The sequence below is a fragment of the Pinus tabuliformis genome, chromosome 9, assembly GCF_031772625.1.
Source record: "Pinus tabuliformis cultivar Carrire ecotype Pingquan chromosome 9, CPIR1, whole genome shotgun sequence".
Lineage (NCBI taxonomy): Eukaryota > Viridiplantae > Streptophyta > Pinopsida > Pinales > Pinaceae > Pinus > Pinus tabuliformis.
In genome coordinates this window covers 1971401642-1971473730 of record NC_142307.1, presented here as the reverse complement: position 1 = coordinate 1971473730, position 72089 = coordinate 1971401642, and the positions used below count along the sequence as shown (strand labels likewise).

Here is a 72089-nt window from a genome sequence, read left to right as displayed (position 1 = left end):
GGTTTGGAGCGCTCTTTCATAATAAAACAAAAAAATAATGAGTTTTTTAGTTTTATTTGCAAAGTCAACCGTTGACGGGCACATGGGGAAAGGTACGTTTGGCTTTTAGTGGGAGATGTGATTTTTTGTCGTCTAGCAGGAGGCGGTAAATGGGTTTTGATCGCACCGCTTTTGTGGTTGGAGTGGTTTTGGGGGGAGGCTTCCCGATGCTACTCATCGAGCACCACGTAGCATCAGGGACCAAAAGGAAATAGCCCATATCGGGCGGGTAATGTTTGGGTGCTGGAGGCCGCCCAATATGGGTAATAACCATCGGATTAACGGGGAGCCGATCGCATGGTGATCGGGGTCGGGAGTTTGTATGGAGGGTAACGAATGGGCCCGACCCATGATTAAGCATAGCAAGTTAGATTAAATGAGTATATTATGGTGGGGTTAGGGCGTTGGGGGCGCTTTTCATTGGCAGAGGGTTAGATTATTAATTAAGCGCAGATCAATTGATTAATTATTTTATCGGGGTAGGGGTTTTATAAAGTTTATGTTTCAAACCTTTTGGGGGCGGGGTATTAATACATAGGGATTTATTTTATAACTATACGGGGAAAGTGTTTATTGCTTTTTTCGAGATTTAATACATATAAAGGTTAGAAGTTAATATGATAATGAAAAATTGCTAAAGTGTAATGTATTACATTCATTTCTATTTGCATAAACACATTATACTTAGGCTTAAAGTATTTTTGGGTTTTTTGAGAGAAGGGGTCTCTTTCATGGGGGTTGATCACCTTTCCTAGGATAAGAAGGTTTTATCCTTAGAAAAGGGGTTTATTAGGGGAAAATGACTTTTCCTTAGTAAAACAATGTTTTTTCTTAGGAAAAGCGATTTGTTTGGGAATATGAGTGAATTGAAGGGGGTGAATGTTTATACGGGGGTTTTTAGTACTTAGGACCTGTAAATCATTGGGCCGAGGTTCTGGTCCCTCTAGAAGTCAGAGAAATGCTCTGAGCCCCTTTGACTTAAGATTTTGGGTAATTAAGACTTTTTATTGGAAATTAGTTAAGTGAAAGGTGTAATGAGTGAGGGAAGTTAATCAATTTGACTTTGTGGACTTGATGCATGCCCAATTTTCATCCATACTTAGAACTTTCATGATGAAGGTGATCAATATGCTTTTATCTAACAATCATCGCAATTCTGTAACCTTTCTTCTACTTACCCACCTACTCATCCTACCATTTTTATTTCTCTTTATTTAGGGTGCACTTAAGTTGGAAAACCCTTATCAAAACATTTTCTTTTATTTTACAATAGTAATCTACCTAAGTCTAACCTTATTACATCCAAGAGCTCAGAGTAAACAATTGAGCTCCTTTTTATTTATTCTACCTATCTACTTATTTGCCAAGATTAAACAGTTTGGTCAGATTTTATTCTCTATATATAAACATGAAATTGAAAACATGAAGTAGTCAAGTTTAAACATTTTGACTATCATGGATTGTGGCAAAGGTAACAAGATGCACACAATCATTTATTATGTATCAAAGTAACTAGGAGTGGCATTTAGACTTGCCCACTTTCATGGTCTTTTCTTTTCTTGGGGTTCATATTTTTTTCTTATCTTTTTTGACCTTTTTATTCTTTTTGTCCTTTGATTTTTCTTTTAGGACATACCCTCTTTACATTTTTAATTTTTTGAATATGGAAAACATTTGCAAAAAAGCAAAGGTATGTACATATTACAGGTTTAATCTCAACCATTCAAAAATTATGACTCCTATTAGTATAGGAACCTAACAGTGGCTCCACTTCGGGATGACATTTCTTGGTGAAATGTCAAGAACTTGTAGATCAATGGCCTTCTGAATTGCTGTGATGTTCCTCTGCAACTTTTTCCCTTTCACTTTTTTGACTTATTGCTATTTATGACAGTAAAACCTCTGAAGCTTAGGGCCTTCTCTTCAGGCTTCAACTCCCAAAATTCACTATCCAATCAACTCTAAACTTTTGAAAAATAGAATATGTACAAGTGATTAGTTAAATCAGTAACTAGGATCTATGTAGTGCTTAAGCATTCGACCATTAACTGGTCCTCCTTCTATTTCTGTGCCATCCAATTCTGTGAGGAAAAAAACATTACTTCCCCTAAAAGCATAAATGATATAAGGGCCTTTCCATACGAAGTCAAACTTCCCATGTTTACCTTTATCCTCCCTTCTCGAGTCCCATTTCAAAACTTTATCTCCCAGGTAAAAATGTTCTGCCTTAGTCCTTTTGGCAAAAGCTTTCTTGATCCTTTCTTGCACAACTTGGGATCTGATATACACTTCTTCCCTGGTCTGCCGTAAGTGAATTGTCTGGTTGATTCTCCTTTGAATATCATTTGGCTCAACTTGCACCTCTTGGAGTGATTTCATCATTGGTGTTCCCAACGAAGATGGGAAAACAACCTCTATTCCGTAAACTAATTGATAAGGACTGGCGCCAATGGATTTCTTTGTGGTCAACCTATCTGCCCACAAGGCATTTACTAGCTTCTTGTTCCAGGTTTTTTTGTTATCCTCCATCAATTTCTTGATGATATTCACTAAACTCTTTTTGGAGGACTCTGTTAGTCCATTCCCTTGAGGGTAATAAGTTATAGAGTGACCCAGGGTTATATGATACTTGTTACAGAAATCAATCATTCTCTTAGATTTGAAAGCTGCTGCATTGTCAGTGATGATTTTGGTGGGGCATCCGAATCTGGATAGAATGTTGGCCTCAAGGAGGTTTATTATGACAATATCAGTGGCTTGTCTTGAGGGTATGGCTTCTATCCATTTGGTAAAGTAATTTGTAGCAGTGAGAATCCATTTATGCTGGGCAGAGGAAGGTGGATGGATTTCACCAATGAAGTCAAGACCCCACTGTTGAAATGGTGCTTCAGCAAATATTGGCTTCAAGGGTAATGGTAAAAGTTTTTTCTTTCCTTCAAAAATCTGACATTTATGACATGAGGTTACAAATTTCTTTACATCAGAAAACAAAGAGGGCCAATAAAAACCGGCTCTTGGGATCTTTTTAGCTGTGGTTTTCCAGTAAATATGTCCCCCACAGTCACCTGCATGAAACTCCTGTAATATTTTGTCAGATTCTTATTTTAATAAACAATTAAGAAGGATGCCTTCATGATTTTTCCAAAATAAAGCATTGTCAAATATGCAAAACTTCAAAGATTTAATTTTTAAGAACCTACTTTTAATCCTGGATAATTCAGGAGGAGCTTGTAAATTTTGTAGAACGTATATAATGTCAGCATACCATGGTGAGTCAGTAAAGGCCTAGTTGATCAGTGGAGTCGCGACCTCCTCTTCATTATCCAATTCTGCAATAAAATTTATGTCTAGGGCCTGACAATTCAATTTAGCCATGAGCTTGGCTAAACCTTGGCCTTTGATCAATTTTATAGGTTTAGTTTCTAAGTCATATTCTAATATAGTAGCTATCCATTTTCCTCTCTTCCCATCTGGACCATCCTGTGTTAGGATGTCTTTGACTACAGCGTTGGCAACATAAGCTATTACATGAGAATATAGGATGTAAACTTTGAAATCTTTGATGGCTTTGACTAGAGAAAAGGCTTGCTTTTCCATTATATTGTACTTTAAAGGTGCATCCCTCGGGGATTTGCTAAAGAAGGTAATGGGTAATTGTGTGTTCTGAGGCGAAAGAAAATATAATGAAATCCCTATCAAACATTGGACTGATTAGAACTGGTGTTTGTGTCAAGGCTAGCTTAATATTTTCAAAAGACCTTTTAGCCTCAAGTGTCCATTTAATAGTCGAATATTTCTTCAACATGTTGTTTAATAATCTAACTAGTTCTGCTGAGTTAGAAATAAATCTTCTAAGAAATTTTATTTTACCTAAAAGGGCTTGTAGTTCTCTGATGCTCCTAGGATGTGGTATCTGTAAGATGGCTTCAATTCTTGCTGGATCTATCCAGATACCATCTTTAGAGATTATGTGGCCTAACAGTTTTCCCTCTTCCAACCCAAATAAAGATTTTTTAGGATTCAAAGAAATTCCATACTTCCTACACTTGGTGAAAACCTGCCTTAGATGATCTAGGTGTTGTTCATCAGATTTAGAGAATACTGTGATATCATCTAAGTATATTACAAGGAAGTTATGGATTTTCTTAGAAAAAGCTATATCCATAGCTCTTTGAAAGGTGGCCCCTACATTCTTTAACCCAAAAGGCATCTTCACATACATGAAAGTGCCCCAAGGAGTGGTGAATGTAGTTTTTTCCTGATCGTCTGGGTGGACTAAAATCTGGTTATAACCAGAAAACCCATCTAACAGTGAGATTCTGGTTGAACCTACTACCCTCTGTAATATGCAATCCATCTTGGGAAGGGGATAGTTATCCTTGAGTGAAACTTTATTGAGATTCCTAAGGTCAACACACAGTCTAATTTCACCAGTTTTCTTTTTTGTGGGTACCAAATTAGAAACCCAATCAGAGAATCTAATTGGTGCTATGATCTTGGCTTCGTACATTCTTTTGATTTCATTTTCAATCGAAAGAAATAGAATATGATTAATCCTTCTAATCTTCTGACTAAAAGGTTTTTGGTTTTCTTTTAGGTGGATAGTGTGTTGTATTATGCTGGTGTCATAGGACTTGAGATCCTCATAACTCCAAGCAAAAACATCTTAATTCTTTTAGCAGTTCTATGTCTTTCACCTTTTCATTAGGAGGTAAAGACTTTGAAAGTTTTATCAATTTAGGATTTTCCTCAGAGCCTATGTTACACTCCTTTATGTCAGATTTTAAGGGTTCCATTTTTGGTTTTATAGGGACATCGTTTGAATCAAACAAGTCTTCCAAAGGAGTTAATCCTTTGGGTAAAAAATTATCTTTGAGATTGATGATTTCAGAGTCTTCGTCAATTATCTCATCAATTTCAATTTGCTTTAGGTTTTGAATATTTGATTTTGTAAACTTTGTGGGATGGAAGCTATCTATCTCTTCATCTTCTAATTTGTTAATTTCTATTTTATCTGTAAAATCAAGATCTAATGTTATGTCAGTATATATGTTGCTATTTACAAATTCTTCATCTAAAATGAGAAAATTGTTTTTTTGTTGGTCATTAGTGAATAATTACCAATTTTTCAAGTTGTCAGGGATAGCAGGTCTGTGCCTAACCTCAACAATGTACTGATGGTTAGGTTGAAATGGTAACTTACAAGTGCTGGAAAACATAGCTAAACTATGAGCTTGCACATTGTGTTTTCTTGGGATAACTGCAAGCTTAGTTTCTAAAAAAGTATTTAATATTTCTACAACTGTTCCTCTATAAAAACCTAACCTAGGATCTCTAGTCATATATACAACATCAATTTGTTTAATAACCAACTCAGAATCTCCCATAATAGAAACTCTTATGGCTCCTAACCTTTTAACCAATTTGAGACCTAAAAGAAGTGCTTCATACTCAACCATGTTGTTCGTGCATTTGAAGTTTAGCCTGTAAGCATGACCTTCTGAGTGATAATTCTCTAAATTGTAAATCCAAACTCCTGCTCCTGCACCTAGTTTGTTCACTAACCCATCAAATTCAAGATGCCAAAGTATTTCATGTTCATAATTCTTACTATTTAGGGGAACAAAATCTTCTTTGACTAAGGTATCTTGATCATCTTTTTTATCTGAAAGCTCTTGAACTTGGACAGTTTGATTTTTTTCTGCAACTGCAATTTCTTTTGTTTCTGAAGTAATGCTGTTTGAAGTATTTTCTTGGTTTGTTTCAAAATTGTACAAAATGAAAGAATCGATGTCAGAATGCACGAAATATATAGGATAGTTTGAGGCTTCTCCTGGCTACTCATTACATACTTCATCAGGGTCTCTCTGTACAGTTTTTTAGGATGTCCAAAGACTGAAATTGTGGCATATGAAATTTTAAGTTGCAAAGATCCTTGGAGTTTGGCCCCCCATGATCTAGACAAAACATGCCATATTTAGGTGGTATATCAGCAACAACTATGTCCATAAGAATGGTCTTAGTAGGGTATTGCACTAGGGAAACACACAGGTCTTTTATAAGTCCTAGGCACTTAACTTGGTTTGAATAAAATGAAAACAAGTCCTTGTAAGGCCTAGTGATATCCAAGTTTAGTTTCTCCATAACAGATTTAGGCATTAGATTGTGTGAAGCCCCCAGAGTCTAGCATAACATTGTGTAGGATTTTATCGTGAATGTTAAGGCTAATGTAAAAGGGTGGTATCCCTCCTTCTATTGGTTTTCCATTAGCATCAGGACCAAAAATTAGCTCAGGCTAATCATCAAATAAGTTAACAAAGTCTTCATTCTCAATGAAGTTTAAATATTTGCTTATTTGAGATTTGTAAGTTTCATGTTCAATCAGTTTTGTTAAAGGAACCGAGATTTTCAATTTGGCTACCTCTGCCCCCAAATTGAAAGGCAAAGGGGATTTCTTTGTTTGAATGTTTGGAATTTTAACAGTAAGGTTTGGAGTAGTTTGTTCTTCTTTTTCGGTATTTGAAGTTTTTTTTGGTGGATTTTCTAATACAATTTCTGGAGTTTCTTCCACTGTCTCCTTGGAGGGGATTGAGGTGGATGGTTGATTATTATTGGGTTGGTCATTTGTCACATCTACAATAGTGGGACTAGGAGGGTTCTGATTTGGTCTAGAAAGGATTTGGAGAGTTTTTGTAGCTGGAACTGCTTTAACTTTCTTAGTTTGATTTGGTACTGCTTTCTTGTTTTGGTTAGGAATATCAGTGTTATTTTTACTCCTCAAATGGTACTATTTTTTCACTTCGAAGATAGCAGAATCATACCCTTGCTTGTAATCAAATGATTCTCTTGATTGGATCTGCAACTGCTGAAGCATGTGCAATTCCTGATCATCTTGAGTCAAAAAGACAGTTTCCTCTTCATCTAATCCCATTAAGTTAATTTGTGTGTCCTGCTCAAGGTCTTCTGAATGGGAAGTTTCAGCGTAGTTTTCTTGAAAAGGTGGCCTAATGTTCTTATCAGGTCCATTTTTTTCTAGTGTTTTGATTTTGATTTTTTCTGAAGTTTGGATTTCTCACTGGAGGTGCCTGTTGATTATCCTAGTGAGGCTTTCTTTCAATGTTCTCCATCCTATCCATCAATTTTTCCATTCCTTTGGCTAGGGCATCCATTTTAAGGTCTAAAGGTGAGGTTTATTCTTTCAAGGGTGTTCTTCTTTCATTCCTAACCCTAGCTCTTTTTGCTAGCAAATTAGCTTCTACACTAACTGCTACACTCTGCATGTCTTCTAGAGTTAGAGGGTTTCTCTCTCTAAGTTGGAATTCCATATCAGTGTCAAACCCGTCAGGAAACTCTATCAGAGCTAAGCTAGGTGGGGGTCTAGGGTCGACTGGTATTGCATTGTATATGTTGTTGAATCTAGTACAGTAATCCTAAAATATTTCGTTTGGTTCTCTCTTGAAGTTTTCATATTCTGAAAGGATCTGCAGAGGGTTCTTCTTCTTTTCCCATCTATTTAAAAATTGTTGGCAAAATACTTCTAAAGTGTTTATGCTATTAGCAGGTAAAGCTCTAAACCATGTTCTTACATCACCAGCTAAAGTCTGGGCAAACAGTCTCATTTGGACATATTCAATATCATTTTCATGTAATTCAAAATGATCTGTCATCTTTTTTGTGTGCTGCTATGCTGTGTAGGGTCCTATGCCATCAAATTGGATGATTTTTTTCTGGTAGTCTTGTGGCATGGCACCTAGTGGAGTAGGCAACACAAGAGGAGCATATCTGTTTGCCATGGCTCTAAGTTGGGCAGGACTAAAAAGTGGAGTTTGGGTGCTAGAAGATGATACAGTGGGTAATGGAGAACTGGGAGTGATAGGTGTTTGATGGGTAATGATAGGTTGGTGGGGAAGTGAAGGTATAAATGGAGGTGAGGAATGAACTTCAGAGATGGAAGGAAACAATGGTGAACTAGAGGAAGTTGAATCTGTTTCAGAAAGCTCAAGGATTCTAACAGTAGTAAGGGATGACTGAGGGGAATTTAGAATGTATTGATCAATTGACAAGTTTTCCCTTTGGACTTCAAGTTTTGCTGTAAATTTTGGATCTAGAACTATGTCATCAAGTGCACTCTCAGACCTGGTTCTAAATAGGGAAAGGTCAAAATACTCGTCAAAGGGGAGGTCTTCTAAAAACAACCACTCATACAGGCAGGAATCTGCTTTAATTGAAGGCGTGGGACTGACTGAACTTTCTTGTCTTCTGGATATTCTTGAAATTAGATTAGGATTATCAAATACTCAGGGAGGGTTTGGATCAATATTGGCCCTAGGATAGTGAGTTATCCTTGAAGCCAGATTTCAAGCTTTTTCTAATTATTTCTTTTTATGAGATTTTATAAATAACTTCTAATAAACCCTTCAAGAGGCTTGAAATAAAAATTTGAAATTTCTCAAAGGTTTATTAAGACTGATGGTTTGATTCCCTAGTATGTCGCCACTATGTTATCACTCAGAAGTCTTCCATAGAAGTTATAAAAAGAAGGAATAATTTGAGGTAACCACAAACCTAATCTTTTAGACTCGGGTTCTAGCCAACATAAGTTCAGAGAGGGATCTCTCTTTATAATTTCAACTTGTTTTGGTGGGATTTTAGGCTAGTTCTTAGTGCTCATAAGGTTTTGAATTTGTTGGGTGGTGGAATTCTGGGAACAGATGGACAAAGCAAGACTTTCAAGCCATTGGGCTATGGAGTCGATCAAAGGATGGCTTAACTGGATTAGATCAATCACTAAAGGAAGAGTTCACAGGGCAGGCTAGCAAATCAAAACGAAAATCTTCAGGTTCCAATGGATGAGGTAGTCCTCACCAGGGTGAAAGGGCAATGAAGAATCCTTAGACTGGGATCAAGATGAAGAGTAGGAAGTGATCGTGAGCAAAGGGCAACTAAGAATCCTTTACTATAGACCTAGGGGGGAAACTACGGAAGTAAGGGAGAAATTAATAATTCCCATTATAAGATAGTTTAGTAGAAAACATTAAGAATGTAAACAGCCAAGATAGAGAGCATTTAAGCCAGTTCTAAAATATCATTCCTAGTTTAACATTCAGAGTTCATAGAGACACATATGATTATTTATAAACATGAAGAGAAACAGTAATAAACATGAGATAGAGAATACTTATTTGATTTCCTCTTTACACAAGAATCCTGTGAAATGTCTTTACTTTATTCCTTGATCCAGCAAGCCAATATAGTCTTGATTACAATAGCTCCTTAACTTGAGAAGAAAATTTCTAGAGAAATGTCTTTGAATCCACCGTAAATCTTCGAATTGTGAAGTATTTATACAAAAAATATTTACAAAATATCTTAAAACAATATGAGAATTAATCTAGGAAATCATGATATCTTCGAGCATGAAGATAAAGACAGATGGAAAACTACATCAGGCTGTCCCTTTTATTGGGGTTGTGCTGGCTGTTGCAGTTCAAATTTTGAGCTCTTTAAGCTCGCTGATATTTGTATGCTGGAATCACCTTTGTCTTTAATCTTTTACTGATACTCTTTAACGTGTTACTCTTTGACCTTGTTTATTTGTTCTTTCACCTGCCTTCAGATTTTACTATGGTAACTTATAGTAAATATGCCATTGTTACCCACCATTCATTTTTAGGCAACTTTATCTTGAGAATCCTTCTATATATCTCGTCTGCCTCAGTCTATTTGGAAAAATTTGGCTTGGTGACAAAGAGGCTTCACCTCATGCTCTAGGAAGAATATATTTTCTAAAGTATCATACAATACTTTCCCTGTTGGCAATGCTTTGACTTCTGAAGTGCTTGCCTGTTCCTTGGACAATTTCTCTAATCTGTCAACATAGTCCGATTGGGTCATAAGTTTGTCATTGATTACTCCGGGATTAGGAAGGCCTTTACTTATCAAAATTTGAAGTTTTGCCATGAATCTATCAATACCAACCTGCAAGTCATGGCATTTTTTCTCTAAGTTAAGCATAAGGTTTCTTTTAGAGAGAACCTTTTTAATTTTAATGATGGTTTCTGTTCTATCATCCACACACAGCTCATCTAGTTCATGCCTGTTCTTGCTGTTCAAGAAATGGATGAGTCTATTAGCTTCCTCAAGCTGGTCTCCTAGGTCTTCCATTACCTTTTGTATTGCTTCGGTGGCCACTTTCATCAGTTCTATTTGCTCGAATATTACTTGAACTAAGGGCCAAACATCATTAACAGAGTCAATTATATTGGCCCAAAGCATCTCCTTAGTTTGTCCTAGTGGCTTTTGCAATGTTAAATATTTTTCAAGGAACTTTATCCTCTCACGCATCCTCAGGGCTTTCTATGTTTCTTCTTTTTTCTGTATTTGGGCAAGCTGTCAGTCAGTTTCTAAGCTTGCCACTTTCTCCTTAAGCTTTTTTAGTTATGTAGCCTGGATGGACATTTCCTCCATGGATTTTACTAACTTTGTTGTTTTCTCTGTTGAAGCACATGTAGTTGTAAAATCTGTGTGACTGGAAGTGCTATAGCAGGTGGAGCTGTTGGTGCTAAAGAGGCTGCCAATGTTGAGGGAACTGCAGTAGAGACTGTGGGAATAACAGTTTGTGGAGTGGTGGCCAACTCACTCTGTCTAGACTAAATCAATGTGTCCAACTCTTTCTCAGTTTCTTTCAGCTGATCATTTAGCTTAAGGACCAAGTCCATAAGCTCTTCTTGTTCCTTCTGAGTTTCTAAGACTTCTGTTGTTTGTGGATGATGAAGATGTGAAATTTTGAGCTGTTTTTTCAAAGCAGGTATGTCATCATTTTTCTTCTTAATTAACTTTTCTGTAGCTTTCACATATTTGGGATCATGTCCCAACTCTATGATTAAGTCCTCCAAAGACTTGAATCTGGTATCCTTGGCCTATGATGAAGCATTTTCCAATTGTAACTATGCTGATATATTATTCAGCGAATTCTGTAACTGATGGGCTGCAATGGCTTTTCTTGTCAAATGGAATATACCATTTCTCTTTTCTGTTTATGTAATTCAATCTGGTCAATAGGATGTATGTTCTTTGCCAGCATTTCAAAATCTGTCTTCTGGTAGTCAGCTGCTGATCTGGGCTACTGAGTGGTGGGCTTCAAGAAAGTCATCTGCATTTTTCCTTCTTTCACATCAAAGGCTGACATAAGCCTTGTTTGGTTGGTGGGAGCCATTTTGAGGTACTGTGCATAGCTTTGGGCTTTTAACCTTTCATTCCTGGCCTTTATTTCCTTGTACTTTTCTCTGATATCCTGGTCTTGGTTAGCTGGAATCCTTAATGAGGACACTTCCACACTTTGTTGTTTTTCCAACATCTGAGCATGTGATGTGGAAGGTTCTTGTGTTCCTCCAGAGGGAGTAGCATGCCTGCTCCCTTCTCTTTCTATGCTTGTGGCTCCAACTGTTTCTTCTATGAATTCTTGCTCGGAGAAAGGATTTAACCTTTGCCTTTTGACATATGTTTGTGAAATGGCTCTGCCTGAAGGAGTGGCCTCCTCCCTGTCTCTTTTGAGGTTTCTCTCCTCATTGAGAGGAGTTTGCATGATAGGGGGAGTACTCATGATGGGCTCTGGAAATCTTGTTTGAGTCAATTCTTTTGATAAGTCTGGTTGTTCTGAATCTTCTTGCACCTGGGGTCTTTCTTCTACTTGTTGTTCACTGTGTGCCTATGATTCCCTTTGGGCTTGAGATTCTCTTGGCACCTATATGAAAGAACCTTCATCAATTCTCCTCTCTAAATCAATTAATGCATTTTCAACAACAACTTTAGTGCTATCTCTATCCACTAGAGTATTTTCCACCCATTCCAACTAATTTGCATATTTTTCTATTTCAGGGATTCTGTGGTGGATATAGGGAGACAACCTGTTTTTCTATCTTCTATTGCAGATGAAATCAAAGGGGTCATATCTCCATATGAAGCTTTGTTTCAGTTTGATAATTTGAAGGATTTCTTCTGTTTCTCTTCCAACTTCTCGACTATTGCACACAAAGGGGCCTAGTTGATCTTTGATTCTGAGTTGAGCCTTCTTTTTGGCTTTCACAAAATGTACCTCATCTGAGTTGATTATCTATTTGTAGTACTCCAGAGCAAATAACCTCATTGGGAGGTACCTGGGTAACTTGTATGGTGCTAACTCACAGCCATAAATCCTGATTTCAGTGTGATTTTGGTACAAGTACCAATCTCCTACTTTGTATTGTTTTGAAAGTTGTAGGATCCTCCTGATATCTGAACTGATCCTTGGAGGAGGACTTCCTAACAGCATGGTCACTACAGGATGAACAAAAAGGTCTATGAAGTCTGTGTATGGATATGGTGATTCATATTTGTGGATCAAAGGAGTCCAGAAGACTACTGACCTAGGGTTGCCTCTGGTATCAAGTTTTTGAAGAGTAAATGGGAATTTATCAGCTTGATAATATAAGAAAAGGTGGTACAGAACTGAGGAATACTTGAATACTCTTTCATTATTCATTCTTAAGAATTGATCATGCATTTTATTTGCTATGTACTTGGCATAATCATACATGACAGTAGGGGGCTCTCCTGGAGTGAAGATGGACATGAAGGTTATAATGATTTCATCAATATACTCACTGGTAGTATGGTCTAAGACACTAGATATCATTGACACAATGTCCTGGCCAAGTTTAGAAAATATGGTCCACATGTATGGGGGAGGATCCTTTGGAATATGTTTCTCTTCCACAATAAAGGTTTTGAATGTTGCAACAAGTTTGGCGGTGGTAAGCTTAGGAAATTGGTCTAACAGGTCTCCAATGGAAATTAGGGTCAGATTTTGTCCTGGTTGTAATTGAAGCATTTCATTGATGGATTCAGCAGTGATGGTAAAGAGTACATCCTGGTTTGGAGACATCACTGCTCTTTGACTGGGGCTGTAATTGGTATGGCAATAATGAACAATTTCAGGGAAGATATGCACCTCTGGGAACTGGTACTTGGGAAAATTGGATTCCCAAAGCCCAATTTGGTCAGCTTGGTTTAGGTGTTGGTCCCTGTATCGACAGTATAGTTTAATAGGGGATTCACGGACAACAATGTCCTTGATTTGGAAATCTTTATCTACGAGGGGAAGGTGGTCAAGGTCCGGGTGAGGAGTGGTAATTGGCCTGATATCCATGGCGATAGGGGCAAACATTCTTAGTTCTTGTGGATTTAAGAATGGGGAAAAGGATTTTCAGTCAAATTGGGGCAATTTGGTTCAATTACAGAGTAGTTTGGGGTGACTCTGGAGTTATTTTACTTAATTACTTAATAATTTCAAGCAATCGTGTAACAGGTTTAGGAATGAGACAGGTTTCTCGGTGCATTTGCATAAATACCTAGAATTTTTGGCTTTGACGGGTCGATGGGAGACTGTGCATGGTTGCAGGAGGTCTATTTGAACTGGAGGGTCGACTGGAAGTTCAATGGCTTCTGTAGGTTGGCGGTTAGACGTGCGTTGGTAGTTGAACATAGTCTATCACGTGCATGGAGGTCTGGAGCATTCTTTTACGTAAAACAAAAAAATAATGAGTTTTTTAGTTTTATTTGCAAAGTCAACCATTGGCAGGCACATGGGGAAAAGGTACATTTGGCTTTTAGCGGGAGATGTGACTTTTTGTCGTCTAGTGGGAGGCGGTAAACGGGTTTTGATCTCACCGCTTTTGTGGCTGGAGTGGTTTCGGGGGAGGCCGCCCGATGCCACTCATCGGGCGCCAAGTAGCATCGGGACTCAAAAGGAAACAACCCATATCGGGTGGGTAAAGTTCGGGCGCTGGAGGCCACCTGATATGGGTAATAACTATCAGATTAACTGGGAGCCGATTGCATGGTGATCGGGGTGGGGAGTTTGTACGGAGGGTAATGGATGGGCTTGGCCCATGATTAAGCGCGGTAGGTTAGATTAAATGAGTAGATTATGGTGGGGTTAGAGTGTTAGGGGTGTTTTTCATTGGCAGAGGGTTAGATTATTAATTAACCGTAGATCAGTTGATTAATTCTTTTATTGGGGTAGGGGTTTTATAAAGTTTATGTTTCAAACCTTTTGGGGGCGGGGTATTAATACATAGGGATTTATCTTATAACTATACGGGGAGAGGGTTTATTTTTTTTTTTTGAGATTTAATACATATAAAGGTTAGAAGTTAATATGATAATGAAAAAGCACTAAAGTGTAACGTATTACATTCATTTGCTGTTTGTCATAAACACATTATACTTAGGCTTAAAATGTTTTTGGTTTTTTTTTAGAAAAGGGGTCTCTTTCATGGGGGATGATCACTTTTCCTAGGATAACAAGGTTTTATCTTTAGAAAAAGGGGTTTATTAGGGGAAAATGACTTTTCCTTAGGAAAATGATGTTTTTTCTTAGGAAAAGGGATTTGTTTGGGAATATGAGTGAATTAAAGGGGGTGAATGTTTATGAGGGGGTTTTTAGTACTTAGGACCTGTAAATCATTGGGCTGAGGGTCCAGTCCCTCCAGAAGTCAAAGAAATGCTTTGAGCCCCTTTAACTTAAAATTTTGGGTACTTAAGACTTTTTATTGGAAATTAGTTAAGTGAAAGGTGTAATGAGTGATGGAAGTTAATCAATTTGACTTTGTGGACTTGATGCATGCCCAATTTTCATCCATACTTAGAAATTTCATGATGAAGGTGATCAATATGCTTTTATCTAACAATCATCACAATTCTGCAACCTTTCTTCTACTTACCCACCTACTCATCCTACCATTTTTACTTTTGTTTATTTAGGGTGCACTTAAGCCGGCACACCCTTATCAAAACATTTTATTTTCTTTTAAAATAGTAATATAACTAAGTCTAACCTTATTACATCCAAGGGCTCAGATTAAACAGTTGAGCTCCTTTTTATTTACTCTACCTATCTACTTATCTGCCAAGATTAAACAGTTTGGTTAGATTTTATTCTCTATCTATAAGCATGAAATTGAAAATATGAAGTAGTCAAGTTTAAACATTTTTACTATCATGGATTGTGGCAAAGGTAACAAGATGCACACAATCATTTATTCTGTATAAAAAGTAACTAGGAGTGGTATTTAGACTTGCCCACTTTCATGGTCTTTTCTTTTCTTGGGGTTCATATTTTATTTTTTTTTTGACCTTTTTATTCTTTTCGTCCTTTGATTTTTATTTTAGGACATACCCTCTTTACATTTTTTAATTTTTTGAATATGGAAAACATTTGAAAAAAATAAAAGGTATGTACATATTACAGGTTTAATCTCAACCATTCAAAAATTATGACTCCTATTGGTATAGGAACCTAAAAATTTCTGTGCTTTGATTGTTCATAGAAATACTTCAACTTCTAGATAGCCTCCTCCAATGATCTAGGCTCATCGAACATGATCCTATCTTTGAATGCAAACGGTAATCCACTAACAAATCTCTAAATCTTAGACTTCTCCTCCTTGAGGTAAGGCACATGCCTGAACAAATCCAAGAATCTGCTAGTGTAATCCTTATTTGTCATGGATCCCATCTTTAGCTCATAAAATTCTTTCTTCCTGTCGCCAAAGTATCTTTCCGACAAATACTTCTTCTTGAATAGCCTCTCAAAACCACTCCATGTCAAGTCTTCGTCATTTGTACCTATGACGTTCTTCACGTCTTCCCACAAATGTCTGCTTTTCCTTTGAGATTGAATGTAGCCACTCTAGCTTTGATGTTCTCTGAATAGTCATGCAATCGAAAGAACTTCTTCATGCCTTGAAACCATGCCTCTACATATTGTGATTTCTTTAAGTCCCCATCAAAAGTAGGTGGCCTTGCTTTCTTAACATCATCTAGAAAATTCCCCTTATCACTCCTCATGTAAAGATAATACTGATGATGATGATAGTGCTTATCTGAATCAGAACTAGAATCATACCTTTGTCTATCCCCTCTCCTATTTGGAGTTTCCAACAATCTGTCATCTCTGATTGTGTTATCTTTATATGATCTGTGACCACCATGCAATCTACTACCATATGCCCCATTAGTTATATCCTCCTCCTCATGGATGGTCTAAAGCGGACAATGTCGTTGCAAATCTTACAAGATCTGAAGTATGACTGCATGTACCTCTACTAACTTTTCCCGTGCTTGTATGATTCTGTCATTATCTGCCTTACAACTCCTTATTTCTTCCTTTAAACTTCTTAGTGTCACTGCCAAATCAAAAGAGTTCCCAACACCATACTGCACTTCTGATTCATAGGGAGAGTCTTTATAGTCAACCATATTGCTAGCCATTTGATATTTCTTCCTGTAAGGTATATCATGTCAGCTAAATCAAATCACAATAAACCAACATACCTTAGAATATCTCAGAGAGGATACCTTGTTTGCAAGATCAACAAATCGGCGTGATACATGTATAACATAATCATGAAAACATATAGAAACATAAAACATAAGCATATAACCATGCAACCGTCATTATAGCTAGGGTTCAATCATCAATGCATGACTTGAACAACAACACATACCACGACCTCATGCATGAAAACAACCATCATTACATCACTATACAATTGACCACATGTAACCATGAACATGCATAAGCAATGCATAACCATCCACAATATGCATAAGCACGTATGATCAAGCATTAATGAACAATACTTGAAATCAAATATGCAAGAATGATACATGCAACGAAGCATACAAGAATATAACCAACAAGAAAGATTACAACAAAACTAACTACAATGATACATGTAAGCGACATAAGTCGACATGTAACCAGCCATACACTCACAATGATGCACCCCATAATAAAACACATCAATTCTACATGACGACACCACTACAACAATGATCCAAATCAAGCAAATAAAACAAACACATGGAATGCAAGTGTGAGAGACACACATGAAACTAATATGCATGCATGACCAACACAGAGCCCATCTAGTCCGAGGGGTGAACCATGATATGATACCACTCTGTAACAGCCTCCTCCCACATCTATCCAAGCTAAGGAAACATGAGAACCAACCAAGTCACCAGGACTAGTAACTCAACCCACAACTTTTACCAGGCTCCAGAGCGTTTGTCCAACCAAAAACACAAAAAATGAAAATAAACCCACAATCACCATGGCTATCCAGGGTATGGAAAGGCTAGGAAATCCACTGTCAATCCTGACCATCCTCCATTCCAATGACAGATCACGACCAATAAACCACATGCATATGCCATGCATGGCAAAACTAGTGAAGGAAACATACATGCAACTCGGTACCTGCAAGAAAATCCGATGTAGCTATTGATCCCGATGCCCTCTTGCACTTTCCTGATCTTCCTTTGCCTTCTTTCTCCAAAATTAAAGTATGCCACACCCTCCAAGAGTGCTCCAAGAAAAATATAAGTCTCCAAAAGTATGAGTAAGAGAGAGAGAGAATAATGAGAGAGCTCCAAAACTAAACTTACAAAAGGTTACCAACTGATCCCGAGAAGCCTTTTTATGAATGAGGCCTCTATTTTCTTCATTTTCCATTATTTTCCTTCATTTTCCTCCTCACATGCAACCTGTGACCTTTCACCTCCCTTTTATCCTAATTTCCATTATTTTCATAAGAAAATGTGCCAAAAATGCCATTTTGCCTTTCCAAAGCCTTAGCCATTGCCTTTTCCAACTTCCTTAGCCATAACAATCACAAGTGATTGCCGTCACTAGGATTTTTCCCAACATTCAACTTGGTATAAGTGTCCCATCATCCATGTTTATTATTTTTCTTTTATTTACTTTTATTACATAGAATTTTCACGAGGGCTGTTACACTCTTGAAGGATTTTCAACTTTTTCAAGTTAATTCTCTTAATCCTCAAAATAGAGTTTTTGATCGGGTGAAAGGTCTGTATTTCAATAATTCTTCTTCGTGCAAATATCTTGTACTAAATCTAGATTTGGAATGCATTTCTTTCTCATATGTACATAAATTTGAACCCTATCATTTTTATTGTCAAGATAGAGATTATAATCGAATAAAAGATTACTTCCTGTCAAATTCTTCTGTGAATAATCAACTTCTTATTTCTCTAGTGTATGTAATGTAGTTGATCATTTTTTTGGTACAACCAATCCTTTTGAGTATCATTCAATGCTTGAATAATTTAACAAATAAAACCCCTCATGCTGATATAAATATTGTGTTTGATTTGACACATGCTTCTAATCTTTTTCCAGCCTGGTATCCTAATTGGTTTCCCAGATTTATGATACCAAAAATTGTTCCTAATTCCCCAAATTTCATGTTTATGGTGTAGTATATAATTAGGTACAAAGGGAACCAATAGAGAGTTGAGAATATTATATGTTGATCCACCAATTTGATCATAACACTGATTTTAAAAAATGTAGTTTAATTAATTATTTTCCCACTAGTACATATGATGATAATTGTTTTACATCGATTGATCTTTCTGATTCATCATTTCACGGTCTAGATGCTTGTCAGATAGTTGAGGAACTTTAACCTTTGTTGATGGTTATGGCAGGCCATATGATCTTGTCAAGGTTTCTAAACAAGACTAGGTTATCTCTTCTTTGCAAGATCCTCCACATGATTCAATGGAACTGATTGAAAGTTCATCTTGCCAAGAATGTTAAGGTTTTAAAATGGGTTGTTTTGAATTCCATGATCAAATCGTATATTTACTAGAAGAATAATGCTTAAGAAGACTTGTTGCTACTAATAAGTTTCAATCCTTCTTGATGTACGCTAAGACTGAAAACATAGATGAATGTTCATTCATGTGAAAATTTCAAGGTTTGTATGATCAATGTTCTTATCAACAAGGTAAATTTATAGACTGGTTAAAACTATCAGTTATGGCACATATTTATGCCAATATGCGAGACCTTCAATTTTGTGTGCAAGGTATTTAAGTATAAATATTTATTTCTACACATTATTTTATACAATTGCTTATCACTTATATCTTTTTCTTGCAGGTCAGGAACAACTTGAAATGCTGCATTGGAAATTTAATTTCACATGATCCTGACCCTCTAGTTTTAGATAGATTAGGATTTAGGTTTATTTCTCTTATTTTGCTTATTTCAAGATAGTTATGTTTCCATTCCATTATAGCACTTTTACGACATTCCCTTTCTCGTTTTTTTTTTTATACACTACATCCACTTCACCAGATTTACCTTGCTTTTATTTGTTCAACCTTTTTTCACATCATGCTTTATTTCATGTCTTTACCTATGTTTTTTTAAAACCATGTATGAATTCCGATTTGTTTGGCTTGGCAATGTGGAAAAAGTCAAAAGGGTAACTGTGACAACTAGCAACAGTTGGCTTACCTTTGGTCTACTTATTTTAAGGTCAATGATGCACGTACAAAAATAAATTCCATCTTAAATGAAAGCTCAAGAATATCTACGACACCCATGTTTATTATAGGATCCTAGTTCCTTGAATAAACCTTTTATATTGTTTGGTTTTAACATGTTATATTAGTCGAGTAGAGAAGGGAAAGGAGGAAAAAATTAAGCGAGCATACTAATTTCAAAGGTGTATATATAAGAGTCTCTATAAAACAAGGAACAAAATATCTTGTCTGTTAAATAAGTCCAGATCCCTCTTCCTTCCTTGGCGAAATAAACACCTATAAAATTCCAGTGAGCATAAAATAATAAAATAAACAAAGGGTGAAAGAAGAGAGAGGCTTCCTGTGTAGAGAGGTGAAGCAAGCAACTTCACCGGGGTATTGAACAAGCTCACTTGTAGTGAAGCAATGCTTTTGATTCCTTGAAGTGACTTTTCTAGGGTACTGAATAAGCCTGTTGGCAGTGGAGGAATATGAGAGACAATAATAAAACTTTGAACATTTTAAACTCACATAACTTACACACTCCTACTCCCTAATCAAAACCACTGAGGTTTGCCTAGTCTCATGTAATGTGTTAAGCCGACAAGAATAATAGAAGAGACTGCATTTATAACCGAGCTAAGGAAACTAGGGTGATTATAAATAGGATGAGGAAATACTTCCAGAAGGCTAGAAATCATACTTAATGTTATACCTCAATAGAGAATATAGAGTTCTTCTAGTGTGTCGCCAAGTGTTGTCGCTGCGACAAACACCCTCCAAAATTTTTCCTACATCTAAATTTTGGACGCTCCTTATGATCATTCCATCCTAATTTCATTCCATTAATGTCATGCTTAGTCATGTTGCTCAAGTGTTAAAGTCTTTATTCAAGAATTCTAAGTGTCGAAGCAGCCTGCTTCTACATGCAAGAATAATGGTTAATGTGTATCCCTGAAGGTTAAGCATTGCATAGTCCTTAATGATAGTAAGTGCCTAATGATAGTAATTGCACAATCTCTAATCACAATGACTGTGCATTTATTGATGACAATGACTATGCAAATCCCAGTGACAGAGACTGCACAATCTTTGTGGACAGTTCCCATGCAACTCTTCATGACAATGCTTGCATAGTCTCTAGAGATAAAGAATGTGCAATCCTTACATACAATGACAGTGTGAGGGAATTCTTTACAGACTGTGATTGCACACTCTCTGTCGACATGAGATTTTATTTCTTCAAGTCAGTCAATTCACTTTTGGCTCCTAATTTCTTGACATGCATTAAGCACGCTCACGAATCTTAATTCTAATCGCATGTCTATTTTCCCTATGAAAATAATCCAGTCCAGAGCTCATATTCACATTCATATTTTACTTTTGAGCTCTATGCACTTTTGAATATAAGGAGCATTCACTCACTCATGGTTGCAAATGCCTCATCATTTGGGTGAGTTACTCAACTGTCGCTTTTGATTTCACAAGTTTCACTTTCACTTTATTTTTCTCTTACATGCATCATTTTTTCTTGTTCTATCTATTACATGTGTCTTTTTTGCCCATTTTTATTCTTGGATGTGTCATTAGCATTTTCTTTATGTTTGCAAGTGTCATTTTCACCCTTGCATGTGTTGCTTTCACTTATTTTCACACATATTAAGAGAACCATGGAACATCTCCTAGAGGCATCCCAACACGTTCTCTCACAATAAGTTAATGGTATTCATCATTATAATATGTGTTGGACACTTTCCTATGGCATAATTCACCTTTTGGTTGCAATCAACACTTGTATTTCAAGTGTCACAATCTTATGTTTTAACTTTTGCACTCAGAAACAAGTGTCACTTTGTTATCATTTCAAGGTATACATGTTGGTATTTTCTATTGTATATTTGTTTACCTTGTATTTGATGGTATACATGTGTGTGATATTTTTTTGGGACTTGTTTGGATGTCCTTATCTCTCTTGTTCCACTGATCCCAAACTAGCCATTTTGGAGCTCCTCTTGATCCTTCCATCACGTGCAAGTTATAAAAGCACTAATCCTCCACTAGGTGATGAGCAATACACATTCAAAAGCCTTAGTGATGAAACCCTTACCTCCTGGATATGTGCATTGATCCTTTCTTTTTAAAAACTACCTTTATTGCACAATGAGCACCTTTAGAGCTGATCCAGGTGGATGTTGGTGGCCACCCACCTATCCCATTTGGACCCCCACAACTATCTCTTTCAGTTTTTCTGTTTCCTTAATTATAGCACAGTTTACTATTTTTAGCAGTTTTTTCGGGTCCTAAACTTCCGGAGCCGTTTTGAGGCCCTAAACGACGTTTTTTTGGGAAATCCACCGCCAGCGATTTTTCTGTCTAAAAATTGTCTTTTTCGTCGTAGTCCTCGGAGAGATCTTTCCAATGGGCTATCATGCGCATCAAACGAAGATATTACGACCAATTCGCGACCCCGGGAAGTTGATGTACCAACTTACCCAAAAACGGGGCCCACAATTTGGCGTTTCATCTTCTAGGGTTAGGTTTTGGAATGTGAAGGGTTTTCCATTGTTTCTCAACAATAAATAGGCCCTCAAGCCTCATTGTAACACAATTTTTGGAGAACAGTTCAGAGGCATGTAGCCGACACATCTCTTCTCAGAGATAAGCTAGCATCGCCCTAGCTGGGTTATTTCCATTTCTATTTGTAAGCATATTTGAGTATTTTACAGTAATCAAATGAAGTATTATTTCCGCTGCATATTTGTCTTTATGGTTATCTCTGTATTTTATTGTGTTCCTGTTTAAATCCAGATCAGTGGTATCAGAGCGGTCTTCTTTTTTCTTTGTTTTTCTTTGCATGTCCCCAACGAGGTCGGGATATAAGGAGTTAGGTCTGGAATTGGTCGAACCCTTGCAAGACCAGCCTCGCAAATCTCGACGACCTCCCATGGAAGATGAGAAGAAAGACGAGGGGGCAGGAGATCCTATCAGAATCTTGCTCAAAGAAGCCCTTGAGCGGCAAAGGAACGCGATGATGGATAGCTTTGCGCAGATCCTTCAGCGGCTACCCAGAGGCGACGCATCGGCTTCCAACAGCTACTCTGGGAACGCCACACCGTTTAAGGTACAAGTTAATTTCGAAATCCCCATCTTCGAGGGTCAAATAGATGCAGATGCCGAAGATAAATGGTTAAATCTGCTAGATGGGTATTTTTCTGTTCATGAATTTTCAAGTCGGGAAAAGATTATTTTCGCTCTTCTCAAAGCAGGCCCCCACATCAAGGACTGGTGGGAAACATACTGCGAGCAGAAGGATGAAAGTACAGGTTCACTGTTTTTAGCCGCCCCCACTTGGAATGAATTCCGGGATGCCATCAAGGAGCAGTACTACCCTGTCAAAAGCTATGAGGACAAATACATCAAATGGACCACACTGTGGCAGGGACGAGACCAAGATGTGCCAGAGTTCACAAATATTTTTCATACCCTTCGCACACAGTTGGGTATCAAAGATTCTGAGCTGCATCTGGTACTCAAATACCTCGGCTGCCTACACAGATACATCCAAGAAGAGATGGAGTTCTTGAACATCTCCTCACTCGGCACAACATACCGATACGCTGTCAAAATCGAGCAAAATTTCAAACAGAAGAAGCGAGACTTTGGATCTGCAAATCCGAAGCCTAAAGGACAAAGCCAAGGCGGGGTGACCCAAGACAACCCCTCGAAGCCGCAAGAAAAGAACACCACCACGAAGCCGAAGAAGGACACAGGAAAGTGGTGTGATTTCCACAAGAGTCCCATTCATAACACAAGTGAGTGTCGGACCAAGCAGTCGCTGGTGGCCGAGTTGAAGGCTTCCGAATCAGATGCATGTTCCGACTTTGAGCCAGAACCCGACAAGGGGAATGGCAAAGGAAAGCAGATCATTGATGCGGATCCTAGTGCCACTGTTACCACTGCCAAGATCCAGAAGAATGAGCCCGAAGAGCCAGAGGAGGGGGAATGTCTTTTCCACTCACAGATGTGGGTGAAGGGTTCGTCGCTGCAATTCATTGTCGACAGTGGCAGCCAAAAGAACCTCATTTCAGCAGAGGTCGTGAAGCAGTTGGGCCTACCGACTACACCACACCCGCAGCCGTACAGTATCGGGTGGCTTCACGAAGGACGAGATCTCAAAGTTCGCCAGTAGTGCCGCCTTCCCTACAGCATCAAGCCCTTCACAAACGAGGTATTATGTGATGTTACACCTCTGGATGTTTGTGATGTACTATTAGGCCAGCCATACTTGTGGAGGCGACATGCTGTGTATGAGTCAAGGCCTCGTGCTGTCATCATTTCTTTGGATAATTCATTATACAGGATACCGGAGGTAGCCCCACCTACCGCCACCTCTTTGATCACTGCTAAGAAAGGCAGCAAGCTCATCTCACAGACTAGGAAATTTATTTTCTGTCTGGTTCGCTCCCAAAGTAAGGGGAAGATCGTTGCTACATCCATGACCCCCGCGAAGGGTTCCTCCACACAACAGCAACAACAGAGGGATACAGTCATGACAAAACACAGGAACAACTTCTCCTTACCCGGAGGGGTACCACGCAAGTTTCAGGTGGGTGACAAAGTTTGGTTACATTTGCAGAGGGAGTGCCTTACTAGAACCCATCAGAAATTCAGACCACTTCGACATGGTCCTTACACTAGTAACAAGGCTACAGGAAACAATGCTTTGAAGCACAACATTCCTCCATTCCTTCGCTTGCACCGAGTGTTCAATGTGGACCATCGCCGACCATGCTCCCCACCATTTCTGGACACATCAGAGATTGCAGAACAGCTCACCAGAGACCAAGCTCTGCAGAAGCTTCCTCATCTCAGGGAGGAACTCAACGCAATGGGGACCATTGCTTCCTAAGGGGGGAGGAATGATCTAGGTGGATGTTGGTGGCCACCCACCTATCCCATTTGGACCCCCACAACTGTCTCTTTCAGTTTTTCTGTTTCCTTAATTATATCACAGTTTACTATTTTTAGCAGTTTTTCGGGTCCTAAACTTCCGGAGCCGTTTTGAGGCCCTAAACGACGTTTTTTTGGGAAATCCACCGCCAACGATTTTTCTATCTAAAAATTGTCTTTTTCGTCGGGAGAGATCTTTCCAACAGGCTATCATGCGCGTCAAACGGAGATAGTACGACCAATTCGCGACTCCGGGAAGTTGATGTACCAACTTACCCAAAAACGGGGCCCACAATTTGGCGTTTCATCTTCTAGGGTTAGGTTTTGGAATGTGAAGGGTTTTCCATTGTTTCTAAACAATAAATAGACCCTCGAGCCTCATTGTAACACAACTTTTGGAGAACAGTTCAGAGGCATGTAGCCGACACATCTCTTCTCAGAGATAAGCTAGCATCGCCCTAGCTGGGTTATTTCCATTTCTATTTGTAAGCATATTTGAGTATTTTACAGTAATCAAATGAAGTATTATTTCCACTGCATATTTGTCTTTATGGTTATCTCTGTATTTTATTGCGTTCCTGTTTAAAATCCGGATCAAGAGCATAGTCACTAAAACCTTACTTCTTGTACTGCCTCACTGCACAAATCCTTGATCGCTCTTACCTTGTATTGTGCATTGAGCACTTCTTCATATCCTTGCAATGAAAAACTGCATAATATAAAGTTTCCCTTCCTTCATGGTGCAGTGAGCATCTCCTAAGAAAAGTGACTTAGCCTTCTGCTTCATACCTCAGTCCTTTGCGTAATTCTTTCACCAAGTGTGCCTCCTATTGTGAATTGCATAGTTCTAGTGGATAGTAGGTCCATATATAAGTCATTGTTGAGATAATCTGTGCAATTTTTGGATTTTTTTCCTCAATCACTGCGCATTGCGTAGTTACAATGCCTAATCTTTCCATGCCTGCTGGCTGAAACCCCTCACTGCGTAGTTTCCTTGTCTTGACTTGCCTCAACTACTCATTGTGCAGTCCTAGTAGACAATGGAGTCATGCCTTAATCCCTACATTTATCAATTGCACAATCCCTGCTTCCTCTTCACTAAGGTCTGCACATCCTTAGTCAACAAGGTCATCACCCTTGTCTCCTAGACATTCCCACTGTGCAGGGCCTTGATAAGGATTTTATAATTGTGCATTGTGTAGTTTTAGAAGATAGTGTGGTCATCCCTCAATCCCTACAATGCTTAATTGTTCCATTATTAGCCTATTTCACTATAATCCCTTGAATATTTCCCCAGCATAGTCATCATGTTACATTAGAAAACACAAACAGAATAGGTGATTTTGGGATTGATGTTGTCTTATCATGAGTGAATTTCATTTATGGGTACAACACCCTATCATGGCATGATGATGATAAAGGAGGTTAGAAAGAGAGGTTACAAGAAGGAAAAATGTGGAAACAAATCACAAAGATACTAGCATACAAGTATAGAGAAACCTTATACCATGACAGATGGATGGAGGCTGAGATGACATAAAAGGCTCTAGTACTATAATTAGGTCCTTTGGAGGATGAAGATAAAGAAAATCCTGGATAAATCATCAAGGGTTGAAGACATAAAAGTAGAGAAATGAACCTTACATCAATATATTGCTATCAAGTCTGATGTCACAGTCACCCTGAACTACGGTTATTCAAAAAGTCAACACAAGAGCATTGTTTGGTCCCATGTATTTTGCCACATTTTTGGTGGAATATAATTATGTAATTTCCAAAAAATGAGAAAATGTAAAATGTGTGGAAGCCCAAGGGTCCCACATGGAATGTAAAAAGTCACTAGAAAGTTATAGAGTCAAGTAGAAGCTCAAAGGTCGCATAGGAATTCAAAAAGTCACATGGGATCTCAAGAGTCACGAGGGAAGGTCAAGAGGCACAAGGAATGTGGAGAGTCACCTCATTTGTTATATAAATACCCTCATATCTCAAGCAAAGGACTTTTCACCTTGTATTCTTTAGCTTGGAATAGGAGAAAATATATTTATGAAGAAAACTAACACACATAACATAAACTCAATTAAATAAACACTCAGAAATATAGAAACTAGACATGGCCGAAAAGGCCTCAGCCTTACAACATTCCTCACATTCTCATTATTAATCAATCCAATGTACAAATAATGATAATAGTACAAATAAATACATGAGGAAGTTGGTCTCAAGATAGTACGTCTATCTTGGACAAACTTGGTTGAGATATTTTCTCAACAAAACACTAATCTAGGAGAACTAGTTGGAGAGAATCTGTCATCCTAACTAAACTCCCTAGTTTGAGGAACTAACTCTAAATTATTAAGATTTGATTTATTTAATTATGATTTTTGGATTTATAATTGCTTTATTATGAGAGTGAGGCTAACATTCCCCCCCTCAATGATAAATCCAAAATAAGAATAAGGAACCCTCTTCCAAGTTCTCAAGTTGATCCTCAAAAAACATTTTCCTGAAAAACCGCCAAAGCTAGATGCTGAAGAAATTGCAATATGAAGAGACCATGAGTCATATGCATGTTTGATTCACCTCTGAATGTCGCTTGACAACTCCATCATGTGCCAAGCTGCAAAAGGATCCATTTATCCTTTGCTTGCAATCAACATCTGTTGTCCACAAACGAAATATATAGAACACCTATTGGCTACGTTGATGTTGACCGCCCACTAGCAAATTTGTTGATGTCGAAAACTACTCACTGCAACTTTTAATGCCCACTAGTTGATTTAAAGAAAAACAACTCACTGTTGCTTTTGCTGTGTTTGAAAACTGCTCACTATTAACTTTATTGTTGATCGCCCACTGGAAAATTTTGTTGATGCTCACTCGTTGATGAAAATGCCCACTAGATGCTTCGCTGATGTTGTCGATACTTTCAGTTTGACAACCACTATCAATTTCATTGACATTTCCCCCCTTTGTCAGCTGAAAGGGGAGACAATCTTCTCCAAATTATTTCTGAAATCCCCCCCTTTAGGTGTAGGAGTGTTTCACTAGTGTACTCCCCCGTTCAATTGCACGAGAGTACCATATTCATTTTTACTGTTGGCTGCAATATGTGTGAGTGAATTCGATTGTAAAACTTATACAATCTTCTGACTGTGGATGACCATTCCGAGGGATCAATCCATGAATAATCGATCTTCAATCTTCCTGATTGTTTTTGTTTTCTGCAATGTGATGATGAATGATTTGACTTGCCACAATGGTGACAAGGATGGAGATCAAAGCACTGATCTTCCAAATGACTAGTTCTTTGACAATGAAGGCATTTCGGTTTGACTACAACTTCAGTTTGCGTGCATGTCTGTTTGTCTACAACTTTCTCAGAACTAACCAATGTGATTTGTGCAAGAAACCCTGCACTGAAAAACTTAATGGGCTTTGAGTAATCTAGGATATGCAATTTGGCGTCATATTTGACATATCCTAAACCTCGTTGATTTTTGTTACTTTAGATTTCTTCCCATGGCTTGATGATCAGTTTGGAAGAAAGTTTAACTAGATCAGGGACCACTTCGACAATTGAAGTTGGTTGGAACAATGACTTGGAATCAACATCTTTATTTGCATCTGTACGGATGAAAGACTTGCAAACATCACTCTTCTGTTGCAACTCATCTCTTTGAAGTTGCGACTCCAGTTTAAGAAACTCAATCATTTCATGTGCATGTTGAAGATGCACTTGAATATCAGTAAGAGTTGTTTTGCTGATGTTCACTATGTTGCCAGCTGATGATAAAATCAAATTGTTAAGAATTTGGGACAGTTGAATGTGTGTCTCCATGTTATCTTGCTCAATTTGAATTCAGGCTCGCTTGTATTGTTGTTTATTGTTGATGCTTTAAACACTTGCTAGAGTTTTATATCTTGGTTGCTTGAACTCTTGATTTCACGCTCGCTTGATGACGATCACTTTGCTTGAATGCTTCACTCACACCTTGCGAATGCCTGAATCAACTTCACACTGGCTCGTTTGTTGTAGATGTCGTGCTGTGAACTTTCACACTTGATTTTGACATGCTCACTTGCTTTATTGTTTAAATGACACGCCTGGTTGGTTGGTTGTTTGAATGACACGCTCGCTTGATTTATTGCTTATTACTCACTTGAAGAATAGAATACTAGAATTCACACTCGTTTGATGATGATCGCTTGCTTGAACTTGCTTGATTGATTACTGACACTTTGTGCTTTCTTGAATGTACTCATTGAATGTGCCGATTTAAAAAAATAAAGGGTGTCGAATACTGTCGAAAATGCACCCAAGAGACAAATGACAAGTTCAATCTTGAGGACTCAATTGAAGACTTACTTGACTTAATGTATTCACCTTAACAATTCAAATTAGGGTGTCGGTTACAACCAAGAATGCACCTGTACAATTTAGTTAAAAAATGTTTATCTGCAAGTGATACAAAAAATGTTGATGTCGTCTTGGATTGAAATGCTTGATATTGTAGCATCTTTAACTTGATTGCTTTGATTACATGATGTGAAATGTGCTTGCTTGGAAGGTCATCTTATCAAGTTGATGTTGTGATGCTTTGTGCATGTGTACTTAAGCTTGATCGTAACACGAGCTTGATTAAGTGTTCTTATACATAAGCTTGCTTATGTACATGTAATTGTTTAAGCATAATACAAAGAGATATTTTTGATAATATGAACACAAATCATGCACACACAATCATTACACACGGTGTACTTAGGATCCCCTTATTCAGTTTCGGGCAGATCTAAGACACAAGCACCACAAAAATTATGATTTTGTTAATTGCTGGAGTACATCATTCTGAAATGTCACAACTTTGCCGTGGAAACTTCTCAATGAGAATGTCACACCTACAAATTGTCTTCAAAAACTACCTGTAGTGACTCAATTGCTCTCAAAGTAAAATATTACTTTGGACTACAATAATGACTTTCACTCAAACAAATTCACTTATCGCTCCAAATTTACAAAAATAATTTCACCTTATCGCTCCAAAAACAAAAAATTCACTTATGACTTCACAAAGAACCTACGACTCCGTTACATAAAAAATTACAAATACTCCTTTTCTCTCCAAAATTACAAAAATCACTTCTTACTTCTCACTTCAAAAACACTTATCGCTCCAAAAATATTACAACAAGTCCTTATTCCTCCAAAGGCTTGATATCACTTTATATAAAAAAATTACTTTACGATGTAACTTTAAAAAGTGAAATAAAGTGTATGAAGTCACTTATACAAGTGAAATGATTTCAAAAATTAAAATTTTGTGCTCGGTCCCTTTAAAAAAAAATAACGCACACCTTTAATCCAGTCCTCCTCCATGCAGTTTTCAAAAGGTGCAGAGCTGCAAATGCCAGGCTCATTTAGCAGCTAAAGGCATTTCGGTCTTTCACTCCTTCTGGCGATTGCTGAGTACTCCACTCCTTTTCTACTACAAAGCAAGCGAGCATACTTTCAGTTTAAAAAGTCTATTTAGAAAAAATATTGCGAAAAAGTAAGCATGTTTTCAGTTGCAAAAGCCGATTTAGAAAAAAATTCTCTCGTCCTTGAATTGAATTTTAGAAATTCCTAGTACAGAGTTGCGGTACGTTTTCGGTTTCTGCAATAGCAGAAATGATGGGCATGGCCAATGGTTTTGCACTGAACAAATCTCCCGACATCTACCATGATGATTCTGCTACGCCTCTATCGACTAAGTCAATTGATGAGCTTTTCCTTTTACAGAGGAAGTACTTCAAGTCTCTCTACGCGTTGCTAGCAAAAACCATAAATTAATCTCCATAAGTTCGACATTAGCCCCATTTTTAGGAAGAAATGGGCATAATCTTGTAACCAAGGACCTCCTAAAGGGAGTTCAAAGGTTCAAATCCATTGCTATTGATCACGCTGCCAAGCACGTTGAAGTTCCTTCTACTCTTCCAGACGATGTTGACCTCAAAAGTACTGTTGTTCTATATAATCTCTCTTCAGCAGAGCTATATGAATTTTCTCTCCATGAAGAACAATATTTCGTGACATCAACTGGGGCCTTAGCAACTCATGTTGTAGAATGCCCACGAAAGACCTCCCATGGGACTTGGCAGAGCGTTCACAGCGCTACATATACAATCACAAATATAGAAAGGAAAACAATGGCCAGAATCATATTTGCCTTTTTCTTTGATATGCCTTTTTCTTTGATATGCAATACATCCTTCGATCCAGATTTAGTTTAGCGAAGTTTCCATCCCTTTCAATCAAAAATATAGAAAGGAAAACAATGGCCATAATCATATTTGCCTTTTTCTTTGATATGCAATACATCCTTCGATCCAGATTTAGTTTAGCGAAGTTGCCATCCCTTTCAAATGATTGAGAACTCTGATTGCCCAGGTAGATTTATAGGCCTTCCAATTGAGAGGAAGGTTCAAAGCAAGGGGTAGTTTTTCAAACTCATGAGGGATGAAACAACCAGAATTATAAATGAATCAACAATATTGATGTTGATTGATCGAATATGATTTTTTCCATAATTGTGGCCAACGTTATTCCGAGCACGTTGAATTCTGATAGTTTTTGTGGATTCACCTCAATGAAGGTCGCTGTTGTGGAAGTTCTTGATGTGTTCCCTGGCGATATCACGAAGTATTGAACAACAAATTTAGTGGGATGGAGACAAGACAGTCCGTTGCTAAAAACTAATGACTTGGTGTCTACAACGCAGAAGTATTCTCCAAACCATGCTTGTTTGAAAAATTCTGCCTCAAACTCTCCAAGCTGAGCACAGAAACGCTCAAATGTAGATTCCGCCTCCCTGAAATCAAACAAATTTCAAAGCTAGCACTCTCTTTCTCCAGGTGACCTTGCTAACACGCATTAGCCACACAAGCACATAGGTCTTTCATAACTTCCTGGCTTTGCTGTGTTAAGTATTTTTAAATGGGGAAAATACCAAAAACCAAATATCCAGACACAGAGGCAATGCTCTGTTTCTACCTTTCCAGGATCTTTTGTGCTCAGGCAAGATTAAATTTTTTTTACTGAGAGACAGAGTATTTCACCACCATTAAAACATTCTATTCATTAAAAAAAACTCATACAAACTTCATCCTCTTTTACTGAGAGGGATTCACCACTGTAAAATCATTTTTATATTCACTGCTGTGAAAAACAACTTACTGTTGTAATAAAAATTTACATATGTTTACTGCTGTAAAAGAAATTTACACAGGCTTACAAAAATCGCTCCACCATTTCCTTTATGCACTTGCAAAACCACACATGGTTTTTCTTACACCTCTGTTTTACTATGCCTCACAAAAACATTACAAAAGACATTTGTGCACTGCTGTGCATACATCCTCTGGTTCTTCATTTCGCTGCTGCGAACACCTTACATTTACCTCCCATGTGCCATGCATGATAATAATAAAAAGTCAACACTCAAAAACATAAAAAAAACTTATTACATACGTTTTTACATTTAATACATGCCGTATGTAAATATAAAAAAATTAAAACGTGCCCATAACGAAATTTATGATATCCACCTAAAACTATGAGAAACACCATGTGTCGTAAGGAAATAAAAACAAACTACCTACTTCCTACGAACAACAATAAATACATTAAATTTCCTCGCAGCGGTCAAACCATAAACCTTTTACTCCACGCAATAGCTTGAATTGACGCAGCCCCGTGTGCAAGTTTAATCAATCAACGGCGGAAAAATGTGGAGCAGATCCGACGGTGGATAACCATATCGGAAGACCAACAAGTGCTGAACATTAACACCCGAGAAAATGACGTTGCGTTACGTCAGGGCTGAACCACGTGTCAGCTCCAAAATTTCTCGGGTTCGATCATCGGAAAATCCCTTCTGCCTGAAATCAACCCGAGAGCTTTCCGGCGAGGTTTATTGACCGGTTTCTGGCAGCTGCGTTGAAATTAGATTTCAACACTCCCCTTTAATTTCAACAGTTGGGCATTCGGTCATACCCAGACACTTTCTCAAAAATTCAAAGCTCTTCTGATCCAATGGCTTTGTCAAGATGTCTGCAACCTGTTCTTGAGTCCTGCAATGTTCTAGGACAATTTCTCCATTGTTCACCAATTCTCTGATGTAGTGAAACTTGGTATCAATGTGTTTCGTTCTCTTATGAAACACTCAATTCTTTGACAATGCAATAGCTGAGCTATTGTCACAAAAGATCACTGTCGCTTTTGCCTGCTCTTGGCCTAAGCTTCTCAACATTCTTCTCATCCACACTGCTTGACATGCTGCTGCTGTAGCTGCCACATATTCAGCCTCTGCTGTAGACAATGCTACAATGGACTGCTTCTTAGAAGCCCATGAAATGGCTCCTGAACCCATATTAAAAACATAACCGGAAGTGCTCTTCCGATCATCTACACTTCCAGCCCAATCACTGTCAGTGTATCCAACCAAATCTGAATGTTCTGAGGCATGATATAAAATTCCAAACATTTTGGTACCTTTCACGTACCTCAAAATTCTCTTTGCTGCCTGCCAATGTGCCTCCTTCGGCCTCTCCATGAACCTGGAAATTAAACTAACATCATACATTAAATCAGGCCTAGTTGCTGTTAAATACATAAGGCTGCCCACAATACTTTTATACAAGCTAGGATCAAAATCCTTGCTGCTGTCCTCTCTGCTGAGCTTTAATCCCATCACTGTGGGAGTGATTGCTGCCTTGCATTCTTCCATCTTAAATCTGCCCAAAACTTGATTTACATATCTTGCTTGAGATATAAAAATTCCTTTTTCATTTTGATCTACTTCTATGCCTAAGAAGTATCTCAACAAACCCATGTCAGTCATTTCAAATTCATCCTTCATGACTGATTTAAAATTCTCAATAAGATAAACATCATTGCCTGTGAAAATAACATCATCAACATATAAGACAACAATCAAAATTTTACCATCTTTTTCTTTGATGTAGACGGTGGGTTCTCCTTCACATTTGTCAAATTCATTATCCAATGGATATGAATCTATCCTGCTGTACCATGCTCTTGGCGCTTCCTTCAGCCCATAAAGAGCTTTCTTCAATTTGCACACTTTGTGCTCTTCACCTTTCTTCTCATATCCGAGAGGCTGTTCCACATAGACCTCTTCCATTAACATTCCATTTAGGAATGCTGACTTCACGTCCATTTGGTAGACTTTCCATTTGTTTTGTGTTGCTATGGACAGCACTGCTCTCACGGTTTCCATCCTTGCAACCGGTGCGAAAGTCTCCTCATAATCTCTCCCATATTGCTGCTTGTACCCTTTGACAACCAGCCTTGCCTTGTGCCTTTCTATCTTGCCTTCAGCATTGCTCTTGGTCTTATAAACCCATTTCACACCAATGACTTCTTTGCCTTTAGGTAACTCAACCAAATCCCATGTTTTGTTTCTCTCTATGGCATTGATCTCCTCATCCATAGCTTCTATCCATTTCTTATCTTTAATTGCATCTTCGAAATGAATAGGATCATCAACATGACAATACAGGCAAACAAAGAATTCATTCCTTCATCATAAATGTCACTTAGATTTCTAAATTTCTTACCTCTTTCATTTGGTGTGCAAGTGCTTGAAGATGCACTTGAATTTCCTCCTTGTGGTGTGCTTGGAGAAGCACTCTCATTGATCCTCAATGGTGTACCTTGCTGTCCTTGTGTTGGCGCTGTTGTTTGGGGATTCATTTCAGCCACCTCCTCTTCATCTTCATCATGAGACAAATAGTTCTTGACATTGACTGTTTTCTCTATGCTTCCATCCCAAGCTTCCTCTTCTATGAATTGAACATCTTTGCTGACAAAGAACTTCCTGGTGGATGGAATGTACAGCCTGTAGGCTTTGGATTCCTCACTGTATCCAATGAAGATGCATTTCTCCCCTTTGCTGTCCAACTTCCTCCTTAGCTGATCTGGAATGTGTGCATAGGCCACACATCCAAAAACTCTCATGTGGGTGACTCCTTGCTTTCTCCCACTCCATGCCTCTTCTGGCACTTTGTTCAAGACTGCTTTTGTAGGACACCTGTTCAGAATATACACTGCACAATGTACAGCTTCAGCCCAATAATCATTTGGCAAATGTTTTGCCTTTAACATGCTCCTCGCCATATCCATGATGGTCCTGTTCTTTCTTTCAGCAACTCCATTTTGCTGTGGAGTGTACCTTGCTGTAAACTGTTTATGAATTCCATTTTCTCTACAAAACTTTAGGAATTCATTGGAGATATACTCACCTCCTCTATCAGTTCTCAATACTTTTATGTGCAGCCCGCTTTGGTTTTCCACAAATGCCTTGAAGTTTTGGAATTTCTCAAACACTTCACTTTTGTTTTTAAGGAAATATATCCAAGTCTTTCTTGTAAAATCATCAATGAATGTCAAGAAATATAGGCTGCCAGCTAATGATGGAGCTTGCATTGGTCCACACAAATCTGAGTGGATAATCTCTAAGGGTGTCTTTGCCCTTATGCTCTTCCCTGATGGAAAACTTTCTCTATGTTGTTTTCCCAAAATACAACCTTCACAAAGGCTGTCCGGCTTCTCTATCAAAGGTAATCCTCTTACCATTCCTTTTCTGCTCAATAGATTTAGACCTCCAAAATTTAGATGCCCGAATCTCAAGTTCCATAACCAGTTCTCATCCTTTGGCACGCTTTGGAAGGCCTCTTGGGTAACTGCTGCAATTTCATTTTTTTTTTTCAAATCTGCCCTGATCCTCAAAGGGAACATCCTGTTCCTTGTCATCTTCACTTCAACAATGCATCTTTTGCTGGGTGGTATATCCATGATGGTGCATACATCATTTTTAAAGAAAACATTGTACCCCTTATGGACAAGCTGTCCAACACTCAAGAGGTTACATCTCATGCCAGGGACATAGTATACATCTGCTATGGTTTTCTTTTCTCCTTGTTTTGTAAATATTTTTACCTCTCCTTTTCCCATAACAGACACTTTGCTATCAGTACCTAGTGTGACTTCTGATTTCACATTTTTATCTAGAGCAGAAAAGAAGGCTATGTTCCCTGTCATATGGTTGCTACACCCTGAGTCTAAAAACCATATGTCCTCACTGTTTGTTTCAGCCATGTTACAAGCTAACAGGACATTTTCTTGACTGCTGTTTTCTCTTGTAACATTTGCATTTTGTCTGTTGTTCATATCATGCTGTTTCTTTCTACAATCACTAGCATAATGTCCATACTTTTTGCAATAATAGCATTGAACATTAGATTTATCATACCTTTGTCCTTGAGCATGATGTTGTCCTCCTTGTTGGCTGCTGCCCTGACCTTGGTTCTGATTTGGATTGCTGCCTCTTCCTTGTGCATTTGCTGGGCTGTTCCTTCCACCTCTGTTTTGGCTTCTGCCTCTTCCTCTCTTGTTTCCTCTGCCTTGACCTCTTCCTCTTCCAAAGGACATCTGGGTCTTGAAGGCTTGCTCAAGAGATGAGTTTTCATTCCTACTCAACCTCTGCTCATGTGTTATCAGTGATGCATGTAGCTCATCAACTGAATAGCTTGAGAGATCCTTTGTCTCTTCAATGGTGGTGACTATGGCATCAAACCTTGAGGGTAAGACCCTCAATATTTTCTCCACAATCCTTCTATCTTCAATGGTTTCTCCATGAGTTGTCATTTGTGTGATTACACCAATCACATGAGTGAAGAATGAGTCAATGTTATCTGACTCCTTCATGTTCAAGTTCTCAAAATCCTTTCTCAGCAATTGTAGCTTTGTTGTCTTCACTCTCTCCATGCCTTGATAGGCTGTCTTGAGGGTTTGCCATGCTTCATTTGCTGTCTTAGCTGCTGCTAACCTTGGAAACACACTCTGGTCTACTGCTAGATACAACAACATACGGGCTTTTGAATCCTTCTTCCTATTGCTCTTCAGTTGATCTCTCTCTCCCTGAGTTAGTGCATTGAACTCAGTTTCATCTGCTGGTTCTTCAAAACCTTCCTCAACTATTTCCCATAAGTCTTGAGAGGCAAATAGGGTTGTCATGGTTATTGCCCAGTAGTCATAGTTTTTCCCATTAAACTGTGGGAGCTGGGTGTTAAACAAACCCATACCAGTGCTTGTGCTGGCCATTCCTTGACTGTGTATTTAAAACAAATCACTGATTCTTCAGCAACACAAAAAAAACTTTTGAAATACCTGAATCCTTTGATGTCTGAGTCTTCTGTCTGCCTGAGAAGTTTTGCTGCAGCAACAGCCTTCTCCCTTCAGCTTCTTTAACTTCTTTAAAGAGCCTAAGCCTGCTCTGATACCACTGTTAGGTATTTTTAAATGGGGAAAATACCAAAAACCAAATATCCAGACACAGAGGCAATGTTCTGTTTCTACCTTTCCAGGATCTTTTGTGCTCAGGCAAGATTAAAAAAAATTTACTGAGGGACAGAGTATTTCACCACCATTAAAACATTCTATTCATTAAAAAAAACTCATACAAACTTCATCCTCTTTTACTGAGAGGGATTCACCACTGTAAAATCATTTTTATATTCACTGCTGTGAAAAACAACTTACTGTTGTAATAAAAATTTACATATGTTTACTGCTGTAAAAGAAATTTACACAGGCTTACAGAAATCGCTCCACCATTTCCTTTATGCACTTGCAAAACCACACATGGTTTTTCTTACACCTCTGTTTTACTATGCCTCACAAAAACATTACAAAAGACATTTGTGCACTGCTGTGCATACATCCTCTGGTTCTTCATTTTGCTGCTGCGAACACCTTACATTTACCTCCCATGTGCCATGCATCATAATAATAAAAAGTCAACACTCAAAAACATAAAAAAAACTTATTACATACGTTTTTACATTTAATACATGCCGTATGTAAATATAAAAAAAATTAAAACGTGCCCATAACGAAATTTATGATATCCACCTAAAACTATGAGAAACACCATGTGCCGTAAGGAAATAAAAACAAACTACCTACTTCCTACGAACAACAATAAATACATTAAATTTCCTCGCGGCGGTCAAACCATAAACCTTTTACTCCACGCAATAGCTTGAATTGACGCAGCCCCGTGTGCAGGTTTAATCAATCAACGGCGGAAAAATGTGGAGCAGATCCGACGGTGGATAACCATATCGGAAGACCAACAAGTGCTGAACATTAACACCTGAGAAAATGACGTTGCGTTACGTCAGGGCTGAACCACGTGTCAGCTCCAAAATTTCTCGGGTTCGATCATCGGAAAATCCCTTCTGCCTGAAATCAACCCGAGAGCTTTCCGGTGAGGTTTATTGACCGGTTTCTGGTAGCTGCGTTGAAATTAGATTTCAACATGCTGACACAGGATGTTAATTTCTATGGCAACTACACCTTCTAGCTCGCAGATCTCAATATTGGGCAGCAAACATCCTCCAGCTTGCAGATCGACTTTCCAGAAGCCCATACGAGCTGAAAGCCACCGAATTGGCAACCTCAACCGATATTCATTGCAGCTTACGGTGCAACACCACTCAACAGGGATGCCACTTCGAATGCAGAGGCAGTCTCCAAAAAACGCCTTTCGAGATCTTCACAAACGCTTCAGCTCACTATCGCTTGAGAGAAACGTTGTCTGTGAGAGAGCCTCCACGCTTCTGATGATCGTGCTGCTTCAATACTGTTATGCAGGATGGAAATTGTTGACGTGCACCCATACACTGAATCCTTCGTAGTCTTTCACGGAGAGAAAAAATAAAAAAACCAGCGTTTCTTTAATCTTATTTTGATTGGAGATCTGATCTGGATCTACACATCTCCAAATTCATGGCATTCATATTCACATATTCAGATCACAATTTAGATTCACGGTTTCTCATGGAACACCACCATGGAAAAATCAGGTCCTAAGAATTATAGTGCGCTAATACCAATTGAAGAAAACTAACACACATAACATAAACTCAATTAAATAAACACAGAAATATAGAAACCAGACATGGCAAAAAATGCCTCAGTGTTACAACATTCCTCACATTCTCATTATTAATCAATCCAATGTACAAAGAATGATATAGTACAAATAAATACATGAGGAAGTTGGTCTCAAGATAGTACGTCTATCTTGGACAAACTTGGTTGAGATATTTTCTTAACAAAACACTAATCTAGGAGAACTAGTTGGAGAGAATCTCTCATCCTAACTAAACTCCCTAGTGAGGAACTAACTCTTAATTCTTAAGATTTGATTTATTTAATTATGATTTTTGGATTTATAATTGTTTTATTATGAGAGTGAGGCTAACAATTTCTTTGGAGGTGTTAGCCTCACTGGAAAAAGGCCCAAAATTGGATCCCTATATGCTCTTAAAGTCTCCAAATTTGCTTGAAATCATGCTAATGGATCCAAAAATGCTCTTGAAATCTTCAAGATTTTCTCAATATCATCCAAAGGTAAAAATCAACGCAAGAGGAGAGCCCTTGGAAGGGCACAAGTACACTATTGGGAGGTAAAAACACTTGAAAACCATGAAAAAACCAAAATCGTGGGCTTAAACTTTGAAAGAACAACAGTCATTAGATTTGGCCGATCAACGGCCCAGATCTAAGCGCCTAATCACAATCGACACTACAGAGAGGACGACTTAAAGAAGGGGCACAGGACACCGCCAATTAGTGATCTCCGATGATCAGATCGGCGGGTCGCATCGGCGAGGTATCGACGATTAAAGTAAAGGCCCCAGGCATGAGCGATGAGCGATTGCGATCAGATGACATTGCTATATCGCAGCGGAGCATCACTAAGGGGCGGGGACTATGCACAGGTATATGTGCGATAACCAGACCCGACGATATTCCAAATATGATTTGATAATATTTTAGGTCCGCGGGTAGGTCGGTTTTAATACATTTTTTTGTATTTTCGTTATATAATGAAATACAAAGGGAGCACAGGGCCACACCGATTGCGAGAAGTCCCAGACCCGAAAGGGTTTGGGAATGAAAATACATATATTTTGAGGTCCGCACAAAGTCCAGTTTCAATGCATTTTTGTGTATTATCGTTATATAACAATAATAGAAAGGGGAGCTTGGCAGCGCCGATAGCAATGAGTCCCGGACCCGAAAGGGTTCGGGAATGAAATCTATAATGTTTGAAGTTCGCCAAAGGCTAATTTTCCTGTGTTTTCAGTGTTTCATGCATATTTCAAAATAAAAAGGAACAAAGGGAACCGACCATCTGTGATAGGTGACAACGACCCAAAGGGCGGACCCGATAGAGGAATAAACCATTTTTAGGGCTTTTGAAGTTCGAAAAGGATAGAGGGGCAGGATTTCTCAATGTTGTTGTGTTTTCTGTTTAAAACAGAAACAGTCATGATTTTTGGTAGAAGTCCACAATATGGCAAAATTGCTCTGTGTTAACAGAAAGCATGCATTGTTAAACATTTGAAAGGGCCACAGCATGTGCAGCTCATCCCAAACCAACAAAGAGGCCGAGAAGCAGCACAACGCAACACAGCACACGCAATTGTCCAAAACAAATAGAAATATCAAAGGCCACAACGCAGCTCATCAAAAAAACATCATGGGGCATCTTTGGCACGAGAGAGCTCCCAGACAGCGCATCAAACTACCTGAAGGTGGTTATTCCTCTGTTAGAAGGAGAAAACCTCCAAGCCATGCTTGCCTAGTCAGGGCATCAGTTAGTTAACAAGACAGATAAGACATATTAAGACTCCGAGCCTTAAGGAGATCAGGAGCATTGTAAAAGGCCTATAAAAGGCTGGAAACTAAATGTAACAAGGGTTCAACTTTTGGAGACTGTGGAGACTCTACTCCTCTAGCTTCTCATCTTCAGTCCAACAATATAAGCTTCTTTTGCTATTACATGTTCAATTCTCATTTTCTCTGCTATTCTATGCTTGCACTTGAATAGGTTATTCATGTTTTTTTGTTGTATCTAATGCCAGATAACTGTCATCTTATCTCTGCATTGATAAATTAGATTTGCAAGTTTCATTTTCTTCCTGTAGCTGGCCATTCATATGTGTTTAATATGCATCTGCTGGTACAGTCAGTATTCTCCATGTATCCATTGAATCTATAAACTATTGAGCATTAGTGGTCCAAAGCCTTGTTTTGTTGAAGGTGTTCATGCATGCCTTGAGTGAGAATAGAGCTGAAATGGCTATCTGACTTGATCCAAACCATCATCCATTCCAATAGTTCAGAGAAGAATATTGAAGATTATATGTTACCAGGAATCTCTGAGCTGCAGCCTAGGAGAGTTTCCTGGAGTGATAACAGGAGGAGCAAGTGGTGACTTAATTTTCCACTATTGGGGCTAGTGTTGCATCGTTGTAATCATGTATCTTGGGACTTCCACTCAATATATGAGTCTCTAAGAGCTGACATACTTTCATACATACGTCATGAAATCTTCTAATACTATTCTTTCATTGTTTGTGGTGTTTGTTTATGTTTACAGATACTAATGAAAATGAACTATTTCATTGGATTTGATATGCATCTTGTTGAATGTACATTGTTATTTGATTTTATGATCGTTGTTATCTTGTGAAATATTTTGCAGGTTAATCAATGATTCTTTCCATGCTCTTGTGTGTCTCTTTTAGGATAATATTATTACTTTTCTTCTAGAGTCTCACTCTCTATTTCCATTCAGTGAAAGTACCTTATATACATTACAATTTTTTTCCTCATAGTGTCAACTTACTTGCTTGTTTAGAAGGTTGTTTGCATAATCTCTTATGCTGATAATTGCAACCAAGGAAAATATCTAAGAATAACGATTGATGGGCCTATTATTCTGATGGGGCTCCTACTCCAAATGGTGTGAGGTCTAGTTGGGACTTCATACCAAGGAAACCCCCTTTGTTGGCAAATTTTCAACATCATCAACAAGTGGCTTTTCCCATAGTTTTATAGATATGGTCAAAGGAACTACGATTATATTCTAATACAGGGTTAATGAATTGGGGGCTTATGAATGCTTCAACATGTATATAATATATTGTAACATTGGAAGGAATATAGTGAAAAATTAATCTGGTTTTCCTGGTTTTGGGTTCTAGGAGAAAAATCTTTGCTTATATTTTTTTTCTCGCCATTGTATACTTTTTTGTTTTTTAAGAATTTGTTTGGAGTATTATCTATACATGGTAAAATCTACATATTGAAGCTTTTCCCAAGGCATCAAATCTGGCTCAAGGGTGGCCAATTGCAAGAAATATTATAATGTACGTAGTTGAGCCTAAGGTTTGGTGGAGAGTGGCTCACCCTTATTTAGTTTCCAATAGATTTAAGTATATAAGATAAATGTATGTACCTCTTATGAATGAAATAAAACTATTTTTCAAGGTCCATGAATAATGTTATCCTAGTGATAGGATTTTTAATTACCCTTTTAATTGTTCAAGAAGACAACCAAAATAACGTGCATTTAATTTTCAACTCGAGGCTCATATGGAACTTACAAGTTATCGTGCACTGTATATGAAGATCACACTTTTTTACTTTTGTTTGTCTTGTAGTTGTAGTATCAATGATTACTTTTGCAGATGGAGTATGGGAAATTCACAAGCTTTTCAAGGTTCTAGAAATTTAGAAGTAAAGTGACTAAAGCTACTTGCAAGAAAGTAAACACACTTGACGGAATTTAAACACTCTTGCAGGAAAGTAAACACGCTTGGAGGAAATTAAACACACTTGCAATAACGTGAACACATTTTCAGGAAAGTAGACACACTTGCAAAAATGGATGGGCCATTCGTGCAACTTTCAACCATCTATAGAAAAGGAAACACACATGCTAGAAATAAAAGAATCATACTTGTAGAATTGGAATAACACACTTCTACCTAGTGGGTTTTGGATGCTTATCATTGTAACCCACAACACAAGTAGAACAAGCCAAATTGGAAGAAATAAAGCACACAAGAAAAAATAAATGAAATGACTAATCCTTTCCAAGATGTTTCATGTTTTTATTGAGACGAAAAAATGTAATCATTGCCTTAAGTACCATTATTCATCAATGTAAACGAATGCAAATCAATATCAAATGCAAGCAAGTAAAATTAGAAATAAACTTGAGTAATTAATTGCATAAATAATTTGATAAATAAATAATTACAACCTTGTACAAATAATCAATTTCATAAGTAAATAAAATTGCCCAACTATAAATTAATTTTTTCCCCTGTGAAAAAGTCGTAATTTTCATTAAGGTTAAGAAAATTACATTTTGCAGATGCCGAAGCATATCCATATGCAGGCTTTTGCCTGTCGAGTTCATTTTATAACTGCTATAAACAAAATATCTCCACGCAGGGAGCATAAAAAATAAGTCAAAACTATGTTCAAAATTATGGCTGGCTCTTCGCAGAGAGCAATATATACTGTTGGTATAATAACAAAAAGATGTACTGTTCTGCTGTGTCTACATACTGAAATAAGAAAAAAACTGCATGTGTATATAGGCTTTATAGCCCATCATTCCAATTGTTCATCAAAAGGCCGATGATAGTACTGATAAAAAGTGCCGCCCACTTCCTCTTGGATCCACCAATCTTCACCTATTCTGTGCGCTGCCTCTTTGGAGAGCTGGTCTGCAGTGGTGTTTTGTTCCCTGTAGATATGATGACAAACAAAAGATTCAAATGATGTGATCAATCTCTTTGCTTCGTCAAGAATATGTCTCAAAGAAAAAGCATGACAATGTGATGCATTATTGAGCCAATTGCAAACAATTTTGGAGTCACCAAATATCTGTAAGTGTCTGCATTGTTTAAGGATAGCAAAATGAATTATGTGCTTGGCTGTGCTGAGTTCTGCAAAGTTGTTGGTGCCTCTGCCTAAATTGATTTGGATCTTGTAGCAATGCCTTTCGTCAATGTGGAGTATGGCTCCCCCCCCGCATCCATCATCTTGGGCTGAGCCATCGAAAAAAGCCCAAGGCTTTGATTTATCAATGGGTACAGGTCTAAGAGTTCTCGGTGGGGTGGAGTGATCTTCATCAGGTAACAAATTATAATCAGCGACCGTGTGAAGAATGATCGAAGGCCAGTGAGGCATTTTAAGATTGAAGATAGATTGGTTACGGGCGATCCATATAGCCCAACAAACCAGCAGAGGCAGGTTCTTGGCCTTACCTGTATGCTCAAGGCACCAGTTAGACCATGCCTCCAGAAGGTTGTTCCCGTGCCAATCCTTCAAAAGCGGGATATGAGAGGATATTGTCTGCCAAAAGGTAATGGTCGAGCTGCAGGATAGGAACAGGTGCTCTGTGCTTTCATCAGCATTAAGACATAGATGACAGCGGAAGGGTCCATAGAAGGACCGCTTCATGAGATTAGAACCAGTGGGTATTTTATCAAAAATAATATTCCACATCAGAAGTCTCGTCCTGGGTGCGGCCTTAAGTTTCCATATCGACTTCCAGGTGGGCTGTATGTCAGGGGGCTTATGAGGCTCCATGAGTCTGAGATATCCCAGCTTAGGAGTGTATACACCATGTTTTGCGTGTGCCCAGATAATCTCATCTGGTCCCTCAGTAAGTCTGATTTGTGCTTGTGTGAGAGCAGTAGTATATTCCTTCCAATCGTTTATCCATTGGTTAGGCAGGTCTAGAGCTCTGGCGGATAACCAAGCCTGCTGGAGGAAAGAGGAGTTAGCTTGGTCACCAATGTGTTTGATATGAGTGATGCCTCTATCATGGAGATGTTGGATGAGATCAGCTGGCAATCTGTGGGTGTTCCCGCATCCAACCCAAGGGTCCACCCCAACACGTACTGCATTCCCTTCTTTTATCCGCCATGTGATGCCATCTCGAAGCAGGGGTATGGAGTCAATGACAGCTTTCCAGATGTTGGAGAATTGATGATTGTTTCCATGTCGAGTACAAAGCCAATCTAATATGGATAGAGGCTTGATATATTTTGAATATGCCACCCGGGTCCACAGACTGTCTGCTGTGAGTAAGCTCCATCCGAGTTTGGCCGCCAGTGCTTTTGAGAATATAGCCAGTCTCTTTAAGCCCCATCCTCCCCAACTCTTAGGCTTAGTTATGGTATCCCATTTTACCCATGCAAATAAACGCCCCGGCTGGTGTCCTTTCCATAGGAATCTGCAGCATATGCTCTGGAGCCTGTTCAGGATGCCCCTTGGAATCCAAGCAAGGGCCATCCAGTAGACAGGTGTGGCTTCAATTACAGCTTTGATGAGTACTAGTCTGCCCGCCCGCGAGAGGTATCTGTGGTACCAGACTTGAAGCCTCTTCTCCACTTTGGATATAAGCCATAACCAGTCTGCAATTCTATAGCCAGATGGTTTCAATCGAAAACCAAGATACTTTATACCAGCAGTTAATTCCAAGGTGACAAAAGGGAAGCGCTGTGAGGCATAGTTGATTTCATGCACCGAGCAACCAACCGATGTAATAGTTGATTTATTATTGTTGATCTGCATCCCGGTGGCCTGCTGGAATAGAAGGAAGGAGTTATGCAAAGAAGAGGAGTCACCGATGCTGCCATTCAGGAAGATGAGAATATCATCAACGAATAATAGGTGAGTGAGGAAGAAATTATCCACTATTTTGATGCCAGTTATTTGGTGCCGATCTCTGGTGGATATGATTATCCTACTCAATCCTTCCATAATTAGGAGAAAAAGCAGTGGTGAGAGAGGGCATCCCTGCCTGAGTCCTCTCTCAGCAGTGAAAAAGGGTGTAGCTTCTCCATTGAGGAGGACACTGTATGTTACATCAGTGATGCAGCTCATCGTCCATTTGATGAAATCATATGGGAAACCAAGATGTGTAAGCAGCAACCTCAGGTACAGCCAGTTTGTTCTGTCAAATGCCTTAGAGAGGTCTACTTTGAGAATCATTCCTTTCTGCTTTTTGGTCTGAAGGGTATGCATGAGCTCTTGTGCTGTAGCGATGGCTTCGTGGATCTGTCTGTGATGCAAGAAAGCAAATTGTTCAGATGATATGTGCTGTGAGAGGATGGGCTTGAGGCGGTTTGCAATAATCTTAGCAATGATCTTATAGAGGCAGTTGCAGAGTGATATGGGGCGGAAATCATCGAAAGAGATCGGGTCATCAGTCTTAGGGATGAGGGCGATGAAAGTGGATTTGATGGCCGATGATATCCGACCTCTTCTCCTGCTGTCCTCCACTATATTCAATAAGTCATGGCCCAAAATGTCAAAAAATGAGATGTAGAATTCAATGGTCCATCCATCAGGGCCAGGGCTCTTATCCTTTTTAAACCATTTCAATGTGGCTTCCAGTTCATCCATGGTCACCTCCTTCAGAATCTCTTCCGAGTTTTCCTGGTCCACATATCTAGGAAAGAGTTCTGCCACTCTCATGATTTCCAGTATGTTAATATTCCCTGGCGCCCTGTAGATGCCCCTAAAGTGTTCAGAGGCAAGCCTGGCTAGGTTCTGCTGGTTTGAGATGGTGTGGCCATGATCATCCTTTAATTCCCATATAGTATTGATGGCTTTGCGACCATTGGCAAATTTGTGATAGAATTTTGTATTGTTGTCTCCCTCAGTGAGCCAAATAGCCCTGCTTCTCAGTCTCCAACTTTCTTCTCTTTCCTTCAATATTTGAGAGCGCTTGGCAAGTAGTAGGTTATACTGTTCCTTACTCTCCGGAGTATTGAAAATCCCTGATGTAGAATTTTCATACTCAGTGATGACCCTTTCCGCCTCATTGAGAGTGTGGTTATCCTGGATCCGCTTCTGATGTGCCCAATTTTTTGTTATCTGCTTAAGTTCTGTTAGCTTCCTAACAAATCCAGCAGAGAGTTCCTCTCCTTCCCGGACAGGGTTGTTCTGCCAGTATTCATGGACCAGCTGAATGTATGAGGGATCTTGTAGCCAGGTTGCATTGAATTTGTAGGGGCTCTTAATTTTGTGAGTGTGGCCATCTGCCTCCAGGAAGATTGGCCTGTGATCGGATAAACCACCAGATCCTACCCATTGTCGAGCTCTGGGTAGCTCATTGTATAACTGTTCTTTAATAAGGAAACGATCGAGTCTCCTGGCCAAACTCTGATCTCCACTCCTATTATTTGTCCAGGTATACTGTAGCCGAGCAGTGGGGATGTCCACCCAGTGGTGGTCCTCTAATAGGGAGGAGATGGTATCAGAGAGTGTATCCACTTGTGCCATGTGCCCCCAGGATTCGCAATAGCCCAGGGAGAAGTTTAAGTCCCCCCCCAATATAATGTTATCCGCTTGAAAGAGCTCCGTTCCAAGAAGGGTTCTCCAGAAAGTAGCCCGATCAGAACAGGGTCCATAGACATTTATAATGCGAAAGTCTCTCTCAAATGTATGATCATATATGTCAAGGCCTATGAACCCTTTGCCTCCCCAAAAATTGCAGATGTCCACTGTTTTATTGCAGACCCCTATTGCCAGGCCTCCGGATCTCCCTGATGCATCAAGTGCATGGAAAGTCCAGTTCGGGAGCCAAGAGGTGAGAGAATGAATGAGGTAGTCCGCCTGGCAGAGGGTTTCCTGAAGAAAGATAATATCCAGTCGTTCCGAGGTTAACAACCTCCTAAGCGCTAGTTTTTTGGCTGAACTAGCAAACCCTCTACAGTTGAATGAGAGAAACTTCATGAGGGGGGAGGGGGAGGGCCATCCTTTGCTCTAAGGGCCCCAAAAATAGTTTGCTGTCGCCCAAGGGCGACCTCCTCGTCCGCAGTATGTCTCGCCTTAGTAATACGGGATGGACGACCTCGTGAGGTCTTGAGGGAGGCAGGGGGACTAATAGGGTCAAGCCCAACAACATCCGGGCCTCGGTCTTTAGCCCGAGGACGAAGGGAATATCGGGGAGATGGCCTGGAATTAACCAAGGTCGATGCGATCAATGAGGGGGGATCCAAAGGAGGAGGGGGAGGAATCGAGCATGAGAGGGTTGATTGTGAATGAGTGAGTGATGAGTGTGAAGTAACAGGTGGAAAAGAGAGTGATGAGACCGATGAAATGCAGGATGCAAGAGATGACAAAGAGATAGGTGGTAAAGACATACCCGTAACCGCTGAGTCCGCCGGAGGGGGCAGAGTATGCTCCGGAACCTCTGAGGACGTTGGCGGTGCCGAGGTAGGTGCATCGGTGTCTACACTTGCAGGCCCTGGCTCTTCCTGAGGTGCATCATCCCCATGAATGCGCTGATGAATCTCAGGTGGCTGAACCGGATGTTGTTCCAGTGGGGTCGACCGGGTAATTTCAGTGACCTCTTCCTTCTCATTCCTTTGCGATTTCCGGAGGAGCGGGCAATCCTTGTAGAGATGCCCTACTTTGTGGCATCTGCGACAGCGATATGGGATACCCTCATAGTCGATTATCTGCCGTCGCGCCGTGTCTTTCCACTGGATAGTAATGTACTCATATAGTCCTCCCCTAGTGTCCATGTATATGAGAATCCTGGCATAAGCCATCATGCCCGTCTGAAGATAGGATTTGTCATAGCCCATATAAGTGCCGAGTGCATTGCCTATGCGCTTGAATATTTCTTCAGACCAGTATTGTAGAGGAAGTCCGGGGAGCCGAATCCAAATAGGTCCGACCCCAATCTGCTCTGTCTCAGGATCAAACAAGGGTGTCCATCGCTTAAGGAGCACAGGCGCATGGTCAAAGTGCCAATGTGAGGACAGAACCCAGTTTGTGTGATCGGCACGCGCGAATCTCAGTGCGAACCATCCCCTCACAAATGTCTGCACAAATGGGATATCTACCAAGTGATGACCCCAAATCTCGGTAGCCCAAGCCTTCAAACGTGCCGCCGAATAGCTGCGTCCCCTGATACGGCCGACCAAAACCCGATCTGCAAAATCCATCGCTTCGCCCCACTGTATGTCCTCTTCCAGTCTTGTTGAAAAGTGTGAAACAAGAAATGCTTGTTGAGAATACAACAAGATGATGGAGCTTAGTGAAAAGAGTCGCCTTCACTAAGTGGGCCCGCAGGCTATTTTTGGCGCAAGTCTATTTTTAGACTATGTCTATTTTTAGACATATGGATCATGTCTATGGATGATTGATCAAGTTGGGAAAAATAGATGGACTTCTATTTTTGATGAAAGTGTGAGTGATCACAGTGTGAGTGATCAAAGTCTATTTTTAGACTGGCTGTCAAAAATAGAAAAGTCAAATATTATTATCTCACAATAATATTTGGACTATAAACTTAATCTTATTCTCTTGGAGCACTTCAGTTTGAGCTACAGAAGTGGCACATGCAGCTGTCAGAAGGAAATACGCTTTTCTTATGAGTCAGTTGAGTTGTTGCATGCATGACTTCAGTTAGAACTCAAGTGAGTTGAGTTTAGTGGACTGGAGGTACAGTTGATGGAGTTGTGTTCAGTTTGACTTAGTTAAACTAGTTATAGTTAGTCTAACTGTAGATAGACTAATGATGAGTTGTTAAACTAATTATTAACTCATAATACAACTAAAGAATACATCAGTTAACTCAGTTGCATGTCAGTGCATGTTCAGTTCAACAGGGACAAGTGGTAGAGAATCAGATTGCTATCAGTTGTGACTATAGTTGTGCACCAGATCTTGCACAATCAAAGGATTGAGTATGCCAATGAGTTTTCTCACGTATTTGGCCCACATTTTAGCCTTTGATCACGTCCACAAAGAGTGAGTGACTATTTTGCAGGTGAAAAACGAGTTTGGGAAGCTATTCTCATCAGTTCTTGAGCAGGTATTGAGCAGTGGAGGCAGGCAAGCAGCGGGGGAGATTTGGAGATCAAATCTGAGTTGTATTGTGTGTAACAGGTGGAGATACTTGTGAGAAGTATTATGCTTTGTATTGTTACATGATTCAATCAATATAATATACAGATAGTGTGGGGTTTTTAGCGAGATGCTTTCCCCGGGATACATACTGTGTTTATGAGTTTGATTGATGCTTCTATGTGCGCCTGTGGATGTTTCTGCTTCTGTAAATTGACGATCAACGTAGAGGAGATTATGTATTATACATGTTCCGCTTAAATTGTATGATCAGGATAATCTCTGTTGAATATGTGTTAAATTATTCAAAATTTTTACATGGTATCAGAGCTGCTTGATTTGTAGAAGAGATTTTTACAGGATATCAAGCGAGGATTGATCATCAGATCTACTATTTAGGAAGTGTTTACATTCTATTTCTCTAGGCAGAGCCTGTAATCGGGCCAGCTAGCCTCTGGATTCATCCTTCCTTTGGATCCTTTGGAAGGTGAAATATCCGGTAAAAGCCCATACAGTCAATCTTTGTACGAGAAATATTTTGTTCTCACGAATTCTAGATCGGAAGCAGTTGAGTTGGTTGCTGGTGGAATTCAAATTTGCAGCAGTGTTTTCTTGGTGACAACGCAGCAATGTCTTTTAACGGATTGCGATTGGAGTATGCTCTTGAGGGCAGCTCAAACTATATTGCATGGAAGGACAGGATGGAGGCAGTATTGGATGATAACGGGCTGAAGGAGTTCATAGATACAGATATCCCAAAGCCTACTGATGCTACTCAAGCTGATGCTTGGCAAAAGAAGATCGCAAAATGTCGAAGGATTCTGTTGGAGGGCGTGAAGGATCACATTGTGTCCAGCCTCCATGGAAAGGCTACTCCATAATTGATGTGGAAATCACAGAATTATTCCAAAGCAAGAGCGATCAGAGGAAGCTGGCACTCAAAGATAAACTCAGAAACATCAAATGCGAGAAGGGAGACAGTATTCCCAAGTATCTCATGAAGTTCACTCAGTGTCGAGATGAGCTGGGAAGTGTGGGGGTTACTGTCGATGATGAGGACTTGGTGAGCTTGGCTCTCCTTGGTCTTCCGAAGAGTTGGCATTCCTATCAGGACTCTGTCAATGGTCGGGAGAAATTGCCAGGATGGGAGAGACTTTGGTCGGATCTTGTGCAGGAGGAGATCAGGCGGAGCACCAGAGATGGTTCTTCATCCATGCAGGATGAGGAGAACTGTGCCTTAGCGAGTAAGGCGAAGAAGGGGAAGGGGAAGGTTTCTCTTTCCGAATCCAGTTCTTCCAATGATGGGAAGAAGGTTGACAAGGCGAAGGTGAGATGCTTTCGTTGTCATGAGTTGGGTCATTATGCTACTAATTGCCCAAAGAAGAAGTCCAAGAAGGGATCCGGGGAAGGATCTGAAGGTGAGGCAGCCTCACTTGCTTCACAGTTTGAGTTGGACTTCACACTCTTCGCATGCATGGTTTCATCCATGATGGGAAGTGGTTGGTTTCTTGACAGTGGAGCTTCTTTCCACATGACCGGTGACAAAATTTTGTTCAGTACTTTGGAGGAGAAAGATCTCCAGATACTCATAGGGATGGGTAATGATGAGAAGTATAGTGTCTCAGGTGTAGGCACGGTTATTTTTCAGAGGGAGCATGGAGCTCGCCTTACCTTGACCGATGTCAAGTATGTACCAGGACTGAAGAGAAACTTGGTGTCGATCGCGATGCTGGAAGACAGAGGCTATGATGTAGTCTTCAGTAAGGGAAAGGTTTTTCTTAGACACATCATCACCAGACAGGTGAAGAAGATTGGTTCACGGGGCAAGAACCTATATGCTCTTGAGGTTCAAGATGCATGCAAAGCCTTGAGCAGCAAGGCAACTGATGGAGACTTGGTGGTTGAGAGGGAGCGTATATTACCTCTCAACATGCAGAGCCAGAAGAAGTCTCAGACGATTGTGGAGGAGCCACGATTGGTGCAGCAGCTTCAGGAGATTGTGGAGGAGCCACAACAGGGGAAGCTGAGAGGAGATCGAGTAGAGAAATCTACTCATCCAGAGACCTCCAGTAGGGGGAAACTTCAAGCCAGGTGGGCTGAGGGATCGCATGCAGCCATACCTCCAGGTAGGAGGTGGGGTGATGTGGATTGATTGTCCCAAGGAGGAGGGGCAGGATCCTTGAGGTACCCAACCTCTTGGATGAGACCTTGCTACGGGAGCCCCGATGTGTAGTAGCAGGAACTGACTGATTGGGTAGAGACAGATGCAGATGGAGCGGCAGAGAGAGCGACAGTGCAGGGAATCCCAGGACAGCGCATAGCTAGCAGGCTGTAGCAATGCGAGAGGCACAAGTGTTTTGCACAGTGCTAGGTGGCACAGAGAGGTGTGCAATGGTGCGAGATGCATAGAGATGTTGCAGTAGCGCATATGTCAGAGAGGGAGCACTTTTCAGCTGCAGGTAGAGCTTCAGCATCAGAGGGTGTTTCTATCCCAACAGGGAGGTCAGTTGGGAGGTGCAGTGTGGATGCAATGCTGGGAGATAGAACCAGCAGCAGCACGGATGCAGTCAGAGATCAAAGTGACAGAGGCTAGAGTAGTCAGAAACTGAAGAGCACAGAGATGCAAAGTTTCAGTCGACAGAGGCAATAGCAGTCAGAGACTTTGATGACAGAGCAAGTGGACCAGCCAGATGTGTTGCATGGAGAACATTCCAGAGTTACAGGATCGGGTTTGAGAGGAAGCCTTTCTTGTTGAGAGGGAGTGTTGAAAAGTGTGCAACAAGAAATGCTTGTTGAGAATACAACAAGATGATGGAGCTTAGTGAAAAGAGTCGCCTTCACTAAGTGGGCCTGCAGGCTATTTTTGGCACAAGTCTATTTTTAGATTATGTCTATTTTTAGACATATGGATCATGTCTATGGATGATTGATCAAGTTGGGAAAAATAGATGGACTTCTATTTTTGATGAAAGTGTGAGTGATCACAGTGTGAGTGATCAAAGTCTATTTTTAGACTGGCTGTCAAAAATAGAAAAGTCAAATATTATTATCTCACAATAATATTTGGACTATAAACTTAATCTTATTCTCTTGGAGCACTTCAGTTTGAGCTACAGAAGTGGCACATGCAGCTGTCAGAAGGAAATACGCTTTTCTTATGAGTCAGTTGAGTTGTTGCATGCATGACTTCAGTTAGAACTCAAGTGAGTTGAGTTTAGTGGACTGGAGGTACAGTTGATGGAGTTGTGTTCAGTTTGACTTAGTTAAACTAGTTGTAGTTAGTCTAACTGCAGATAGACTAATGATGAGTTGTTAAACTAATTATTAACTCATAATACAACTAAAGAATACATCAGTTAACTCAGTTGCATGTCAGTGCATGTTCAGTTCAACAGGGACAAGTGGTAGAGAATCAGATTGCTATCAGTTGTGACTATAGTTGTGCACCAGATCTTGCACAATCAAAGGATTGAGTATGCCAATGAGTTTGCTCACGTATTTGGCCCACATTTTAGCCTTTTCTCACGTCCACAAAGAGTGAGTGACTATTTTGCAGGTGAAAAACGAGTTTGGGAAGCTATTCTCATCAGTTCTTGAGCAGGTATTGAGCAGTGGAGGCAGGCAAGCAGCAGGGGAGATTTGGAGATCAAATCTGAGCTGTATTGTGTGTAACAGGTGGGGATACTTGTGAGAAGTATTATGCTTTGTATTGTTACATGATTCAATCAATATAATATACAGATAGTGTGGGGTTTTTAGCGAGATGCTTTCCCCGGGATACATACTGTGTTTATGAGTTTGATTGATGCTTCTATGTGCGCCTGTGGATGTTTCTGCTTCTGTAAATTGATGATCAACGTAGAGGATATTATGTATTATATATGTTCCGCTTAAATTGTATGATCAGGATAATCTCTGTTGAATATGTGTTAAATTATTCAAAATTTCTACAAGTCTGAGGAAATAATCGACTTCTCTTGATTTGAAACACTTAGATTTCCTTTTAGGGCCGCCGGGAGGGGGAGGGTTCTGCGGATGTCCGGATGCCGGAGAAGAGAAATGAGATGGAGCCGAGGACTGATGGGTGGCAGGGATTCCAGCAGGGAAATCGTGAGCAAACCCAGAAGGGGGGCCCGAGAGCGGGGGTACGGAGGTAAAACAGCCAGATGAGGGACCAAGGTAACCCAAGGGACCGGAAGAGGATAGTACCAGGTTAGGGTTGTGAGGTAGACGGTAAGATGAACCAGTTGTCTGAGGGGCTAACCCTAGGTTAGGGTTTAGGCATCCAGTAACAAAACCTAGGGTCGCCGGGGAGTGAGGAGGCGTCGAGAGGGCCGGCCAGGTGGGAGGCTCATCCGGGAGGACTACCGGCAGAGATCTAGAAGATTCACCATGCGAGTACTGTGAGTAATTCCCAGAGAAGTCTTCGTAATACATACCTTCTGAGCTGGCATTGGGGGTTCGCCAGATGGAGACCCCCTCCAAGGGGTCAGCAGAGTAATCGACGGTCTCCAGGTCCTCCATGGCCAGCTGCGCCTCGAAACGGTGAGCACTTTGCGGAGCAGAGAATCCCGGCGAAAAGGACGTGTTGCGGTTGAAGGTGCGATGAGAAACCGCCACAGGTGAGTTCGGTTAACGCAGCTACAGGTAATGCAAACCCCCGAGAGTCGTGTAGCAACCGGACGGTGACAGAAACGGCAGAGTAACCGACGGAGGATGCGGGTGCGGTGAAGTGTAAACGGAGAGCGGCGAGTTACCAGCGGCTGCAGGGTTACAGAAACCCTAGCCTAACCCTGTTCGCACGATAACCCTACGCGTCTCCATCTTTTGGGTTTATTTGAACTCCTATTAATACAATTTATTATTTTAAGTGGTATTAATCACTCCATAAGTCACCTTATATTTAGGAACACTAAAAAAATGCCTTATATTTAGGTGAAACCTATGGGCAAAATACTATGGGGGCCAACTATAAATTAATTATAGGAGTAAACAAAATAAATTCTATGTGAATAAATAACTGAGTTAAATTACACAACTAGAAAAGAGAAGTACATAAATATAGGAGTAAACACAATAAATTCTATGTGAATAAATAACTGAGTTAAATGTATAAATTCCTTGTAGATTCAAACTAGTAATTGTAATTTGCTAAAACAATATACTTGAATCTACTCTACTCATAAGTGGAAACAATTAAACGATCGCGAAATCACGAAGCATACAAGAGAAAGAATTCAATCAACACATTACATAATTATTTCATAGGGAAAGCCACAGTTAAAAACCATTACTATCTATATATTGCATTAGTTAGAAAATATGAGAAGATTACAATGCTTTGCTCAAGCTTGAGCAACCTCTGCACTATCTCTATTTGTCTCACAACATCCTAAAAAAGCCCAAGCCAATACTTAACCAATTTTTTTCTTGCCCAAGTCCCTATTTCCTTGGGAATTAACCCCCTATTAATTAGGGAAATTCCTCAAAGGAATTTCACAATCCATCATAGGCATTCCTCTAACTGCATGCACCACCTGTACAATTTAGATGATTATAGAACTAATAGACGCTGTCCTTGAACTCCAATCTCAACTGTGAAACTCTCAGATCTGAAATGCATGAGTTATTTATGAGTGAATCCTCAGTTAACTGGTTGATCACTACAAGAAACACCACACTACTAGACCTCTCACTAGTTCCTCCAACAGTTGGAACTAGTTTAATTGACTTTAACTCAGTTAAACTAAATTAATTAATTACAACTCAAAATAAACTCAACTAGGGCTCCTATAATGTAGGAGACACTCTACATGACTCAAGTTAGACCCTCAAATCGAAGCCAACTAAGTCAAATTAACTTGGTTAACTAATACAAGTTGTCATGTGATGTGGAATTACAATTTTGTTCCTAATTTAATTCAATGACAAAATTAAAATATGAGTTTATTGTTGCATTTTCAACACTCCCTCTTAACAAGAAAGGGATTATCTACTACCCTAATCCCGCCTCTATGAAACTCAAATTTTCATCTTGACAATGCCTTTGTCAAAATATCTGCATCCCATTCCTCTGTAGGAATGTTATCCAACAACATGATTCTCTGTTGCACACAATCTAGTAGATGGTGATACCAGATGTCAATATGCTTGGGCCGATCATGGAAAACTAGATTCTTAGAGAGTTTGATACAACTCAGATTGTCATAGTAAATCACTATAGGATCCATCTGCTGACCAAATAACCCAACAAGGATATTCCTCATCCAGATAGCCTCACAACTTACTTGAATCGAAACCATGTACTCTACTACTACTGAACTTAGTGCAACTGATCTCTACTTCTTGTTGTAGCAAGAAACTGCTGCTGACCCAATACTGAAGATTCCTCCTGATGTTCTCTTCCTATCGGATGGACTCAGTGCCCAATCTGTATTTGTGAAGCCTTGAAGTTTCACTCCCTTTATCCTTCTATACCAAAGAATAAACTAAGTGGTGCCTCTGAGGTATCTCAACACATGTTTAACTGCCTTCCAATAGAGTTTGGTTGGCTCAACCATTTCTTGACTAAGTTGGTTAACAACATAAAATATGTCCGGTCGTGTGTTCACTAAATACATAAGTGAACCCACAAGCTATCTATAAATAGTAGCCTCCATTACTTCACTTGAAGTAGCATCTTCCTTCCTCCATTTTCCTGCTAGAGGAGTCTTTATGGGTTTGCTTCTCTCCATGTGGAATTTCTTCAGTATCTTGTTGGCATGTTTTCCCTGAGAGACAAACAATTCCTCATCTCCTTGTCATACTTCCATACTAAGGAAATAATGCATGGGCCCTAGGTCCTTCATCTTGAATGCTCTTGCAAGATCCTCTTTGCAATATTTGACCAACTTATCATCACCTGTTAGAATTAAATCATTGACATATAATGCTATAATCAACAATTTACCTTCAACCATAATATGGTAAAGGTTTGCATCTGATTCACTTTTGGTGAAGCCCAAATTGGTGAAATAACTATCAATCCTGGTGTACCAAGCACGAGGTGCTTATTTCAATCCATACAACTCTCTCTTGAGTCTACACACATGCTACTCTCTGTTGAAGGTCTCAAATCCTTCTGTCTACTCAATGTACACCTCTTACTCAATCACTTCATTAAGGAATGTTGTCTTCACATCCATATGATGTATATTCCATCCCATATGTGCTGAAAGTGCTAGAATAGATATGATTGAATAATACCTTGCTACTGGAGCAAAGGTCTCCTCTTAATCAATTCCCTCCACCTGAGAAAACCCTATGGAAACAAATATGGCCTTGTGTTTCTCCACACTCCCATATGCCTGCTTTCTTTACCTTGTAAATCCATTTGGAACTCACCACTAACTTGTCTGCTAGTCTTGGGACCATTTCCCAAACACTGTTTCTGATAATGGAGTCATACTCCTCTACCATGGCATCGGCCTATACTTGTTTCTGCAATGCTTCCTTGAATGAGGGTGGCTCAATCTATTCACTCTTGTTCATCAGAGCCATGTAGCTAGTGTACTGATTTGGTGAGCTCCTTTGCTTGCGCTATGATGTGGGTGCTCCCATATTATCTATAGCATCATGCATCAATATGTCAGCCTCTCCTGTGGCTTCCTTCCATCTTTTGAAGTCTCTGGTTGAGTGGGTGCTTACACTCGTTGCTCCTTTGCATGTGGCTACTCCACATCATCTCGAGGTTCTTCCTTTCGAGATAAGAGCTCCTCATCTGAATGTAACTGAACCTCCCTCAAAAGGGAACATCTCATGGCCTTCTCTTCATCGAACTTCACATCTCTATGAACCATTGTCATCTTGTGAGATGACAGGTACACCCGATAGTTGTGAGGTGTATCATTGTACCCCAGAAATATGCCCAACTCAGCTAGTGGTTCTAGGTTTTTCATTGCATCCTTGGTAACATGACAGTAAAATTATGAACCAAAGATCATGAAGTGTGCCACATTTGGTTTCTTACCTGAAAAATCTTCTTCTGGTGTATTCATCCCAAGAATCTAATGAGGACTTTTATTCTTCACATGTATAGTTGTGTTGCATGCTTCAACCCACAAGTGCAACGGTAGGCCCTAATCATGTAACATCACTCGTGCAACTCCCACAATACTTTTGTTATTCCTTTTAGCCACCCATTCTACTATGGGTTATGGGGTGTTATTAACTCCCATTGAATGCCTTCTGATGAACATAAGTTATTGAATTCATTTGACACATATTTTACACCGTTATCACTCATAAGAGACTTCACTTTCCTGCCAATGTCCTTCTCAACAAGTGCTTTAAATTCACAAAATTTAGAGAATGTCTAACCTTTATTTTTCATGAAGAAAATCCAACACTTAGGAGAGAAATTATCTACAAATATTACATAATACCTGTGCTTGGTCGTGGAGGCTATCAAGAACGGTCCACACACATTTGAGTGAACTCTTTCAAGGATTGATTGTGCTTGAATGTCCTTATCATGAAAGGTGGCTTTGGTGTACTTCCCCAATGTAAACCCTTTGCATATATCTCTCTACTCTAGTGCGCCCTTGGGAAGTCATGTAGAAATTTTCTACATGATCTTCAAATCTCCATGGTGCAAGTGACCCAATATTATATTCCATAACTCCCCGATGTCCCGGCTCTGCACCTTCTCTGCTTTTGTGCTCATGGCAACACAATCTTCTACATCCAATTTGTAGAGGTTCTTCACCAGAACCCTGATTTGCTTCACTTGTCTTGAGGCTATGTGACGAAGGAAAGCCTTTCCTTTTTTAAATATCACATCATAGCCATGGTACTCCAACATAGCAATTGAAACCAAATTCTTCTTCAGACCCAAAATATATATGACGTCTTTTAATGTGAGAGAAGAACCAAACTCCCTTTGAAAAGTAACAATACCGTTGTCAGTCGCACTATACGTTCCATCATCTCCCATTTCGATGTGCATATGGAGGTACTTCTCCTACAAGTCACTGAAGAATTCTTTGTTGTTGGTCATATGGAATGAGGCTCCACTATCCAGATACCACACACTACCCATCACCAATGTCACCATACAAGTGATGAGGGTGAAATCCAACTCTAATTTTGAAGCAAGGGCTTCACCTGCTGCTCCTTCTGAGGGCTTCTTTCCAACCTTCTTGTGCGGACACTTCGTGGCATAGTCTCCCAACTCATGATAGTGAAAAAATTTAATCTTTGACAAGTCTCTCTTCTTTCCACCTTGACTAGAATCTGATTTGTAATGGGATGAATTCCCTTTCCATTTCTTCGCCTTTCCAGCTAAGGAACAATTCTCCTCATCATCATGCTTGGATGAGGATCCACATTTGGTGTTCCGCCGAATCTCTTCTTGTGCCAAGTCAGACCACAAAAGATCCCACTATGGTAGCTTCTCCCTCCCATTTACTTATTCCTGGAAGCTGTGTTAGCTATTGGGAAGGCGTAGAAGTGATAGGCTAACCAGATCATCTTTAGCAACTGTAACACCAACTCTTCCAAGCTCATCCTAGCATTGGGTGAACTTGGTCAAGTAATTTGGTATTGTGTCTCCCTTCTCCATCCTGATTTTCCTGAGCTTGTCCTTCAGTGCTAGCTTCCTGTGGTCACTGCTGTTTTAAAATAGGTCTGTCAAGGCCTTCCACATTGTATATGGAGTCTCCTTACCATGGAGGTTCAAGACAATATTATCTCAAACTCCTTCTAGGACAATCATTCTCACCTTTACAACACATTTTCTCCACTCTGCCAGATCTCGAGCATTAGTTGCTGGAGGCTTAGGAATATATTTGTCTATGAATTCCTTAAGCTCGTTGTCTTCCAACACTGCCTCTATTCTGTCCTTCCAAGAAATATAGTTCAAACTACCCTCAAGGGCATATTCGAGTCTCAATCCGTAGAATGACATCCTGCTAGCTCTGAAGTATGATACTGTAAATTCGATTTCACTTGCAAAAGAAAATCTCGTATTCTCCTCTTTTAGAGTCATTTATGCTCTGATACCATGTAGAAATTCCTTGTATATTCAAACTTCTAATTGTAAATTTCTAAAACAATAGACTTGAATCTACTCTATACATCGACAGAAATAATTAAACGATTGCGAAATCACAAAGCATAGAAGAGAAAGAATTCAATCGACACATTACACAATGATTTCCTGGGGAAAGCCATGGCTAAAAACCCCTGCTATCTGTATATTTCATTAGTCAGGAAATATGAGAATATTACAATGCTTTACTCAAGCCCGAGCAACCTCTGCACTATCTCTATATATTTCACAACTTCCTAGACAAGCCCAAACCAATACTTAACTAATTGTATGCTTGCCTAAGTCCTTATTTCTTTGCGATGTTTCCTTGGGAATTAGCCCCCTATTAATTAGGGAAATTCCTCAAAGGAATTGTGCAATCCATCATAGGCCTTCCTCTGACTGCATGCACCACCTATACAATTTAGATGATTATACAACTGATAGTACACTGTCCTTGAACTCTAATCTCAACTAGGTAACTATCAGATATGACATGTATGAGTTATTTATGAGTGAATCATCAGTTAACTAGTTGATGATTGCAAGAAACACCACACTACTATACCACCCACTAGTCCCTCCAACTGGTGAAACTATTTTAACTGTATTTAACTCAATTAAGCTGAATTAATTAATTACAACTCATAATAAACTCAACTAGGGCTCCTATAATGTAGGAGACATTCTACATGACTCAAGTTAGACCCTCAACTCAAATTAACTTAGTTAACTAATACAAGTTGTCATATGATGTGGAATTACAATTTTATTCCTAATTTAATTCAAGGAAAAAATTAAATTAGGATTTTCTTGTTGCATTTTCAACTTTAAATTACACAACTAGAAAAGAGAACTACATCAATTATACAAAACTCTTTTCTTTTAGAGTGGGACTTGCTTATATCGAATAAAATGTTGTAGTTTATCAAAACTTGTTACATTGTTAACTTAAATTAAATTAATTAACTAAGATAATTAAAAGAAATTAATATTTTACAAATATAGAAAGGAAATAAATATGAAAAAAAATAGAAAAAAATTAAATAAATTAATCAAATCATAAACTATGAAAATTATAAACTATAACTAAAATAAAATCTTGATAATTAAATTATTTCATTATGATTTAGGCATTTCTCTAAGAGTCCTCCCCATGGTATGAAATAAGAACTCCTTTTATAGATAACTTTTGTTTAAAAATAAAACAACAACTAGTAAATGAGATCCACAAGTTTTTGATATGAGTTGCTAACAATTAGAAAATAATAAATATGTCTCCACAAGTTTCTCATGTGGTTTGATAATAATTAGAAAATGATAACTGACTGATTTTTGAGACGCGTCTGCAACCCTAGCGCGTCTTCTGAGAGATCCCGCTTGCGCCCTCCCTCATGGAGCATGGAGGCGGCCCTGCGGCCCCTCCCCCCTACCCTCCGGAGATCGAAGCCTTCAAGGCTCTCGTTTCAGCAACAGGAAAACGTCAGGCCTCTGGCCAGCAGCAAAAATTCGTCAAAAAACTGGACAGCATACCCAAGGTAGCCTTACCTGAGGAGGAAATCTGCAGATCCGTGCTAAACCTTACAGAAAAAGGTCTGATCGGTCAGTTCACCGGTTTGTGGCCATCCCCGAGAGCAGTCGAAGAATGGGTCAAAAGGAATTGGCTACCTTTGGTAAATGAAGGAATCAAGATCTATTTTGTAGGAAAATGGTTTTTTGTTTTCTTGTTTGACAGTACAGAGGACAGAGGTCTGATTTTCAGAAACGGACCATATTTCATGGGGCCTCAAGGTCTCTACCTGAACAAATGGTCTACTGATTTTGATCCAGCGCAAGACGTGCCCAAGGCGGTTCCTGTGTGGGTGCGCCTCCCGCATCTTCCTCTGCATTGCTGGAATCAAAGCTCCCTCCAATCCATTGGAAATGCACTTGGAAAATACATAGACCAGGCCCCAAGGAAGGATCAGTACTCTTGTGAACGAATTTGTGTGGAGGTCGATTTGGAAACAGGATTACCCGAAGCGATTCAGTTATCGGTGGCAAACTGGACACACATACAAGAGCTTGATTATGAACAGCAGCCATTCAAGTGTCGATTCTGTCATGAGTACGGGCACTTTGCAAGATACTGCAAAAAAAGAAATGAGGAGACACCAGAGAAGGAAAAAGAAGAACAATGGAAACAGGCAAAGAAGACAACATTCAGCAGGCAGAATAACAAAAACAAGGCTAAAGGGACAGAAAACAAAACAGATAATGGAAGTACGAGTAACCAAAACGTTGGTAGCAGTGAAAAAAAAGGCAATGAGGGGGACAAAAACCCCTTTGAAATCCTCACGCCTCCTTCAGATCCACCGGAAGCAGGGGAAGAAGAACCTCCACAGCAGGAGAATATTGAATCCATAGAACCATGTAATAACCCAATCCCCAACTCATGCAATATCTCTCCCCCTACCTACGCAGATATAATAAAAAAAAAGAAGAAAACCGTAGAGAATATGGGATCATCAGATGATGAAACAGTTGAAAGGTCAACAAAAAGGGCTGGGAGAAGATCAAACAAGGAAGCTAGAGAAGAGGAGTCAGAAAGACAAAAAACCCTAGGCAGTCAAGCTACTATCGAAATGACACTAGGGAGGAATGTCAGGCCTAGAGCCTCCAAAGGAGGAGGGCCTATCCCTATAAGTGGTAAATGATGCAGTTGATCTCTTGGAACTGTAGGGGTCTGGGTAATCCCAACAAGGCAGAGGCTATCAAAGACTTATTGAAGATGGAGACCGCGGACATCCTAATGCTCCAAGAGACTAAAATAGAAGGGGAAACTCTTCTAAACACCAGTGCTATGAAATGGAAATTTGATTCAGGAAAGGCTGTTAGTGCAAGAGGCACAGCTGGAGGAATAGGTACTTTTTGGACAAAGGACTTCTCCCTAGAACGATTCGTAGCAACCCAACATTGGATCTTCACAGAGCTGCGTCACACCGTAAGCAATCTTTCCCTCGCTCTGTTTAACTTGTATGTCCCAGTTCAGTATGAAGAAAAGAGAGAGTGTTGGAGGACACTTCTGGATTATATAGCGCAAATCAGCCCCTCAAATTTAGTCATAGGTGGTGATCTGAATATAACTCTAGATCCCAAAGAAAAGAAAGGAGGGATTCAGTCTAGAGATCCTTTCATCAATACAGTGAGCAATCTGATTCTGCAATGGGATTTGGTAGACTTCAAACTAGTGAAAGGCAAATACACCTGGACAAACAATAGAACCGGAGAAAACCATATTTCTGCCAGATTGGACAGGTTTCTCATCAGCAGCTCTCTAATGATGGACAAAAGAATAGTATTCACCAAGATTCTCCCAAAGCTCACATCGGATCATAAGCCTATCCTCTTATGCCTAAAAGAAGAAGAAGATTTAGGTCCCCTTCCATTTCGCTTCAACCCCCTTTGGGCAGGGAAAGAAGGGCTTATAGAAACAGTTCAAGCAGCATGGAGGATAGATGTATTTGGTTCCCCAAGCTATGTGTGGGAACAAAAAATGAAAAACACAAAAAAAGCGCTCAAAAGCTGGATAAAGAAATCCATGCAATCTCCCAATAGACAGAGGAAGGAGGCAGTTCTTCAATTGGAAGGAATACAACTTGAAATGGAGGAGAAAGATCCCTCTTCTACAGATTTAGCTAATGAAAAATCTGCACAAAGGAATGTATACTGTTCCTTCAGAAATGAAGAGGAATATTGGCGTTTAAAGTCTTGAAGCCTGTGGCTCAAATCTGGGGACAGAAATACCTCATATTTTCATAGACAGTGCAGGGCCCGTCTTTCGCGTAATCATATAACAGAAATTACCAGCACCAGTGGTCAGGTCCATAAAGGATTTTCTCAAATCAAAGAAGCAGCTGTAAATCACTTTCAGAATCTTCTGAGTGCAGAAAGTAATGGGAACGAGGAGGATGAAGTAGAGTTTCTCTTAACCATTCCAAACCTAGTCAGTGAGGAAGATAATGACTCTCTGATGAGACCTGTAACGGAAGAAGAAATAACTAATATAGTCTGGGCTATGGAGCCAGACAAAGCCCCAGGTCCCGACGGTTTCACAACACATTTTTATAGAATTTGTTGGGAGATTATCAAAACTGACCTCTTCAGAATGATAAGAGGAACCTTGAGAAAGGCAAAAATGGGTGGAGGAATAAAATCGACATTTCTTGCCTTAATTCCAAAGGAAACAAACCCAGGATCCTTTGACAGATACAGGCCGATTTCTCTTTGTAATACATCATACAAGATCGTAGCTAAACTGCTGGCAAACAGAATTAAGCCTCTTCTTCAAAAACTCATCGCTCCAGCCCAAGGAGGATTTGTGAAAGGCAGGCAAATTTTGGACAATGTCATTCAAATCCAAGAGGCTCTCCATTCCAGCCACTCTCGGAAAGAGCAAGGTATGATTATTAAACTAGATATGAGTAATGCTTTTGATCGTGTTAACCGTTCTTTCCTGCTTAGGGTGCTTGCAGCCTTTAGGTTTAGACAGGAATTCATAAACCTTATTAAAGCTTGCATTGAAAACATCTGGATAGCTCCAATGGTAAATGGGAGACCAACAGATTTCTTTTCAGCCACCAGGGGACTGAGGCAAGGTTGCCCCTTGTCTCCCTTTCTCTATATTCTGATGGCGGACACTTTAAGCAGAAAGTTGACACGGGAGCAACAAAGTGGTATCATTCCTGGGATAAGAATCGTACAAGGCGCAGCCCCAGTAAACCATGCGCTTTTTGCCGATGATTCACTTTTGCTCGGCGGTGCTTCCATGAGAATTGCTAAATCCTTCAAGACAGTTCTTCAAAAGTACTGTAGTGTCACTGGAGCTCTTATCAGTGAGAGGAAGAGTGCAGTCTATGGATGGAATACCGATCAGCAAACAATTGAAAGGATAGCCAGTGAACTGGGATTCAAAGGCTATGCAGAGTGGGATAAAATAAAGTACCTTGGTCTCCCGTTGACGATGGGATCCAACCGAAATTATTTGTGGGAGGAGGTAATATCCAAGTTTAAAAAAAAGATAGCAGCGTGGGGCGGAGTATGGCTTTCCACAGACGGCAAGCTCACTCTCATCCGTTCGGTGCTCTCAGCACTGCCCACTTTCCAAGCCTCCTTGTTAATGGCTCCAAAGCAAATCGCAGACCAGATCTCTTGTTTAATGAGGAATTTTTTGCGGAATGGAGGGAAGGGGAACAACAATAGATTTCACTTAGTTAATTGGGAAATGGTGAAACGTCCCATTGCTGAAGGTGGACTTCAAATCAGAGACCCCCAACATGCAAATCTTGCCTTGGGTTGCAAACTTCTGTGGCAGCTTATATCTGAACCAACGCATCCAATCAGCCAGCTCCTAAATTTAAAATATCTCAGAAATCAGTCGATCATTTCCTATAACCCAGCGCCTTCCCCTGGAGGAACTCAGGCTTGGAGGCTTTGTTGCAAAGGGTTAGACTTCTTCAGGACGCATTTGTATAAAATTCCAGGAAACGGCAAAAAAAAATTGATGTGGAGAGACCGAATCATGGGCCACCCTCCTCTTTCGGGCATAAACGAAATCGTAGATTTAAGAGTATGGTTAAGATCAAAAGGAATCAGGAAAATCGAGGACATTGCAGAGTGGGATAATAAAGGCAATTGGCAGTGTTGGACTCTGCCCAACATACCAGCACACCTAAAAAATCAGCTAAACTACTTCATGGATGCAATCACCGACTTCACTCCAGTGCACAAAGAAGAGGAAGATTCATGGGGTTGGGGACAAACAGGGGTTTACACAGCCAAGCAAGGGTACTTACAGATGCAAGGAAAAAAGGACTCTTTGCACCCGGAAGCAGTGTGGAGGCAGATCTGGGAAAACTTCAGCATCCCGAAGATCAATTTCTTCTTCTGGACCTTGTTTCATAACAAAATATTGACTGGAGAAAATCTTTGTAAAAGGAACATTGCAGGTCCACATCGATGCGTGTTCTGCAAAAAAGCCTTGGAGACCTCAGCTCACATGTTCATTGAATGTGAGTATGCACAGATGGCCTGGGCCAGCTTCTTGGCGGGACTGAATGTTAGTCCACCGGTGCATTGTTCAATAACATACATGTTTTTGTCTTGGAAAGCTCGGTATCCTTACAGTATCGCTGACAAGACTCTTTGGCATAAGGTGTGGATTGCAGCTCCAAAATATGTGTGCTGGAAGTTGTGGCTCTCCCGGAATGAAATTGTTTTTAATAAAAAAGAAATGTCTGCAGGAAATGTCGCAGAAAAGGCCAAGAAACTACTTATAGAAACTTTGAGACAAACCAGTGTCAGAGACAGCTCCCTAAGAGATGAAGAAAGAGCATGGCTGGGTGATTACATTCCATCATCGAGCCCTTCTTTAATCACTCACCCAAAACACAAGGAAAACTGGCAGATTCGAGACACTTTGGAAAATTTCCAGAAGTGGTGGAAATCTCAAGGAAAATGCACTATTTTCTTTGATGGAGCTTCGAAAGGTAATCCAGGCAGGTCAGGAGCTGGGGGGGTCATCTACTTCCCGAATGGAAGAAAAGAGGATTATAGCTGGGGTCTCGGAATTAAAACCAACAACCAGGCAGAAGTCCTCAGTCTTTTAAAAGCTTGCCAACTGGTCAGAAAAGGAAACCCAAAGGAAATTCTAGTGTTTGGAGACTCAGAATTGCTGATAAAATCTCTATTAAATAAGAGAGGGCTCAAGGATCCAATATTGAACAAATAGATATTAAGAGTGAATCGACTCTTGAAGGACTTCTCTTCAGTTCAAATCTACCACATCCTCAGAGATTTAAACACAGAAGAAGACAGCCTGGCTAATATTGGATGCAATCTAGGAAAGAACATGATCAGCATAGATGCAGGAGAACCGTACATGGCAACCATTCCTTGAAAGGACAAGTTGATCTTGTAAATGCAGAAATATGTTCTTTTAGAAACAGAAAAATGTAAAACTCGATATGGCTTTGGCCACCCTTTAATAAAATATCCGTTGCGGTTAAAAAAAAAAGAAAATGATAAATGACTCATACATTATTTCAAAGTAATTATTAAGAACTCAATTAGTCATGTCTAATATTGATCCAAATTAAAATAATTTAACGATAGTTGTGTAACAAAATCAACTCAAGGTTCCATTGCCTCATGGTTTTAGTGTCAACTTGTGGTTTCAAGAGTTGTAACAACGAGATACAACACCATATTTACAACAATTAGTTGCGGCACTAGAGTTATGGCAATGAGTTGCAGTGCCAAAGGTGCGACATGTGAGACACCAAAGTTGCAACACTAGAGTTATGGCACCTGAATTACAACGGGGATTTGTGGCACCAGAGTTGCAACAAGTAGTTGTGGCACTAGAGTTGCAGTAGGGAGTTGTGGCACCCTAATTGCAATAGTGAGTTGTGGCACCAATGTTCTAGCAGTGAGTTGTGGGACTAGAGTTCCAGCAATGAGTTGCAACAATTGTGACCCGAGATACACCCAGTGGCCACATTACAACCTACATAACAACCTTTCTAGTACTTCATGCTCACTCATTAATTCAAAGTAAATACAAATATGATATTTTTCCAATGTTTAATCACAAATTCATAAAAAATACTAAGGAATGCAATGGAAAACACTTTATGATTAAATCCCACATGTAAGCATTAGGTTGGACTAATACAATGTTATATACAAGTGAAAAGGAATTAAGAATAAGGAAAATATGATGTTGGGTATGTGTTATATTATTTCCACAACTAGTAGCTCGCACTATAGATTGCATCGGGCACAACAGGGGTGTCACAAGGGGGGCGTTAGCCCCCCCCTGTCGTGGGGTTAGTGCCCCCGTACACAGGGTCCAGGGCATTGCTGCACGATTTTTTTATTTTATGCAGACCCAAGGATGGGGGGGAAAACCAAAGATGGTGGGTGTACCTACCCATGGTTTTGTGCAAAGGGTTTGCACATGGTTTTGGGCATGATGGTTTTCTGCCCATGGTATTTTGTAGATCTGGTCAAGGGAACTATATTTATGTTCTAATCCATGGTTAGTGTATTAGGGTTTATGAATTCTTTGACATGTATATATATGTATTATAACATTGAAAGGAATATGAATGAAAAATCAATATGGTAGTCCCGATTTTGGGATCTAGGGGAAAATATCTGTGTATATTTGTTTTATGTTCTCGCCATTATATATTTCTTTGTTTTAAGAATTCGTTTGCATGTAATTTCTGTACAGGGTTAAAACCTAAATAAAATGTAGAAACATGCCAATTTTGAGGCCTATCAGTTATTTTCTATGATTGATAGTAAAAATGGGTTGATATGCATGTTGTGAACATTTGATAAGTGTGTATGAACTGACTGATGTTTAATACTTCATAGTCATGGCTCTAGTTTCCTTTGTATGATGTAACAATGAGGTGAGAAAATATGTACTTTAGTTTATATCTAGTTTTTATTTCGTCAAGTGGATAAATTACATGCATGGGAGCATACCTTAGGGGAATTTTGTCCATAAAGAATATAAAATGTATGATTGGAAATAATAATGCAAAGCTAATTTGGGACCAAAGCTCTTCTTGTAATCTGTTAGTGTGGCTGGTGTTTCCCAAACTAGTTATGGGATGGAACAACATACACTGCATCCCTGTTGAGTGTGAGAGGGATCAAAGGTCCTCCTGTGTTTGAAGGGAATTTGGTTTCCTCTGGAGAAAAGCCAAAATAATAGTTACCTATGTGTGAGAACAATATAAGTATGAGGTGGGGATTTTAAGTATTAAGTGAGCAAGGAAAAGGTGTTTAGTTGAGTGAAGTTTAGTATTTGGCCATATGTCATATTTTTATCTTCTACTGAGAGATGCTTGAATATATGCAATGTGCTTGAGAGGTTATTGCAGACCAGAGAAGACTTGTGGTCCTCAAGGTCCTTTAGGGGTAACATCAACCCTGTCGAAATCAATTTTCAAACCTTAGAACATGCCTATAAACTCTATCAGAGATTATAGAAAATCATGGATTAACTCTGATAATTTCAGGGGTGAAGGCCTTCGGGTCGGCCTTATTTACATGGCCATAAGGGGAAAATGAGCAATATCTATAGGAGAAATATCTTGTTAAGCCATTGGGCCATCGATAATGGTGTATCATGCTATCAAGATTCAGGGTCATCAGGAGATCGATGAAGTGGAGCCATATCACAAATGTGATTTTAGCAATTCTTGAGTAGTACATCAATTGATGAAGATGTTTCTATCACAAGTTTCACCTCATTGGTTAATATACATTATTTTCATGTAGTTTTTTTTTTTTTTGAGTCATTGGGTATGATCCTTATCCTTAGCCCTTGTACATATGGTCAACAAGAGTTGTGACTAGTAGCCTAGCCCAAATGGGTTCAGGAGCTATTAGTTATTGGGAGTAAACCTTTTGGATTTTGGTGGTTAGGGAGTACCTTAGAGTTGATTGGGATAATCACTTGATGCTAACAGATCTAGCATTTCAATTGAGTCAAGAGATGATCGAGATTTTTAGGGTTTCCTCTTAAAACTACTGAGATCTATAAGGATAAAGACATGGTTATCTAGTTGACATGGCAAAGGCTACCACATCTATGTGACATGGAATTACACCATGATGACGTGGGAAGGAGGGTGCTATGTGTCTATCACATGGAATTCGTATGAAGGTCACATCATGTTAGAAGGCAAATTCTTTAAATGGGCATAACTTCATTCCCACAACTCATATTCAAACAAAACTTATATTGTTGGAAATCTCTCAATGAGAAGGCAATGGTGATGTTAGAGATGAACTTTGAGGATATTGGAGAAGAGTTAAATATTATAACCCAATCTCCATATTTTAAATACAGAGGTGGGGTTTAGATGGATCACATCCCTAATTAAGAATTAGGGGGTTGGGTATGTTACACAGGGTATGCATTTCCTAAGATAGAGCATGAATTTTTTGAGGAAGGGTGTGTATTTCATGAGGTAGGGAATGCATTTTATGAGATAGGACATACATTTCCTAAACCAAAACAAACCGATACATGGTCCTTGTCTTCCTTTTTAATTCTTTTCATGATCCATATTTAGTTATTTTTTTTCTTCTAAATTTTAGACTCTGTTAGATGAGAATATACCTATGAAATCCATACATCTAAAGTTCCATGATATTCACATTACTTCTGAAGTCCCATAACACTCATTTTTCACTACTAATTTCAGACTCCTTGAAATGAGCATTCACCTCTAAAATTGACTTGCCTAAAGTTTTGCGACACTCGTTTTACACTTGAAGTCTTGTGTTGGCCCTCGTTTTTGATCCAATTTTGCTTAATTAAATACACTTAATTTCCATTTTATCCATCCATATACACCCTATTTTGACCAATTTATGCATATTCAGCTATATAAATTAAGTTTTGTAATTTTTAGATGTTTTTACAAAAAATGGATTTTAAGTGCATTTTTGAACATGACCAGAAATTCTTGTAATGGCTTCATTGATGTCATACTTACACGACACCTGGGCACGAATTGAGCACATTTCTAGAAATATTGGGAACTAATAATGGATGTGTACCTATTGGTTCAGTCAAACCGAGCTTAAACAGGTCTAGTAAAAGCTGGTCAAATAGGACTAGTCATTTAGGAAATCCCTAGGAAATAGGCCAAATTTAGGATTTTATGGGATTTTCTAGATTTTGAGTGATCGGCTGCATGAGCTCGACCTGGATAGATAGGATAAGGATAGACATAGTTGTGAGAGTCATTTTAGTTAATTTTGTTTCATATTTCTCTATTTAAGCCAAAAACATTGAAGGCATGAATATGTAGAATTTGTATAATTTCATATTGAGACTTCTGAACATTGTGAATTAATTTGAGGAACCGGTTCTATCTTATTTTTGTTGTTCAATGCTGTGGATGATTGAATGAGTTTGCATTAGCTGATAATTTCTTCAAGTGTGCAAGGCAAGGGTGGAGGGCCCCCACACCAAGCTAAGTACTCTTCATGGTTAATTTAGCTTAATTTTCATAAACTAGTTTTGCTTCAGATTTGTTCAGTTAATTAGATGAATGAGGATTTAGTATGTTTTTTGATGAATCTTGGTTTACTTCTAATCTGCATATGAAGGGACAAACCAGTGTTTAAGTTAATTTCTCATTCTATTTGATCAAATATTAGAAACTAGAATTCATTTTTCTTGTTTCAAGTGATTTTCTGAATTTCCAGTTTTCTAACAATGGCATTAATGATGAATGAATTTATAATGAAGAATAACAAGGACCTCCTTCATTAGGAGCCTCTTCTATTATTCTTTTATCCATCTTGAGCTATTGTTCATTAGTGGTTTTTTATTTCTGTTCATGAAGTAGTATTGTAGAAGAAGGTCAATCTAGTTCTCCTAAGTTAGGAGCCACTTCTCCTGCTTATTACATATTGAATTAGAAATAATTTAGTTAAACTTGATATTTGTAATATGCTTCTAATTTGGGTTATAATTGCATTTCCTTCAGTCTCCATAACTTTTCTTATAAAGCTGATTATAGTTGATATCCATATATTTTGGACATTCTTCTAAGTTCTAAAAACCCGGATTGATATTTAAAATACTTGTGTTAATTTAATCAATAAATTGAACCAAGATTGTTGACACCTAATCATCAGGATTGGGTGAATATAATTTAAATATATAAATAAATAATATGAACATTCATCGGGAGATGAAGTGAACAGTCTCTCCCTCATGTATATACTGAAGACCTACTTGAAGGAATAACATACGAATCAATTTTTGGTTGAGGAGTTACTGCCTGGTCTGACATTGGTATCAGAGCCAGCTCCCAAAATTAGGTTTTGTGTAACTCCTGATGTCAGTTTCTACCTATGTTCTGCCTATTTTACAGAATTCACACCTGCCCATCTGACCACATTAAGTTTTCCATATATACACTGCTCCACCTGCTATTCACCATTATTCTAGATGCTCATAAACATCCATACGCTACTCCCTCCATGTCGCACGGAATGAGTCAATCTTGCGGACAAGATAGACCTTCCTAGAATTTAAAGAATACCTAATGACAAACAAACCAACCAGACACTATATTTCTCTAAATATGCTTCAATAAACAATAGCAAACAAGTGTTTTTAGGGCCTACCTTTGGTCCAACGCAAGCTTGTGGATGCCCTCGCTCCTTTGATCCAAATGAGCTCCTTTTCGTGAATCTGCAAACACAAACAAGGCAAACAAATTAAATAGCACCTGAAAAACCAATTGCATAAAACATATTTAACATGAAAGTCAAGGAGTCCATGAAACAAATAACATAAGATACTTTTTGAGAAAAATGAGTTTGATTGTATTAATTCAAAAGAAGAAGAACTTTACAACCTTTGCCTTGACGCTGTACAAGCTCCTCCTAGGGTCCAACAAGATGTCTCCTCTACTTTGACAAGTTTCACTCACTCTCCAATGGAACCAAGAGGTATGTGATCTCTCCTCTCAAGCTCAACCAAAGAGTCTTAATTTCACCAGTATTTACCCTCAAAATGTTCAGCTTCTAACCTTTCTAGTCCTCACCCCAATGCCTGTATTTATAGTGCAATGGAGGGAAGTTACTAGGTCCTCCTTCAAAGGGATAAAGCCCTCCTTCAAAGGGATAGCTCCTTTAGTCAAGGGATTAGCTTCTTCTCTTTTGGGATGCATGAACCACCTCAGAGCGAACAATCCACGTCAAAATTCCTTCTAGAAAACTCTAGAATTAACCCAAAGTGAGTTTTTT

The 72089-nt window shown here is 39.4% G+C and overlaps 2 protein-coding genes across 2 annotated transcripts; one reads left to right on the top strand and one right to left on the bottom strand.

Moving 5' to 3' along the window:
- Positions 1–42916: 42916 nt before the first annotated feature.
- Positions 42917–48279, bottom strand: LOC149156900 (uncharacterized). Its single transcript, XM_089444907.1, has 4 exons — positions 47131–48279; positions 45696–46954; positions 45580–45600; positions 42917–45380 (listed from the first exon to the last, which is right to left on the bottom strand). Exons 1-4 carry the CDS (start codon positions 48277–48279, stop codon positions 42917–42919), a joined length of 4893 nt encoding a protein of 1630 aa, XP_089301033.1.
- A 12367-nt stretch (positions 48280–60646) lies between these two features.
- Positions 60647–66021, top strand: LOC149156899 (uncharacterized). Its single transcript, XM_089444906.1, has 3 exons — positions 60647–61782; positions 61974–62955; positions 63058–66021. The coding sequence occupies exons 1-3, from the start codon at positions 60647–60649 to the stop codon at positions 66019–66021; spliced, it is 5082 nt and encodes a 1693-aa protein (XP_089301032.1).
- Positions 66022–72089: the final 6068 nt, after the last annotated feature.

Excerpts from the sequence above, each read along its gene's own strand:
- LOC149156900 (XM_089444907.1), bottom strand. The coding sequence starts at position 48,279 with ATGGATTTTGCAGATCGGGTTTTGGTCGGCCGTATCAGGGGACGCAGC. Across the intron at positions 45,601-45,695 it reads CTGGAAGCCACATTGAAATG|TGGAGGACAGCAGGAGAAGA; the intron begins GTTTAAAAAGGA and ends TATTGAATATAG. Across the intron at positions 45,381-45,579 it reads GGAGGACAGCAGGAGAAGAG|ACAGATCCACGAAGCCATCG; the intron begins GTCGGATATCAT and ends CTTGCATCACAG.
- LOC149156899 (XM_089444906.1), top strand. The coding sequence starts at position 60,647 with ATGGAGCATGGAGGCGGCCCTGCGGCCCCTCCCCCCTACCCTCCGGAG. Across the intron at positions 61,783-61,973 it reads GATGATGAAACAGTTGAAAG|GGGTCTGGGTAATCCCAACA; the intron begins GTCAACAAAAAG and ends TTGGAACTGTAG. Across the intron at positions 62,956-63,057 it reads AAAAATCTGCACAAAGGAAT|TGCAGGGCCCGTCTTTCGCG; the intron begins GTATACTGTTCC and ends TTTCATAGACAG.